General features: G+C 41.2%; 5 protein-coding genes across 10 annotated transcripts; 3 read left to right on the top strand and 2 right to left on the bottom strand.

Annotated features, from left to right (window-relative positions):
* Positions 1 to 255: 255 nt before the first annotated feature.
* LOC120727872 (amyloid beta A4 precursor protein-binding family B member 1-interacting protein-like) lies at positions 256 to 16,577 on the top strand. Its single transcript, XM_040022454.1, has 13 exons — positions 256 to 391; positions 4,108 to 4,167; positions 5,591 to 5,678; positions 6,182 to 6,393; positions 6,484 to 6,555; positions 6,665 to 6,824; positions 7,170 to 7,291; positions 7,389 to 7,463; positions 7,549 to 7,692; positions 11,410 to 11,520; positions 12,857 to 12,955; positions 13,223 to 13,307; positions 14,955 to 16,577. Exons 1-13 carry the CDS (start codon positions 362 to 364, stop codon positions 15,083 to 15,085), a joined length of 1,389 nt encoding a protein of 462 aa, XP_039878388.1. The 5' UTR covers positions 256 to 361; the 3' UTR covers positions 15,086 to 16,577.
* LOC120727871 (abl interactor 1-like) lies at positions 15,348 to 36,244 on the bottom strand. Of its 4 annotated transcripts, XM_040022449.1 has the most exons (11): positions 35,993 to 36,244; positions 31,357 to 31,524; positions 27,214 to 27,390; positions 24,312 to 24,326; positions 23,730 to 23,833; positions 23,353 to 23,493; positions 22,531 to 22,631; positions 21,911 to 22,126; positions 20,270 to 20,359; positions 17,970 to 18,155; positions 15,348 to 17,888 (listed from the first exon to the last, which is right to left on the bottom strand). In XM_040022449.1, the coding sequence occupies exons 1-11, from the start codon at positions 36,107 to 36,109 to the stop codon at positions 17,713 to 17,715; spliced, it is 1,491 nt and encodes a 496-aa protein (XP_039878383.1). In that variant the 5' UTR covers positions 36,110 to 36,244; the 3' UTR covers positions 15,348 to 17,712. The 4 variants fall into 4 exon arrangements, with proteins under 4 accessions (XP_039878383.1, XP_039878385.1, XP_039878384.1 ...); XM_040022451.1 differs by lacking the exon at positions 20,270 to 20,359; XM_040022450.1 differs by lacking the exon at positions 24,312 to 24,326 and having other exon boundaries at positions 35,993 to 36,243.
* Positions 36,245 to 36,946: 702 nt separating this feature from the next.
* Positions 36,947 to 44,546, top strand: LOC120727869 (acyl-CoA-binding domain-containing protein 5-B-like). Of its 3 annotated transcripts, XM_040022446.1 has the most exons (14): positions 36,947 to 37,187; positions 37,452 to 37,573; positions 37,889 to 38,012; positions 38,247 to 38,319; positions 38,591 to 38,735; positions 39,483 to 39,521; positions 39,871 to 40,071; positions 40,993 to 41,211; positions 41,414 to 41,508; positions 41,612 to 41,792; positions 41,939 to 42,150; positions 42,357 to 42,407; positions 43,230 to 43,345; positions 43,459 to 44,545. In XM_040022446.1, the coding sequence occupies exons 2-14, from the start codon at positions 37,468 to 37,470 to the stop codon at positions 43,469 to 43,471; spliced, it is 1,575 nt and encodes a 524-aa protein (XP_039878380.1). In that variant the 5' UTR covers positions 36,947 to 37,187; positions 37,452 to 37,467; the 3' UTR covers positions 43,472 to 44,545. The 3 variants fall into 3 exon arrangements, with proteins under 3 accessions (XP_039878380.1, XP_039878381.1, XP_039878382.1); XM_040022447.1 differs by lacking the exon at positions 39,483 to 39,521 and having other exon boundaries at positions 36,947 to 37,573; positions 43,459 to 44,546; XM_040022448.1 differs by lacking the exons at positions 39,483 to 39,521; positions 39,871 to 40,071 and having other exon boundaries at positions 36,951 to 37,573; positions 43,459 to 44,544.
* Positions 44,547 to 44,785: 239 nt separating this feature from the next.
* yme1l1b (YME1-like 1b) lies at positions 44,786 to 52,750 on the top strand. The gene is made up of 18 exons (XM_040022445.1): positions 44,786 to 44,952; positions 45,470 to 45,604; positions 45,740 to 45,917; positions 46,554 to 46,646; positions 47,100 to 47,209; positions 47,939 to 48,089; positions 48,170 to 48,253; positions 48,512 to 48,685; positions 48,781 to 48,933; positions 49,081 to 49,213; positions 49,405 to 49,467; positions 49,659 to 49,771; positions 49,858 to 50,013; positions 50,125 to 50,276; positions 50,393 to 50,519; positions 50,672 to 50,745; positions 50,839 to 50,925; positions 51,035 to 52,750. The coding sequence occupies exons 1-18, from the start codon at positions 44,920 to 44,922 to the stop codon at positions 51,176 to 51,178; spliced, it is 2,160 nt and encodes a 719-aa protein (XP_039878379.1). The 5' UTR covers positions 44,786 to 44,919; the 3' UTR covers positions 51,179 to 52,750.
* A 486-nt stretch (positions 52,751 to 53,236) lies between these two features.
* Positions 53,237 to 54,952, bottom strand: LOC120722890 (patched domain-containing protein 3-like). Its single transcript, XM_040014067.1, is given in 2 exon segments — positions 53,237 to 53,486; positions 53,489 to 54,952. Coding segments are annotated over 2 exon segments (1,653 nt in total). The 5' UTR covers positions 54,948 to 54,952; the 3' UTR covers positions 53,237 to 53,292.
* Between the last annotated feature and the right edge of the window lie 1,039 nt (positions 54,953 to 55,991).

Here is a 55,991-nt window from a genome sequence, read left to right as displayed (position 1 = left end):
TCGCCAGCCCCCATTCAAATAATAAATATTGTAAATACAAATTTGTATTGACTAAGTACTACAATAAAAGGGTATATATCAGTTGCACATTCCCACATTAAGGAACTACTGATAGCTCTTACCAGAATAAAGTAGTGAAAACAACTGTGTGTAAAAACAACTTCTGCCAGGCCAGAAGTAGAGCTCAGAGCACTACTTAAGCCCTATCTGCTTTACCAGAAAAACTTAGATCTACTTCCTGATTTCAGAGGAAGCTGAGCGAATATCTGTAGCATATCAGGCAGTGCAGACAAAGTCACATGTGCAAGCGCTCACATATAGACTGACCTGTCAGGGTTGCAGCAATGACACTCACTCTGTGATGCTTCCATGTGTCAAAGACAGAGAAAAGGTAAGAATGCTAAAAATGTGTTAATGAAAGATAGAGTTTGTATTTAAGTTGGTTGGAACTTCATAGTAAATCAATACAATAAAAAATATGCTACTACTAAATTCAGAACTACTGTGTTAACAGTTCAGTGCTGTGCTGCAGGATAGCCTTAAATAAAATGAGCACGATTAAATCAGCATTTAAGAGCTGCAGTCTTGCTTTTGCGAGTTTTGGTTGTTTCATGTAGCTGTAAGTCCAGATCAGCTCAGTGATGCTCTTGTTGCTCTGGCTCTCGCTGTATTTTGGGGCTGGTTGTCACACTGCAGCCTGACGTTAAGAGTGATCACACTTTCATGGTGAGCGATGGATAAGAATCGAATCATTTGAAGTATGTAAAGCTTTTGGCTTACTGTGCATACACACATTTCTGCCTTCTGTTGGTTCTTTTAAGAGTTAAATACTTGAATGGCCACATCAGCTTTGCTTAAGACAAACACATGCCCTCTCACAGCAGCCAGTGGACGGTTGTGCAACTAATTAGAAAACAGCAAGAAGCTCTCGACCGCAAGAAGAGAGAAAACATGTTGGTTTACTGTTAGCAGGCAATGCACTGTGATTCCTTTCATGCACGTACATCTCAATAAATCGCCTTTTGTGCTCAGGCTTTGGCACGGCCGCCTGCGTGTCTCTTGGCGTTGCCTCGTTTTTGTTGATGTGTGAGACCACATCGGGAGGCAGAGGCAACACTCTGACATGCCTGATGAGAGCATGGAATTCATAAACAAATGTGGTGTTTGCGATGCTTGCTTTCATGAGCGCAGTCTGCAAATGCACATTTGTTGAAATTAATCGGGAAAAATCAAACGAAAAGGTTACACGAGACAAAGGAGACGGAGGATTGGAATGAGTTTCACATGTGTGACGCAGAAGTCCAGAGGTAAAGTTCTGTAGCGATCCAAAATTTTCACTTTCATGTGGAAGCAATACCTAGTGAGCTACATCTCGCTCCACTCTTCCCCTTTTACCCCGTTTCACTTTAATGGTCTGTTTACTGCTCGGCGTAAACACAGAATGAGACTGAGCAACAGAGATGGCACAGTGGACGCACATCTGTCGCATGAGAATGCGCAAGTTATGCAGAGACTAATAAATACAGGAAGACAGTTTATACATGTTTCAAACAACATGTATGACTCAGTGCACACAGGACAGAATCTGCATGTTCTATACTTTAAGCTGCAGCTTTAATGTTTGCAATATATTAGGGCCAAGCTAAACAGCCCAACCATGTCTGCTGTGGTCATCGTTTATTTATAGTACTGACCTCGACTTTATTATTCAATGTCCATAATCGCAATTAGGCTTAAAACGTCCTCCCTTAGTTACCCTGCATCAGACCTACGCTGCTGGGGGCTTCCCATGATGCAATTCACTCACCTCTTTTAACTCTTTGTGTCTTTATATAACACTTTGCAGAAAATCATTACTTATTATTAATCTCTGGCAGTCTTCCACTGGTGTGTCTTTTGTCCTGTCTCCCTCCCCTCACCCCCAACCATTCGAGGCAGATGGCCCCGCCCCTCCCTGAGCCTGGTTCTGCTGGAGGTTTCTTCCTGTTAAAAGGGAGTTTTTCCTTCCCATTCTTGCCAAGCGCTTGCTCATAGGAGGTCTGATTGTTGCCGTTTTCTGTGTATTTTTGTAGCGTTTTTAACTTACAATATAAAATGCCTTAAGGCGACTCTTGTTGTAATCTGGTGCTATATATGGTAAAAAAAAAACTGAAGTGAACTGAATTGCGAATACAGGGAATACATTTGCATCTCATTGTTGAAATAGGTCTTTTAGGCTGGATGAAAGTGATTTAGATTTGAAATAGCCCTGAAGGTACTTCATTCTTCAAGCTTAATACTTCAAAGTATATATATACAAAACATAGAACCTAGAGCCAGCATTAGGAAAAGTGGGGACAAAGTCTTGCTTTTAATTACAAACGTGAAGAAATGTTTCACTTAAAATGACAGCACTCTTTAGATCTATGGGGCACTTTAGCGTCCTTTAGATAACAGTTTTCATTTTTACAGCTTGTAACAACACCTCTTTGGTCCATGCAAATATTTTCAGCCAGAGCAGGCAGATTACCTTTTTTTTTTTTTATGTAAACGTAAAAAACTTTACACAGCTAACAGGATTAATAGTGACTCATTGAGTCAAATCACAGCTAAAATGAGAAAAAATACAGAACTTGAAATCCTCAAATTACTAGAAATGACAAATTAATACTAATAATCTAAATAGTAAAGTTTGCCCATGAGCCCTTAACTTAAAGATGCTGTTTCTGAATAGCCCAGGTGTTCATCTTTTATAACCAGTGTAGGGTTCTTAGATGAAAGAGAAAAAAACCCAAAAGATAAAATCCACAGAACAGGACAGGGTGCAAAACTATACGTTAGCATGTTAAGATGGGTAGATCAGATTGCATTTCTAATGTTAAAGACAGTCAGTTGCAGAAACAAGAGCAAAATCTAACGACGTACAAAAAAGAATGGAAACAGTTTCCACCTCACACATTTTGAAATTAGAGCAGAAAAGAAAAGAAAAGCTAATAATAGATGCAAACTTGCAGAGCCATTGTATGACTGCAGTGTTACGTGCTTATGTGTCATAGTAAAAGTGCAGAAAAACATGATGTGTGTGAGGATCAGGAAATGGTATCATGCTTATGACCTGCTGAGCTCATAAATTAGCACATACAAAAGAGGCAAGTCGCTTCAAATAAAACGACTATATTAAATACCCCACCTCTATATTTGCTGTACGTGCAGCTTTCAGAGTCAGGGTAAGCTGCTGAGACCTTTCAAAATAAGTGCATCTACTGGTATTGATAACCACATATTGCAACAGTCTTGCAGAGTTGGCAAGAAGCAGAGGGCTCATTCTTCAGTTCGCTTTTCAAGCCGATCCACATACAAGACCTAAAGCTGGCAAGATGCCGCCCCCATATGGAAAAACCCAGACACTGAATTCCACAGAAAATTTGGTCTGGTGAAAACCTTTGATCTCAATGAAGCCTTTTTGCAGGGCTGATCAATTTAGTGCGAAGAAAACAAAGCATTTGAGTTTTAGCTATCGCTCTTCCATCACAGACTGTACAAGGAGTTACACAGATGGCATCTACAGGAGGTGAAAACTATTTAGCTTATTTAAGAAATGTATCTATGCTGTGCACTCATACTAAAGAGAACACTTAGAAAATGGAAGGTCACATGCTCCATGTTTGATGTCCAAGGAATTGAAGCACTTTGCAGCCAGAGCAGCACAGAAACAGCTGCTTCGGCTCTTTGTAAAGTCACCGAGATGACACAGCGGATCATTGCTCTTGATTGCTCTGTCTAAATAGATGCTGCACTTTGCATTTTGTTTATCCCCTGTTGCCATGGGGATTGTCACATCCAGAACTGTGCATGTGTGTGCATACACTTACTGGTTGTGTGGGCCCTGCCACAAAAATGTCAGCTGTTATGCCGGACAGCACCCCCCCAGGTTTTCCACAAACAGAACTGACACAAAACAAACACGAAACTGATCGCAAAACGAACTGAAATCGCCCAAAGTTTTCACTTCCTAGTGCCTCCTACAGGGCGGTTCACCATTATCTACTTTATTTTCTGCATCTTGCATTACTCTATCCCCCTAAACTGCTCCTAAAAAATCTGAATTCCTCGTTCTACCGTTTGCAGATGGACGACATAGACGCCATGTTCACTCACCTGCTCGGAGAGATGGATCATCTCTCTCAGGTGAGTTTTCTTTTCTTTTTTTTTGTTTTCGATTTGATTTGATTGTGATGCTGTAACTGATGAACATTTAAGGTACATGGTAATCCCTGTAAAAGATTGGAAAATGTGTGAATAGTGCTTCATGTTGACACTGTGCAAGATGCCATTCTTTTGAGGAAGGAACAGGTTAATGAAAGTGAATAATCCACTCAGTGTTTTAGTCATAATCTGGGCATTGTCTGATTACAGCCTTTTTGTTTTTGCAACGACGACCGTAATGCCGACGACCGTAACGTCTTTTGCAAGACGACCGTAATGCTGACATGTGAAGTCATCATCTGTGGATTGGACTGTGGGCAATGGCTGCAGATTTCCTTAAGCACACATAAGCTGCTCATCATAAAACTGCAACTCGCCAAGAAACACATTATACACTCATAACTGATTGAAGCCTGGGTCTGAGACTTGGCGTTAGTGTCAATTTCCAACCCCTGCATGTAAGCTGCAAACGAGCACGGCCCTGAGAATGGAATCAATCTATGTTCAGTATTACATCATGCTTACCAGAAAGGCTCCATTTGTCACTCTGACTTGCATCCTCTTTGGAAAGCCATCACAGTGATAAACACCATTTCAAAGACTATTAGGAGAATTCGCGAGAGAAGCATTTAGAGTTAAGCGTCGACCCCCAGAGACTCTTAGAAACAAAAGGATTTAAATGATTCCACTTATTGCCTTGATTGGGTTGGTTCTCTATGCTTTACTGCCTCGGAGGTAGAAAATCTTTTTTAAAGGAAAGTATAAAAAGGTCTGGTCTAAAGAGGCTTGGAGGTGTCATTTACGGAGCAGCTCCAGTATGACCAAATGTGTTATTAGGCACAGTCAGCAGGGTGGAACAGCCCGCTCGGAGGCATCATTTTGTTTCCAGGTTTTCTGCCCAGGTTGTTTATGAGTGAGCCTGCAGAGACAGAGCATGTTAACAATTAAAATCATACAGTTTGAGTCTGTTTCTTGATAGCAAGTTTTTTAATGGTGGGGACACTGAAATATCAGAGCCATTTCCTTAGTTCGGAAGGCCCAATTATAAATCACTGATTATATGTAATGTTGTGATGAATCGTTCTTTCTTAACAAACACACTTGTGATTTATTGTCCCCTGCAAACACTGCAGGGGACAATGTGTTTTCTGTTACCGATTTAGCTCGGAGACAGAGCGTGATGAAGTACAGGGAAACAAGTTACCAAGAGACAGCAGTTCAGAGTATTTTGAGGACACAGGGTTTCGATTTAAAGCGCCACCTCAAACTATGAACTGTTGCTTCCCTCCAAGAACACGACCTCTGTGATCATACATGTGTTTTTCACGACATGCAACTGTAATTCATGGCTGTGGGGATGGCGGGGGGGCTCTGATGATGCTGATTTGCTGTTATGTCCCTGCAGAGTCTGAAGACTGAAGGTGACTCACCAGAAGCAGATTCTGCCGCCCAGACAGAAAAAACCTTTTCCATTGGCTTCAACGACCTGAATGGTGAGTAGCAGATAAAACTCTGTTTCACAGAAGAAAAGCGCTCTCCCTCAGCCTCCGAGTAGATGCTATGGCATTAATTTGAAAATCCAAGGTGACTTCCTTCTTGAGTTATCACATTAACCAAGATATTCGGAAAACTTGACCTATGGGGGGGTCCCATTTTGACCAAGGGGCAAGGTGACTGAGACTTGACGTTGTGGAGAATTTTAACAGATTCATCTGTCGTACCTGATGAGCTTTTTATGGCCAAGGTGCAAAAAAGCCATATCAGCAATTTGAAACAATCAAAAGCAAACTGTGTTTTAGTGGGAGGGGGATACAGGACACTGTACGCTCCTAGTTTCCCAGGATTCCCTGGTATTCCCACTGGAATATGCTGCTCGTTAATTTTTTCTCAATAGATGTATCTTGCCAGTTCAAGTTTTGAACTAATCAGCTTTACGTCCATGATTCTCCAACTCACCCTCTTGAGGTCATAGTTAAACCCACACATCTCCTTACAGAGTCTCTTAATGAACTGGAAGACAATGATCTGGATGCTCTAATGGCTGACCTGGAATCAAAGTCAGCTGCGCAGGAACCCCTTACTTCTGAACCAAACATCGGCGGTACAAACGATCAAACTGCACCACCCGCAACGACTCAGAAACATGAGCCAGCCACTGCCCTTCCTCCCCCGCCAGGCACAGATGTATCCTGCAGGAACATGCAAATGGTAAACCAAAGTTTTGCACTGAGAAAATATAAAGTCAGAATTTCCTGGACATGGGGCGGCAAAAGAGATAACGTTCTTCTATGTTTCCAGAGAGAACCCCAAACAAAAGCAGAGAAAATAAAACTAGCTCTAGAGAAGCTGAAAGAAGCCAAAATGAGGAAGGTAAGATCAGCAGATTTTCTTTTGTGTGTGTGCGTGTGTGTGCGTGTGTGTGTGTGTCTCATTGAAGCTTGCATTTAATCTTAAGTTAAAGTAACTGTGCCTCTCTCAGTTGATTGTGAAGGTGCTCATGAGTGACGGCAGCTCCAAGACGCTGATGGTGGACGAGAGGCAATCGGTGCGAGAGGTCTTGGACAAACTGTTTGAGAAGACGCACTGTGACTGCAGCACTGCCTGGAGTCTGTGTGAGACCAACCCCGAATTGTTGATTGGTGAGATAAAGACACACACACATAAACATGATAACAGGTAGTCAAAATAACAGAGGAGTCTTCCCCCCCTCACTCCCAACTGGTTGCAGCAGGTGGCTGCTAAGCCTGGTTCTGCTGGAGGTTCGTTCCTGTTAAAAGGGAGTTTTTCCTTCCCACTGTCGCCAAGTGCTTACTCACAGGGGTATTGTGTAATTGTTGAGGTTTAGTCTGTATTATTCTAGAGTCTCTAATTTGGTGCTATAGAAATAAGACTGAATTCACTTGAATTGAGCACACATTTCCCACTTTCCAAAGGTTTTTTGTGGAGTGTCCTCCCTTAATTTGCTTTTTTGTCCATTATTTCAGAAAGAACCTTTGAGGATCATGAACATTTGGTGGAACCACTGTCTGCTTGGACTCGGTACAGTGAAAACAAAATCTACTTTTTGCCAAGACCACAAAAGTATGTGATGTTCACAGACCCTCAGGTGAGCAATATGGTAACAGAGCACCTGCTTCTTGGTGAAGTGTGATTATATGTTATAATGCTCAGTCAGTAAACTGTGCTTTTCTCATCTCGTGAAGATATTTTACATGTGGAAAAAGGATAAGGCAGCATTGAGTGCGATTAACCAGCAGGCTAAAGATCTCCTTGTCAAGGTCAGTCGCAGTGCCACATTTTTGCATCTCATTGATGGCGCCACGTTTCAGTTTTGCATTTCATGCCATTCCTCTGACGCTGCAGGAGAATTTCGGGGGTTCGACTTTGATCGTTCCCGACCTAGAGGGCACACTTTACCTCAAAGAAGATGGGAAGAAGGTTTGGAAACCGCGCTACTTTGTGCTCAGGGCTTCGGGCATCTACTTTGTGCCCAAAGGAAAAACAAAGGTATAGCAAATCAAAGTTTCTATTTGTATTGCTGCTTAAAAGAAAACAACTTTAGCAACCTGAGTGAGCAAAATCATTTCTACAGCTTACACCAGGCTAGCTGTTTTCTGCTGCTCGGCTTTAGATGAAGCTGATCTCAATGAGGCCTGTCTCAAACCTAAACTGCTGTAAATATTTAAGCTACATGTAGATACTGTGATAGCTGCACTGAATTCCAGCACATATAACTTTTTGTTGTATGTATGTTGTGTATATATCTTCCAATTCACTGTCACCAGAGCTGTAGCCTATCCCCAGCTACCATCGGTGTCCTGCGACAGGATAGGCCAGTCTGTGACAGGGGGGCCAGCACAGAGAGACAGGCACCAGTTAACCTAACCCCACAGCTCAAAGACACACATCCACACAGATGCTGGATTTGAACCCAGCACTGCAATGTGAAAAAAAAATCCATGAATTCACATGGTAGGATTTGTAAAGAATTTATTCGTAAATTAGGGTGGAAAATAAGTATTTGGTCACCTCAAACAAGGAAAATCTCTGGCTCTCACAGACCTGTAACGTCTTCTGTAAGAAGCTTTTCTGTCCCCCACTCGTTACCTGTATGAATGGCACCTGTTTGAACTCATCATCTGTATAAAAGACACCTGTCCACAGCCTCAAACAGTCAGACTCCAAACTCCGCCATGGCCAAGACCAAAGAGCTTTCGAAGGACACCAGGAAAAGTATTGTAGACCTGCACCAGACTGGGAAGAGTGAATCTACAATAGGCAAGCAGCTTGGTGTGAAAAAATCAACTGTGGGAGCAATCATCAGAAAATGGAAGACATACAAGACCACTGATAATCTCCCTCGATCTGGGGCTCCACGCAAGATCTCATCCCGTGGGGTCAAAATGATCATGAGAACGGTGAGCAAAGATCCCAGAACCACACGGGGGGACCTGGTGAATGACCTGCAGAGAGCTGGGACCAAAGTAACAAAGGTCACCATCAGTAACACACTACAACGGCAGGGAATCAAATCCCGCAGTGCCAGACGTGTTCCGCTGCTGAAGCCAGTGCATGTCCAGGCCCGTCTGAAGTTTGCCAGAGAGCACATGGATGATACAGCAGAGGATTGGGAGAATGTCATGTGGTCAGATGAAACCAAAGTAGAACTTTTTGGTATAAACTCAACTTGTCGTGTTTGAAGGAAGAAGAATACTGAGTTGCATCCCAAGAACACCATACCTACTGTGAAGCATGGGGGTGGAAACATCATGCTATGGGGCTGTTTTTCTGCCAAGGGGACAGGACGACTGATCCGTGTTAAGGACAGAATGAATGGGGCCATGTATCGTGAGATTTTGAGCCAAAACCTCCTTCCATCAGTGAGAACTTTGAAGATGAAACGAGGCTGGGTCTTCCAACATGACAATGATCCAAAACACACCGCCCGGGCAACAAAGGAGTGGCTCTGTAAGAAGCATTTGAAAGTCCTGGAGTGGCCTAGCCAGTCTCCAGACCTCAACCCCATAGAAAATCTGTGGCGGGAGTTGAAAGTCCGTGTTGCTCGGCGACAGCCCCAAAACATCACTGCTCTCGAGAAGATCTGCATGGAGGAATGGGCCAAAATACCAGCTACTGTGTGTGCAAACCTGGTAAAGACCTATAGTAAACGTTTGACCTCTGTTATTGCCAACAAAGGTTATGTTACAAAGTATTGAGTTGTATTTTTGTTATTGACCAAATACTTATTTTCCACCCTGATTTACGAATAAATTCTTTACAAATCCTACCATGTGGATTCATGGATTTTTTTTTCACATTCTGTCTCTCACAGTTGAAGTGTACCTCTGGTGCAAATTACTGACCTCTGTCATCATTTTAAGTGGGGGAACTTGCACAATCGGTGGCTGACTAAATACTTTTTTGCCCCACTGTATGAGGCAACCACCACGCCACCATTGCTTGCTAACAACAAGTCGTTAACCAGTTTGCAAGTGGTTTCATTCCAGTTAGTCCTTCATTATGAAATATAATATGATCAAGATTTACAAAATAGACTTAATTTTTTATTCAACATGACCCAAAATGATGAACCATGAACTCAGCAGGAGTGTTTACAGAGGTCAAGTCAGAAAGCTGTTTCCACAGACTTTTTGCAAACACGTCTGTCGCCATCTGGTGGCCTTCAGACAGAATGCAGCTTTTTAGGCACATCATGTTGTAAGCACAAGACCCTTAGTCATAGACGTTTTACTGTTTATTGCTAAAATGTAAAAGCCAGTTCAATGAGGAGAGATCCTTGGGGGCTTATTGGCTCAAAGAAGGCGGGCAAGAAGATGATTGGACTAGAGTAATGATGTCAGTATTGACATCGACAGCGTGGGAAAGTGGTCGTGAAGTAAAGAACAGAAAAGCAGCCAAACACCCGGTAAAGCAGGCAGATAAAGGAGTGTCTTTCTAACTGGAAATAAGAGTTGCTGTAGTGCACGCCTATCGTCTGATTTTGTCTCATGTGAATTTACTAAAAACAAAACCATCTTAGTGATGACGCAGCCCTGCTTTCTTTTCTTTTTTTTAGCAACAGTTCAGGTGCATATTTCAGTTCACTGCTACTGCATGTCATGTACAATGTAGCAAAGTCTTATTTAGATCACTTCTACACACATACAGCAATTGAGTTGACTAACAAACATCATCAGAATCTTGCTAATTTACAGCTTTAGTAAAATGTTTTTCACCTGATTTAGTGCCAGGCAGTTCACTTCCCATTTATTCAGCTTTACAGAAGGACTGCTGATCGTAAATGTGTAAAGCTGAACATGTTGGTCAAAGCTGAGTTTTTCCTTCCCACTGTCACCAAGTGCTTGCTCATTTTTCCCTGTATTACTGTGGGGTCTTTACCTTGCAATAGAAAGCACTGTGAGGCAACTGTAGTTGAGATTTTGTGCTATATAACTAAACTTGAACTAAATCGAATTGTTAAAGCATGAGAGCAGCCAATAAACAACAATCCAAGAATATTTCGCCTGCGTGTGAAGTGCATAATGGCATCCATCTGAGCGGTCAAGCATCACAGAGCTGGAAAGACACGAGGAAGAGCTGGAGAAATGAAGATGGACAATTTGAATTGCTGCCTCGCCGACGCTAAAGGGAAACATGTCGTCTTTGTCACTAAAACGGAGAAGACAAACACCGCCCGTCCAGGCTTGACACCAAAAATGATCCGAGTGAAAGAATTCGCAACACTGTGCGAGGCAGATGTGCAAATCACAGACATATAAGGAATCATTTAAGGAGACATGGATGGAGCAGACGTGTGTGTCTTATGTGTCTACATGAGAATAAGAGCAAAAAGAAGAAGTAAAGTATGGCACCGTCATCCGTTGGTCATCTACAGATAAAAAGAAGTGAGACTTTGAAGTTTCAGCTGAAGATCAACATCTTTTGACATGTGTGAACATGATGTGTTGAACATTGAAATTAAAAAAAAGGGAGATTAACAGAGATTAACAGTATAATTTCCATGGTACTGAGCGTGAGTGTGAACTCGTGGATTTGCATCAAAGGCCATCTGCCTTGATTTTAATACCTACCACAAGCGCTGCTAAACAATGAGACAAAATCACAAACATTTTGTTATTTTATAAGGAAGCCAATGTCTGAGCTTTTGTTCTATGTATCTGTCTGCCATAGAGTCATAATATCCTGTTGTTTTCTATATTCCAGTCGTCCACTGATCTCGCCTGCTTTGTCCATTTTGAAAAAATCAACATCTATATGACCAAGAACTACAAACAGAAGTACAGAGCTCCCACCAACTTCTGCTTCATGCTAAAGGTCAGCTCAGCAGCTTGAATCTTAAAGTGGCGATGGCATCAAGAAGCCCTTTATGCAACTTTCCTATTTCTTCACGCTTCTTTCTGATCATAGGCTGATGTTGCAATCACACAACAACAAAACCGCTGTAAACAAGATCAGCTGTTTACTCGGGACCCTTCTTTGTAAAGTCACAGTGTAAGGACACTTGCATACTTATAAGAAAAATTACCTGAGTTACCATTTTTAAGTCTGAGATGCATCCATTCTCATTAGTTCAAGTAGTCTGATCTGTTTTAAGCACTCTGAAGGCTTCCTGAACATGCAAGAATAAAACAGACCAGTGACCAGAAGTGCAGAGTGCAACAAGAAGATTGTGGTTTGGTTTTTATCACTTATTTTAATTCAGTTCGGGGGCAGGCCTAAACATGGAGTGGTGCAAAGTGCAGACCTGAGGTAGTACTATTTGAAGGCCATGTAAGTTTATATCTGAGAGCTACTCAGCTGTAGTTTAAGACTCATACTGACTCATATTGTTCTCCATTATCATGTGTTTCAAATATCACACCAACCAAAGTGACCGCAGTTAAATGATACCGGATGCACTCAGCATACAGCTGCACTCCAGCACAACAGATCAAGATGGCTTTTTTCAGATGATGCAGTTAAGTGAGGAAGTGGTACTAGAAAAACAAAACCTCAATTGGTTTTGCCCATACTGACCAGTGGGTGCAACCTAGTTTCCTGTTTTTGGGGTCGTTTCTCAGTATGTTAAACAGATTCTTCTCAGCTGTAAGAATTTGACCAGACAATCACGTGCACTCTGGAGATGTAGTGTTAGTCACGCGTAAGATTTCCACAATGACAGTGGCAGAGCAATGATTTAACCCTTCAGTGCTTATTCACGGCCCACTCTGTAGTTACAGTTTGGCATGGCCTGCCCTCTGCTGGATGCTTTTGTGGATTACAAATATATATTTTTACAGAAGCACCAAAATCTAGCATTTAATTTAATATAAATGAGACCCACTTCCCTACCCGTGGAAAACAGTGGGACATTTTCTGTGTGTCGCTGAAAGACATCTTGAGTAAATGATGTCAGCGTGATGTCACAGGATTTGTAACTGTGAGCTTAAATGTGCAGGTTTGGAAAGATGTTGGCTTTTCCCAGGTTGCTAAAAGAATTAGACTTATGGGTAACGTAGGATGCAGCGTTTTAGAGGCTTCTGATACCAGAAAGCATACCTGTTGACCATTTCTTTCTCTTTTCTCCCCATCAATGAAGTGGACTGTGATACTAAATGACTGGCCGTCCTCTTTGGCATAAAAGCTTTCTTTGTTGTCACTCTTTTCCCAGCACCCATGCATCCAGAAAGACTCTCCCTACATCAAGTTACTTTGCTGTGATGATGAAAAAACACTGGTGCTTTGGGTCAACTCCATCAGAATAGCCAAGGTCAGATTCAGCCCAACTGTAGCACAGCTCGCTTTGCCATACACAGTGAAATTAAAAACCCGGCTCGTGTTCAAACGGTCCACTCGTTCAGGTTGATGGATGGAGTCTACACCTTTTAGAAACTACTTTTTGGTGTGTCATGTAATTATGTGACTCCAGAAATGTCTGCCACGGCGTGAATGAATGGACAGTGCAAACACAGCCCTCTTTTATACATATAGAAGATATATGTATATATATGTCACTGTGTCCTCTGTGTGTGTTCAGTATGGAACTGCCCTGTATAAAAACTACCAGGCAGCGATGAAGAGAGCTTCTCCTACGAAAACCCTTCAGTCTGCTGCATATAAAGGTAAGTTTCAGTGTCTGTACTAAGATATAACTATGTTAGAATAATGGACATGCTGATCCTCCTTAATGTTACTTGCCCTTAGAATTGCATGCAGATATATTGACATGCAAGTTTCCAGAAGTATTATAACAATCTGTGTACTATGAGTGAAAACGGTTCTTTGTGTGCTAAAATAAGGCAACTGGAAATCGTTAAGCTTGTGAAGACATTCATCCTCACATCCTTCTGCAATTTTAAAAACAAAACATGGATAGGTGTTTAAACCCTAGTGGGGGTCGTCCTCTTTGGTGGTGGTCGCTAACCTTCTAATAATCATGTACATCATCACATGAGCCATGGTGTGTAAAATGGCTTGGGTCATTACTATCACATCAGGTTAAGAATGAAACCACGGTGAGACTTTGCCCCACCCTATTGAACTCAGAACCTTCTTGCTGTGAGGCAACAGTGCTAACCACAGTGCCACCGTGCTGCCCAAAGCCCCAAATATTTGCTTATTTTACGTTGAGTGATGAAATTTTAAATTAAAATTGTTTAGCTTAAACTATTTCTCCATGTACAGTTATGAACCCATTCCCATAGTTACTTTTGCTTTACTTTACTCTTGTGTGGCCACAGATCATTAATCTCTTCGTATCCCTCCCGACTGATTTATCTCTAAGTTTCCTTTTTTGGAAATATTCTTGTCACTACTGATGCAGCGAGTTGGTGTTTGCAGCCCATTCATGTTGCACTGGTGGAACAGCTCCTCCAGGATGGCACATCCATGTTTGGCATCACTAGAAGGTTTGTTATGTCTGTCAGTACGGTCTCAAGAGTGGTGGCGAGATACTAGGAGACAGCCTATTACATAAAAAGAGTTGGACAGGGCCATAGAAGGCCAGCACGACCAGTATCTGCTCCTCTGTGGATAGAGGAACATAAAATGACGTCCAACAGCCTACCGTTTGTGTTTCTGACCAAATTGTTAGAATCCCACTTTGTGATGGTGTCATGAGGACCCCACATCATTTAGTAGGACCTGTACTCACAGCCCAGGACTGTGCAGCTTGACTGCCAGAAAACACCAGAACTGGCAGGTCCACCACTGGCACTCTGTCGTCTTTACAAATGAAAGCAGGTTCATGTCACAGGCATCAAATAGTCAGATTTTATGCTGCCTTCAACATTATTCAGTGTGCCAGTTTGGCAGTGTCATGTTGAATGATGAATACCACCCTGACTGTTGTGAACTGGGATGAATTCGTCCAGCCTATCATTAGACATTATGTTCATGCTGTGAGGACTGGGTTTCTCCTGTTTCCGGGCAGTAGCCAGCCTCATGCAGCCCCAGTGTGTAAGCAGTGCCTGGATGTCGAAGGCGCTGATTGCCCATTGACTGGCCCTCACCTTCACCAGAGTTGAATCCAACTTTGGTGAATCCAACACTGCCAAACAGCGACTTGTCCAGGAGCTCAGTGATATCCTGATCCATGTCTGTGAAGAGATCCAGCAGGACACGATCCGATTTCTGACCAGAAGCCCAGAGGCTGTTGGGACTGGATGCAGCTACACAGGGGCACCAGTTGGATCAGACTGTGATAAAGTCCTGAATATTTGAATCTGAAACTTAAGACTTCTTAATTTCATTCTTATGTGTCTTTACAGAAAAATCCAGTGGTCACACCCCTGAGGCGGGTCTATCAGCACCCAAAACCGCAAACCATACTGAAGACTACGAATATGAGCCACCACCCGACTTCATCCCTCCTCCCCCTCCAGAACGTACATCCTTTTGAGACTTTGTGTACATCGCGAATTAATCTCAGATAGCCTTGATTTAGCCAGTTTCTCCTAAAATAAGGCTGCAGTTACACATAAACACATAGCAGTGGTAAGATATAAGCGCATGTTTTGAAAGTTATTTATTCACAAATCTATATTTATTTGTGGTTTTTATTTGGGGGCACAAACATACAGTAGACAGCATGTTTACAGTATGCTGCAGATTGTTTCCATCTTTTGAGACAGCTCATTGGCACAAAACTCACAGTGCTGTCATTTGTTTCATCGAGCTGTTTATTACAAAAAAGGCTGTACATAAATTTCAATGAACACATCCTATGTACAAACTGAGAGGAGAAGACAAATATCGCATTCTGCTCCAATGAACATTAAAGTTTCGGATGTTTTTTTGTTTTTCTTTTCATTTCCACAAATGATCATAAGAAAACGCACATCAAAGAAAGGCGCCTTGACCTGTGATGCCCTGAAATGCTAGAGACGTTAAGTGGTAAACATTACAAAGTTTTGCACATCGGTGGTTGTCTCATGATTACTCTATGAAAAAAGTAAGTATAAATAAATCATTTACATAAAACTGCTATCGAATCCTTCCTCAGCAGTCTCACACATAAAAAGAAGCTGAATGCAGAGCTAGAAATACATCAGGTAGAAAACGTCCTCACAAAACAAAATGACCTCATGATGGAATAAATACAATCAAGAAAGGGATGTAGTGGCGAATCATTCACTGTAATGACGTTTAGATACTTCCATGCTTTATGAATACTGTCGATATGAATGAGTCATATTCTGCCTAAAAACCTTGAAAATGTTCCCTTTCAAAATAAAAGTTGAATGCCCCTATTATTCTAAAGTACACGTGATTATGTTCATATGACTTGTTACAAACATATATTCTGAGACAGGCATTATATTGAATGATATTTGAGAGCGAGTTTGCACCAACAATCACTCCGCCAGAACAGGCATCTTATTTCGTAGGACAAATCGGAACTTTTAAGACCTAAAGATTGAGATTCCTTCCTTCACTGCAGGTAGCGGGTGTCATTCGTGTGTAGCACAGAACGGACAAAAAGACATAAAGCGACTCCAGCTGAAGCACATCACCATCGCCGAGTCACCTACATTCACTACAAACACAAAAGTGGCCGAGGATTACAATCAAAACGATCGAAAACGACACTAAAAGTCCTTTGTTACATTTCTGTGTGGGAGGAGTCTTGGACTTGAGGTTGTTTGGGTTGGTGATTATGGTTATTAAGCACCAATGTAAAGCACCGCACCAGCAACCACTGAAAGAACAAACAAAGCCTAAAGGTTAGTTGATACTTTGGAGATGGCAACGCTTGTGTTTGTGATAAAAGCCATGATGGAAATAAAAGTCATCACAGTTACCGCTAACTAATCAGTGCACAATGGAAACAACATGAAAAAAAAAACAAGAAAGCCACACGACTTAGTCCTTCCTCTGCTTCGCGTCACGAAGCAGCAAGCACGTGAGCGCTCTGCTACAGTAGCTGGACAGCATCGACAAATACAGTGATGGCGATCAAGACGATATAGTTGTGACCTAACGTAGAAAAATAAATGCCTGTACACAACCACTTTGCCTGAATCACGTTAAAATGGCACTGTGGGTGATGAATAAAATTAATTTTCAAGTAAAAATAAAGTAAAAAGTAAAGTAAAAAATTCTCAAAACATCCACTCTTGGCACCACGCCCTTCCCCCCACCCACTGACGCTGATGGAAACACTGGTGAAACACACTGACAAATGTACTGTACTGGCAGCTTCTCACATTACAGTTTATATACAAGTTAGAGAACAGAAAGAGACTCCATCAGAAAGAAGAAACTCTTTTCTTTTTTTTTGCGATCAGTCTATACACTCACTTCAACCCCCGCCCCTTTTTTAACAGCAGAGAGCATACTGAATACACAGCTCCATCTGGCCATTATCCTCCTTAATATATTTTTTAAACACCTTGTGTGATTTGGACGTCAACGGCACATTCAGCTGTGTCCTAATGCACTTGATGACGTTCGTTTGTCCTTTTCAGGTCTCTGATAATGTAAGATCGTTGTTTTTCAAAAGGAAGGAAAGAGCTGGTCTGATGGTCTACAGTACAAATAAACGAGAAGGAAAAAGTGTGCAGCACTTTACCGTAAAGCGGTTACACTGTCTCGGTAAAACTGTAGCAGTGCGTCCCTTTCTGGATCTACTGCATACTCGGAAAAAGCAACACTACATCTAGATTTACTCTGTATCCACTGAAGTTGTTATTGATGTACGTCATTTTGTCGTGAGGCAAAATGTTGCTGTTTGATGAGCCCTACCATGTGACAGTGGTGGAAAAAAAAGGCCTTTACTTCCAGACACAGGCCTTGCAAAGCTTCAACACCCTCCTACTTTGTGCGGCATCTTATTTATGTATTTATTTTTTTAATAGGGCAGATCAAACCCTTTCCTCTCCCCACAAAAGAAGAAAACTACTTATTAATTCACCATGGCACTTCATTCCAAACTGTATGAACTGCTATCGCTGCGCCGCATACGTCTGTACATCTTCACGGATTACCTCTGCAGCGCCATCACGAGTGGGTTTTTGTTTGTTTTCTTTAGTCAGCATAGTGCATGATCGACTCAACATAGTTTCCAGGGAAGAGTCCAGTGACGCCGTTGCAGACGCCTTCGAACCAGCCATCGTCGTTCTTCTTGATTATGTAGATGATGGCCCCTTCCATGAAGGACAGCTCGTCCTCCTTGTCCTTGGAGTAGTCGTAAATGGCCACAACTGTGGAAAATGAAAAAAACAGTAAAATGGCTCATTGCACTGGTGAAAGTCTAAATACAATGACTAACTCGGGGTACTAACCTTTCTCTAAGTAATTCTTGGGAGCCCACTGGGGGTCTCCATCAGCATAGGGATCGTTGTAGTGAACCACTGCGGCCTCCTCTTCCTCGTAGTCTACAGGTGGAGGCGGAGGAGGGGGAGCTGGCTCTTCAAAGACACCAATGTCCTCTGGGGGAGGTGGAGGAGGTGGGGCTGGGCTGTCTGTTACTAAAGCACGGCAGGAAGCAGAGGTGATAAGGCATTAAAGAAATAATGAGGAAGGAGTGTGTTCAGATCTCTCAGTCTGGGGATATTTCAAAATGTTCTCTTGCACTGTGATAGTGTTCACCTTTCAAAATCCTATATCTTTTTTCAACATGTTACTGTTATGGCCTGGTCAGGTCAGAGAGACTAGTGTGCACCATGCACCGTTTCTTATATTTATTTTAACATATATAATTATCAAGCAACTATGATCTAAATCATTCCAAGTCTTCTAACTGTGTACACACATTAAATGTTCAGTGATTTAACTGCTCACTAGAGGGCAGCTGTGGGTCCCTTTAGTTTTTAATTGGACACTGATCCTGCAGCATCAGTTAATACTAGCACTGATCCAAGTCCCCGTGGCACTCATTTACTTACTAATCATTTATTATTATTATAAACTTCCTATCAATGAAACATCAATACATCTTCTGCACTACAAGTGGCTGTTTACAGTTCCCGAAATATTCAGTTAACATTATAAAACAGTCACTCTGTATCACTTCTGTAAACGTGAAATCTCTCAGAGGATGCTAAACTTTCCTGGACACAGTTGTCCTCAGTAGCCGTTGCAGTCTTTCTATTTATTACTTCTAGTACTACAACTACCAGCCATGTTCTTCAGTTTATCCTGTAGTTGTTTAAGTAACGGTGGCGCTTAATCACACCTGAATGTGTTTTCTTCTTTCTTTAAATGACAGGATTCATTTAGTAGCTGTGTTATGCAACACGTACTGTAACACTGTATGATTTGCATTTTTAAATTCGTCCAGTGAGAAGTGAAAAGCGGCACTTCTCAAGCGCATACTTCACAAGAATACGACGTGATAAAATGGGTGGATTGGTGTGATTTTGAAAGCCCCGACTTTTTTCAGTCTTTTAACCAAATAAGTTCTCGTGCTACGAGAGTCCTCTTGGAGCAGGTCTCCCTGCAGCTTTGTAGTCTCGAGCCCAGTGATTAAAGAGAAACTGCACATCTGATCTAATTCATAAGCTTGCTCTTGAATTAAAGAACTGGCACAGGGGACTGAAATTAATGCAACTCTCCAATCTGCCTGCATAACCTTTTTTACAACAGGTCCAACAGCTCACTTTGGAGCTGTTAACAGCTGAAAACGCTTCGCTATAAAACAACAGCTGACTTTGGTTTTATTTCCCCTTGTATAAACACCACATACATTAGGCTTTTAGTAACGCAATATACTTCAGGCAAAGACAGAGCAAGACCATTCCCATTAAAAAAACATTAAAAGGCACTTGTACTGGTCCCCGTTTCTTTGTTTTTTTCCTAGTATTAAAGTGCTTCTCTTTGTGGCATTTTCTCACGAGAACTCACTCGTTAAACATCAGTATTTTCTGTGAGGTGACCTCTTTTTAGCAGCAGACCTTTTCTTTGTTTAGTCAAAGTGATTAGTGTTCAGACTAACCAATCAGCTCTTCTTCCACATGCACATTAATCCCTGTTGCTGGTGGTGGAAATATAAAACGTGCCGCTTCCTGTGCACCAGAAAAACAAGAGAAAAGCCACCAGCTGATTTAGCAATAATTATTAGTTTAAGGCCAGTTTAAAAAGTGCAAACTACACACACTAACTCCATTGTTCATGTCGTTCCATGACTCATGCAGAATTGTTCTTCGGTTCATTGAACTAGGGAGACACAGATAGTTTGATCTCTGCGTCTTTGCAGACAAGCGGCTGGTGAATCAGGACGCAGCAGCGGGTCACATTTTCTCTCCTCAGTGGACTGAGAGCTTTCAGTGATCTATCACCATGGCAACAGACAGACATCTGAGGGTGCTCCACCCTCAGCCGTGCATCCAGCGCGATAAGGTAGTGTGAGTGTAGCAGTGTGTGGGTCCTGAAATGTGCTCAGAGCCCTGTGTAGTGCACTGGTGACGTTGCGTAAATTTTGTGCATGCTGTTTTGTTCATGCCAGGTTTTTGGAAAAGGACATGAGGTTCATACCTGTGACTTTTGCACATGGCTGTGTTTGTACAGTCTACATTTCTAACTTTAACGGTACATGCAGGTATACCACAAAAGTGTATGTTTCTGTCTGCTTTCTACTACTTACTGCTCTCCTGCATTCTGGCCACGAAGCCGGTCAGGGGGATCTGTGGGGTCAGCTGGACCACAGGAGGAGGAGGCGGAGGAGCCACAGACACTGGAGCCACAACAATCAGGCAGAAGGAGCAGCCGAGAGACAGAGAGCAACGGAGGTGTTTGGACAGGAAGAAAGACAGAAGACACAGAAAAAAGAGCAAAAGGGCATCACAGAGAAGAGAAAATCCAAATTGAGCATGTAAAAGAGGGGAGGGGAGACGACAAAAAGCTTGTGAGCAAGCAAAAATAGCACACAAAGCATTGCTGAGCAACTCGTTTGAAAACTTCCAATCAGTGTTCTTTTGTGCTGCGTTTTTCAAGCTGGGCCGAACAGGCCTTCATCTAATCTCAGCCTGAGAATCTACCTCATCAGCATCTGTTTTAAAAATCAAACGCAAAAGCTGCAGCGTTTTCAACGCGGTGAAAGAACTGCAAAGCACGACGCAGACCCAGAAACATGACAGCTACAGCTGCAAGATAACGCTTCAGGAAGACAGATACGGCTTCTCAAAGAATTTGCAGGAATCTCACTAGAGCAGTATTTTTGGATGCAGTTCAGCATTTTGGCTCACCTACACCCTTCACTTAAAAAACCTGTACCAACATAACCTGCATACATTCCCCTTAAAAATCCATCTTTTTGCTGCACTGTCTCATCGTAAGATTAACCCTACAGACAAACAGAAAAACACAGCTGTCCTCACTCAAAGACATGATGTCACACACAGGCATGCCAGGTCTGACTCATAAATCACATGTATCGGGAGGGCGTCTGTAACCTTGCTGAAGTAATGTCCTAATATTCCATCGTGCTTTCACATCTATCCACAGCTACACCCTGTGAGATCAATGAGCTCCATCGTGTAATGAAACAGCTTTTTGTGCTGTTAAACCTCTGTAACATCCACCACGTGTCCAAACGTACCTTTTAGCTTCATAAAATTATAACAACTACACAGCAGACATCATCAAGATTATGCAATGTCTCAGTTAAAGCCTGTGGCTAACCAGGCTCAGTGTCATTGTCTCTCTCTCGCTTCTCGACAAGACAGACAGCCTCCTCCTTCTGTATTCTGTGCCAAGAAAGACAGTTTGTCCTTTGAGAGGAGCCATTAGAGGAGAATGGCTCAGAGAGAAGCCTGCCAAAATAAATTCTCCTCATTTGACAGAAAATATGCATTATGTCCTGGGTTTTCCCTCGTCTTGCAGCTGCGAGCATTTTCTACCCTGAAATGCCTTCTGCCTGCTCACCGGTCTCCCTGAACAAGAACCTTCCTCCAGCTGACTAAAATAATAATGTCATAACTCAATTAGAAAAGCTAATGTAACACTCCGCGTAGCAGGGCAGAGGTGGGGAGGATTCAACAACCCCGACTTCTGTTATTACACTTCATCATTCATTTTCATTAGCCCCTGAAAAGGCTAGCCCGCATAGCTGTTAGACGAAGAGGACCAAACGCAGAAGTATGAGTGGCCAAATTCTAAATGCGTATTTCATTATATTAGGACAGGATGTGAACTTCTTGCTCCCAAACCTATTTGTGCAGATTATCTCTAAACACCAAGTGCTTCAGGAGTCCTTTGACAAATACCTGGGTTAAAACTACATTACCTGGGTTCTGAGGGTATGTTGGGCCTCCGTTAAGATGGGGCTGCTGGGAGGAGACGGAGGGTGCGCGGCGATACGTGCCAGTGGCCGACACCATGGAGGCTGAGGAGGTGGTGGAAGAGTTGTGACGGGAGATCTGGCGGGAGATGGTGCCAAACTGGGACATGGGGATGGGACCCAAGCCGGGGCCCTGGGGCACAGAGGCCGACGATGGGGCCACTACAAGAGAGGAGAGCTGGTGTGAGCAGCATTTATATTCAATTTACTTTATTGAACACACCACTACACTTGCTCTCTCTGTGCCCAGTGTCCCAGATTTCCTTCTTGCCTTGGTCAAAATTTCCTGCATAGCAGTTTCTTTACTATATATTTAATACTGGTTTGAGCAAAAGGTCAAAAACATGGTTATGAAATATACATTTTCAGTAAGGCTATATGCCTGCGGCACTTTTTCCATTATTATAATGTGACAGAATACACAAGAGTAAATCTACATCCTGTCAGTTTTCTAAAAAAACAAAAAAAAATCTATCCCAACTTCTATTCCAGATTTAAAGCAAAACTTTGCTCAGTTTAGAGTCACATGCAGGAGACGAGGAGACACAGCAGCGCTGGGAACTCACCTTGCCCCATACTGGGAGGAGAGGGTGTGGGAACTGCTAGAGGGACACCGACTCCACTGCCTCCACTGTTCTCCCTCCCACCACTGCCACCACTGCTGCCACTGCACGGAGAGCAAGGGGAGAGTTCGTGGCAATCAGTAGAAATGTGTGAGACAAACTTAATTACATAACAAAGTTTGACATCCTATCATTAGTCTCTCATATGTCACTCTGTCTGCAACAATGTGCCCATCACTATGGCAACCAATATCGATTTCTGCGAAGAAGTTGCGGCGCACGTAGAAGAGAAGTTTATGTAGAAAAAAAGGAAGAGATCCAAAGGTCAAAAACACAGACTGAAGGAATTAATAAAGAAATGTAAATATCTCATTTTTTAAAAGTCTTATCTGCTGATTCCTATTTTACTAATAATTTTTTACATTTTTTTGTAACCAGACATTTCAATTTGAAAAAACACTGGTGTTTCCCTAGTGTCAGGAAGGTTATCTGATGTAAAAAGCAGCATTTTTAAATAAGAAAACACTAATCAGCCCTTTCACATTGTCTTCATATCTGCACCAGGTTAGAGGGCCTCGTCAGTCTCACTCAAAAAAGTTACAAGCTCCCCATTCCTACAGAAAACAAACTGCAGCATGTCCCACTTTATCTAACACATTTTAAATGCTCTGGTCATTTCTTTACATTATTGTTTACATCGGCTTATTTCACTCCTCTCAAGTGGTTTAAATGCATATACTTAACATTTGTGCCCCATTTACCTGTAGTTCAGCTGTAACGTGGTAAACAGCAATCGAAAACAAAGTTTAAATGGATCTGTGCTACCTGTGTGTCCTGGGTCTCTGATTGAGAGACGCTGTGCGCGCGGGGCTGTGCTGGCTCCCGAGTCGGGCCGGGCTCGTCATGTAGTCATTTGGCACCACTGGGGGCTTCACAGGCTCCAGTGTTTTGTAGGGAGTGTTACGTCTGGAGTCAGGTGAACACAGGAAAGAGGAAAGTAGAGTTTGTTTTCAGTTTCATGAAAGTAATAGAATCAAATAAAGAATAGGGAAACTTTAAACATTTGAACTGTTTGCTAAAATATATCTCTGCATTCATAACCTACTGTGTGTTTCACTGGTTTGGCAGGAAGCCCCAGTTTAACAGAGACCAGATGGGACCACAACCTCTTACACCACGCAAGTTAAACTGTAGGTTCTTACCCAAGGGTACCACGACCAGCCATGGGAGGGCTTGGAGGCTTCTGTGAAGGTGGGTTGGTCCTTGAAAGGGTCCCCCCTCGTCCCGCCGCATTGTTCCCATGTTGCTAGACAAAAAAGAGCAAGTTAAAAGCCTGTTTTTCTGTAACGTAGCGATTTTCCTACCAATGAACCTGACTCTCAGGAGTCATTTCAACGATGATGAACAAGCAAACTCGGATGAGGTTCACCTGTACTGTATGAATGGAGAAAACACAAAGCACCAGTATGAAGGTGTCTATTGTCTTACATAAAGAGTGTATGATTAATAGTAATAGATGGATGAAGAGATTGTAAATCTAATTATACAACATACACATGAAATATCTTATTATATATACACTGATCCTGCTTTATTGGACTGCCTTTGCACCAAATCCGATTAGTTTCTTACTGTAAAAAAAGGTGTAACTGATTAAAGGTGCACATCCTTCTATGCGTCTCAAAGGTAGAAAGACATGTTTCATGGCTTCATGTGCACCTTGATAATGTGGCTCTGAACATCAATTTATGGACAATAAGAGGAGAAACACAAGCATCTCTTACCTTGGCCTTAAGCCACTGAGTGCAAGCAGGCAGAAAGAGAAGACAAAAAACAAGCTCATTGGTTAAAGACTGGTAACAGTAACTTTGTACCCACACTACATGATGCTGACAGAGAATCAAGAAGAAAAAAGGAAGGCAGTGTATTGGTATATTTATAATTTATTGGTGTATTTATAATAATATAAAACTGAGGAAAAAGGCAACTTTAAACATTAATACATTTAATGTTTATCTGATTATTATATATTATTATTGCTAGCCTTTAATGTCAGTTACTCCTATGTTCACTTGAACACCTGCCTGCAGTAGAAGTCACACCAAATAACCCAATTTAGGTTTTAACCAACACAGAGGAAGAGCTCGCTTCCTTTTGGTCCACTTTGTACACAAACATTTGAAAAAAAAAAGGACATGGAAACACTGTTTATGTTTTGTTTTGTTCCCTCTATGTCTGTATCTGGATCTGTGTTACAGACTGTAATCAGGATAAGAGTCACTTTAGTGTCTAGTCACTACGAATAACGAGGAGCGGCTGAGCTACATGCTTTAAGTGTCGTACCAGGAAAATAAAAAATTGGGTAGTAAAGTGGTGTGAGGTCATAAATAACAACAGAGTCTCTGAGTGGCTGTAATGTGGCTAAAACTATCACCATGGTAACTGCCAGAAAATGCCAAAAAAAAAGCCATTACGGTGAGGGGTTGAACACAGTCGTCCACACATGCATGAATGGGTCTTTCCAAGTTCGAGACTGATTTCCCATCTATCCGTGGATAAATTCCCCTGGACGTGGGGGAGAAAAGGGATGGGGGTGGATGAGTGCTCCTCAAAAGCTTGAGGGAATCCACCTCAGCCAAGAGGAAATGGGCTGTGAGGATAGAGCGCTAATAAGCTGCTAATATTTCCCAGCACGGCAGGAACACAGCCCAGACTCATAAATGCAGGAAAGCAAAATTACAAACATACCCACACACCTGCATTAATATACCTCTGAATATAGTGTATTTCTATGTGGCGGCTGTAACAGTAGTGAATAGGGGTCGAAACTATATCACAATATCTCAAAGAAATCTGCAATAATGAGTTTTCTGACTTCATAGAAAAAAAATTAGTGAGCAGTGTCTTTTATCAGTGATTGGAGTTGGAGATACAAACAAAATCAAGTCCATTTTCCTTCTTTTCTAATGAGCTACTGTCACTGAATAACTACTTTAATTTGAAGTCTAAATCTAAATATAGCGACAAGGTGCCATGAGCAACAGCATACTGCTAGGAGCAGTGGTACCATTAAAATCTTGATATCCTTTCTTGATATCCAATGACATTCATCCTTATAGTACAATAATAGTGACACAGTGACTAAGCATAAGTCAAATATAAGAAGAAAACTAACCTGGATAATGTTTCCCTGCTTAACACGTTAAGAAAAAGTCAATTAACTTTGAAACTTCAGCAGTCACCAAATAAAATCCCACCAAAAAATTTAATCTAACTCTCGCACACTGACTTGCTTGCTGTTATATTTCACAAACACCTGATTGTAGTTTAATACATGTACAGCAAAATGATGTGCAGGGGATACTGTGCAAGTCTTTCTCTGACACACCTATGGCACATTCAGGTGTGCAGATATTTAGTCGGGCCACACATATTGAAAAATGTCTGGGATGCTGTCTCTTGGGTCGAGCTTTTTGAGCAGTTCACAGATTTATATATGTGTGCATGAGAAACAAACTGTATACATTCTCGTTTGCACAAATGCACATTCATAAGCGCCTTTACATACATACACAAGTAGCCAGGAAGAGAATTAAAAAGGAGCCAGCAGCCAGAGAGCTTTGAATCCAAAAATGCATTTCACAAGCCCAAACTGATTATCTAAACCTATTTAAAATAAGTCAACTTCATTACATTCATAATGCTCATCCAAATGTAGACTCGCGTCTTAGAAGCACGAACTGCTGTTTCCTTTTGCAGATTTCCAGATGGACAAAAAAAGAAAAGATTGCAGATTTTCTTGCATCTACAATGTGCTGATTTCTGCAGAGATCTGTCATTTCTATCATTCCTGAATGATGCTCAATTTGCATAGTGGGCCATGCCAAATCCGTCTCAGTGTGAGCCAGCTCTCAAAGGAGGAAACACTAGCTTTTGAATTTGAATCAGCGGATGTTTGAAAATCAGCGGACAGCCACTATCTCAACAGAGACAGACCAGGGGAAAGGGATACAGAGGCCAACTGACACACACGCACTATGGAAATTTATGACACAAGCAATCAGTGCGTATAACTGTGTGTGCACGCTGACACAAGCACAGACACACAGTCTTGTGAAATAGAGGAAAAGAGGGGCGAGGAGAGGATGGATCATGGGGAGAGAGAATAAAAAAACTGAAGAATGAGGCGGAAGAAAGACTGAAAGATTTTTACTTTTTTTTTACAATTTGAAGAGAGTGTGATGGTGTGAGTAACACTTGGCTATGATAGTTCCCTCAAAAACACACACACAGTCGATTAATAACTAGCAGCTTGGGTAATTGTTACCGGGCATGAAAAACTCTTGCCTGTGCAGCTATTCTTGGATGGGCTGAAGTGTTTCCGTGCTTAATCAACTAAAAGGCCAGCGTATTGATCAGCTCGCAGCCTGGGTGGGAGTGTGTGAATGAATTATGAATGCAGACAGTGAGGATGCTCACATGCAAGTACCAGGTGTAAACTTGACTAAGTATGTGTATTCCTCTCTGGCAAAATTGATTACTGGGAGAAAACACGGCAATTTATCAAAGTAATGGACAGATGCAACAGTTTGGTAGTAATTATGGTGGAATAGTGCAGAGACGACTTTACTCTTACTCCTTGTTAGAAGGCTTTTATTTTAACACAATGAAGAATATTTTCCTTACCTTGACGCCGTGTCCTACATCATCCAGCAGCGTGTAGTCGATAGGCTTTCGAATGTAGCGCACCGGCCGCTCCATGTTGCCCGGAGCGATGATCTTGTGGGTACGAGAGGTGTTTTTGTTTGTGGTCAGGATGCCGATTTCTCGGCGGGCCACCTTCTCCTTATGGATGTCCACGGTCTGTTTGAGGAAAATATAATATAATATGGTCACTTCCTGTTTTCTAAGGTGGGCCTGTAAATTTGCTTTTAATGTAGGGAGGTGATACGGCACGTAACTGAACGCTAAAACCATGTGCTTTTATTCTTTCATATTTATTTATACTATGATGAAATTATGTTGATGTGCCCAAGTACACATCAACAAGTGGATGAGCTGGCGATCAAACCACCAACCTTCGCCCAAAGCGAAGGCTCGTTTTAACTTCTGAGCCATCATACTGCACTGCAGTGAAAACTGTTGTTGACAACAATTTAATTGAATACAATTACACTTAATTTGAAGCTGATTTTCAAAGAGAATATGTGTAAATGAAATACGTGAGAACTACTGTTATTTGACAGCTTCTAGCTCTGTTGTGTGAGCTGTTCACAACCAATTTTTTGGCTACTGTGCACAGAGTAATCTATATTTAAAACTGTTACACCATCACCAGCTTCTATTGCTTAATACAGTTTCAACCAGCATTCAAAAGCTGCAAAGTGTAGTTGTACAAAAAAAAAGTCAGCATCTGTTTACAGCAATTCAGTAACAACAATGTTACAACAATTGTTATTTATATATATAAATATATATATATATAGAGAGAGAGAGAGAGAGAGAGAGAGAGCACTAGGGGCGGTGGCTCCCAAGCTAGGCAAGAAGCTCCAGCAGATCCCGGGAACAACAACAGATCTCTGTCCAAAAGAGCGCAGCCCTAGGAACAGCTAAGATACTGCGCAGGACCCTCAAGCTCCCAGGCCTCTGGTAGAGGACCCGAGCTTGAAGGATAGACCGGGGTGAGAGGGGAATTTATATATTATATATACATATACATATATATATATATATATATATATGTATTTATGTATACATTGCAAATGGACACAAAGAAATATACTATAAGAATAACATGTGTTTTAGAGCTTCGTTTAATTATCTTTAAACATTTTTCCAACCAAGAGACTCAAAATCTGAGAAGAACTGTCAAGTTGTGCTACCCTCTCACTGTGTCTCAGATGAAGTCTCTGAGCTCTATCATCTATTTATCTGAATGTGTGTGTGTGTGTGTGTGTGTGTGTGTGTGTGTGTGTGTGTGTGTGTGTGTGTGTGTGTGTGTGTGTGTGTGTGTGTGTGTGTGTGTGTGTGTGTGATATTGTAGGCTCTTTCTTTAGGAGAGGAAACTGAAGTGACACGCCCAGCTTCAGCTGGGAAGTTACAAAAAAGACCTGCCCATTTCCTGCCAGTAACAGGCGAGCTGAGGTGCAGTGTAGATTAGAGAGAGTGAAAAAAACAGAAGGACAGAGAGGCACAGAAATGAGAGAGAGGCACACAAGACAGAGGCACTAGACACTAGAAGCTGATTCTGGGGCGTTTACAGTAATTAAAAAGACATTGAGAAGAGAAGAAAATGGTGAAATAGAAAAGGAAACTTCACTTTAGAGCTACTTTCCTCTGTATGCATTTCCTCTGTGTGTACATTGCTAAATGCGTCGAGACATAACTGTTATCTAATGAGTGACGACAGCAATGTCTGCCCTTCATGATCTTTTGCGATCTCATTTTCTTTTGTAATCTCTTTAATAAACATCTGCCTGTCTGCTCAACCCTGTGGAGTGTGTTTTTGACAACAGATGGTACAGATGGTAACTCTCACTGCCAGAGCTATACAGTGGTGTCATTCTATTAAATCTGTTCTTAAGCAGATGATCATTCTCTGCAGAGCAACTGAGCGAGCTGAAATGTCTGCACCAAGTATGGTTTTAAGACATGTAAACGATGAATTTATATGTCAATGATTTCATGTATAGTTTGATATTAACTAAATCCAAACAACTAATACTGTTGATGCTATATTTTACGGTAAAGAGGCGTCCATAAACGTGTCGCCACAATCTTTTGAATTTACACTGCAATATAGAGTAATGCGAAGTTGATCCTGCGCTTAAGAGGATTGGACCAACTGAAATGGAGCTGAAAAAGGCACAAGTGGGTCATTGAGCTGATGGATGACAATTTCGGGGAATGAACTGAGAGATAAATCAGAAAGAAAAGACAGAGTGAAAATGGAAAAGAAACCAAAGTGTAGAGTTTCAGATCTCCAACAAAATCAAAAGGAAGCATGTCCATTTTTAGCCATAACCATTTAATTTAGGTTCTAATTCAGATTTCTCCTTTGATTAGACATGCTGCTGCTTTGCATTTTAGGGATTAGCCTGTACTGTATATTTCTGCCAAAGACTTTTCTGCTGAGGCCTTTTAAATCAGACATGGGTTTGGCAGCAGCGTTTGCCTACCTTTCTTTCTAGAATGATAAATTGATAAACTGCCACAGCAAAGCAAAGTTAAATATTCATTTTGTGTAGAGAGAAAAGCCATTATGGGGTATATGTAAAGTTAATGATCTTTTCCTGAACTTTTAAACGATTCAAGCAGATTTAAAGCCATCTGTGTTTTCAGGGGCATGCATTTTTTTTTTCACCCCATCACTGAGTTTATGAGACTGGTTTTGTTTGCTTCTTTACTTGTGGTTAAATTTTGCATTTCCATTTTGCATGAAAAAATTATCAGAGGTGTGGCGTGCCCCACCCTGGAGGAAATTAACCTTTGGAGCCGATTCATACACTGATCTGAATCAAGACATTTTTGGAAGGATTCTTTATCGTTGCAAAAAAACATTGTGCCATATCTTCATGAATATATATCAAACCGAAAGAATAAAAATTGGGAAACACTGTTTTGGTGAAAGTATTCCAAACTGACCTAGATCCAGATGTTCTTCTGGAGCCACGGACTCAATTCATGCATGGTGTCGAATAAATGCAGCCATGGAGAAGGCATGCAGTATTATGGACTGCTATTAGATTTTCACGCACGCGAGGCAGCTTGCATGAACTAAAAAAGACATAACCGGTTAGCTTGTTCATAAGATGCTGTTGTGGTTTCCTGTCTAAGAATCTTTTTGAAGCTGTCTTGATTGCCTGTAAATCAAATTACAGAATTTAAATTAAAAACCTAATTCTCTGAAATGTATAGCACAAGCTTGCTTTGATGGTGTTGTGAAAAAGGGCAGATATGTTCGCAGAATGCCATGTAACAGAATAAAAAGCATGGCCTCACTTTGCTTTTACAGCTTCAGCAGTACAGAAAGAAAAATATGTGACTACTAGAATCAATCTAGTGGTGAAACGAGTGTTTTTCTAGCTATGAAACGACAAAAAAGGCTGCAGTGAAACATTGTGGCCAGACTAAAGCTGATAGAAGTCGCTTCTCAGTTACGATCAGGTGAACGTACTGACTCAACAGTTTCTCTTCTGTGCTGCTGCACGTCAAGGGTGCCATTGGGTGTGAAGCAGAAACATCAAGTAGGGGAAGTAAAGCTCTACTGAGCACCTTTAAAGGATTGAGAATAGTGTTTAGTTGTCCGCTGTGAGATTGCACCTGACTGCTACCGCTCCGCAGTTTGCAGAGTAAAGTGGGAGCTGAAAATGCAAGCTAGAGTGCTGGCGTCAGGGTTTCACTTCATTCTGACAGGCTTAATGAAGCGCACAGGGAGGGGACGGGACATTCAATGGCTGACAGGCAGGGTGGCCGCATGAAGCGCACACAGAGGAACAGAGACGGAGAGAGAGAGGACTGCTGATGAAGCAAGCGGGACTGATGAGGGACTGTGGAGGATTGGCAGCTCCAGCATGATCCATGCCCCCGCCATATCTGTCAGTCTTTATAATACATGAATGTGCCATTGTGCAGTTTGGTATTATGACACTGAATAATAGCAGACTGTGGCATTTTACTGTACTTGAATAACTTTTATCTAGAGAGGAAAAACCTATCTTTGTTCATTTGATGGATAAAGCAGCGATTAGACTGCTAAAATCAGAGTTGACCTTCTTGGCTGAGGATTCAAATCCCATGCACAAATACCGAATCTGTTGCGGTGCGTACCTGGGAGATGTGGTTGATGGACGATTCCATGCGTCGTAGTTGCGAGGCTTGAATATCCAGCAGCTGCAGCACATTGTTTGCTAAGGCATTGATCTGGTAGGCCACGCTGGCCAGAGACTGAGTGGTGTAGGCTTTGGTCTCCTCCAGGGCCTTCTTCTTGTCTTGAGCCTGGCAGGGAGAGGGAGAAGAACAAACTGATGTGAAAAACAAGTCAGTGGAAATGTGTGTGGGTGGAAGAAATGGAGAATTTGGCAGAAGAAAGTAAGGTGTAAGGTCCATAAAAGCAAGACAAAATGCTGTACTGTAATTGTTCCTCTCCTATCAGTTGTGTGAGCTGCAGAGTGAGAGGGCAGTTTTCTACAGGGAATAGTATTTGACATCCTCTCTTTGCTGTTTTTAAACTGCAAAGCCATGTTACGATCTGAAGGGAAGTGAAGGAGAAAAGTTTGTGATTCTGTGAAGCAAAGGCTTTGTGGACTACTACACAGCCTGAAATTGGGACAATGTCCGAACAACTCCGACGGGCAACATGGGACAGGTGCACAGTGGGATTCGAGCCCAGAAAACAGGAATGCCAGGACATTTCCCAAATCTCCACCCGGCTGTGCAAACCATCTGCTTCTGGATGCCTTTAAATAGCAATGTGACTGAACGGACATATTTATAGTTTGGAAACAAAACGGGAGAATGCAGCCACACATTGAAGCACTCCAACAGCGAACTACCACAGAAAGACTACAACTTACAACTACTACACAATCTACACCTGACTTATAAACAATATATCGTTCTGCTTCTGTAATGTGTACGAAAACAGAAATGTGACACTTAAGATTGCCTCAGGTCATGATCTTCATGATTAAGCTCCACCTGTCCTAGCAGACTACAAGAATGCCAACGAATGTTTTAATCAATTATCATTAATTATTAGATCATGATAATCAATCTTTTGATTTGCTGACATTGATATTCTGTCCAACCCCTATTTACAAACTGTGCCTACAGGGTCACACATTCACTGATGCCACTGTGATGACCTAATGTCCTGCCACCATGCAACAGTTTCACCAAAAGCTGTGTTTTAGATCAGGGTGCCTGCACCTGTTTCCGGACTGCTGATTGGCTAAACTTATCATGATAAGCAAATGTTTTTCAAATGTTGAAGTCTCACCTTATAGTTTTTTAAATGAAGAGTTCATAAGCATTCAGGCCAATTCACTGCTGTGTTGTATGCTGTACAGCTACTATATACATCAGTTATCACATGCAAGCTGTTTCCACACCACCACGTGTTGACGTGTGTTTGGTAGCAAGAGGTTAAACACCTACACCATGACAGCACTTTTGAACATGACCACCAAACCACCTGCTCTGTGACCCACTGCGAGTTTAGCACAGAAACTGGTTTTCATACCTTAGGTTGGGAAAGGCTGACTTACATAACTCACTGGATGACTACTGAAAGACCTCACAGAGCTATTAACACACAACATGTGAAGCAATGCTAGGACAGTGCTTGGATACGTAGTGATTCTTGCATGAGCTTAACACGAGCACAAAGAGGTTTAAAACTAGTACTGCACGGAAACACACACATCTCCCTTATACACATTGTCCACTCTCTTTGGGATTTCGTATTAAGTTTACAAAAGGCTTTTTGTAGAGGCTCTAATTGGAATTCCTTTTTTGGTATGTAGAAGACTCCTATCTAAACAATGCGGTAAAATAAAGCAAATTCAGTGAAATACAATACCGAGACAAGAATATCCTCAGGAGTTATGAACAAAAAACACTATGAGTCAGAGGGGTATCGAGTGAGTTGTAGTTTGGGGGGGTTGGCAGGCCTAACATTCTTATATTACAGAAGGGTGAAATGAGTAATATGTGTGGTTACGCATACACAAACGATACACTGAAGCAAAACTAAGAACATAAATGTTCAGAACAACTTACACACCAGTGGGTTTGTAAAAAGCAGAACAATTTCACTGCGAGAGATGCTATTTTAATACACAAAGACCTTAGAAAGTTACTAAAAAAAAACTGAGTCCTGCTTTCTTGTCTTCAGTTTGGTGTGTGACACTTTTTCAAACAGCTTCTGATCTAAGAATAAAACTTGTGTCTTTTTCCTGCAGCCTGCCTGGGTAGATTTACATATCATGGCATGCAGTTTGTTTTTTTACACAGCGTCATCATTTCAGGTGACTGTGTGAGTTTATGAACGCAGTTTTAAAAACTGTCCACATGGGATTATGCAGAGCTACTGTATCCAAGCTGATAACGTGGTTTGACAACTTGGGAGCAAAAGGCAGAAGACATTAGCATTTTCCGTATTTGATTTTTACCCAGCACAATATAAGGATAAGCTACGTTGGCCTACATAATACTCTCAATCCCCTTCATTCCCTGTTGTGTTTGTCAAGTGTGTTTACATGCACGCAGGATCTGAGCTAATGTTTTTAACGTCCCTAAAGAAATCATTATTCGGGAAAAGCCACACACATGCGAGCATTTTCATATTCCAGCCATGATGTAGGAAATAAACCAAGCAGCAGCCCTGGGCTTTCAAACTCAGCAGTGAAAGGGAATCAAACTAGCACACAATCATTTTCAAACATTTTCAAATACATATAGATATATGCTTAAGATATTTTTCTGCAATTAAGGCCTGATAAAAATGTGGAACTTATATGACACTTCAAATCTCTTGATGCACAGAGTTATTCTTTAGTGCCTTTGTCTCATTCACCTACACATAAATGATTCATGGAGATAGTAAATCTTATCTGGGTGACACCAGCTGGCTCCAAAAAAACATCCCTGTGTTTTCTGCAGATGACTCACAAAATATGATTACATGGTTTATTATTGGCTTCATGTGGTGCTGGGATTTTGACAGGAGCAACATTCAGTAGTGCTAAGAACAGACACTGCATTAAAAACAGGTGTGCCACAAAACACTTTGTTCCTCACTGTCCACTACAAATACATATGTTTCATTAATCAAAAATAAATAAAAAGGGATTCCTTTTTTGTTTTGTTTTTAGATGGATGGATGAACAGGGATTTGCATTTTTGATGAGCTCATATGTGAAGTACCTTTATATTCCACAACCTAAATAAATTTGAAACGACACCATGACAATTGGTTTTTCATTTCCTTTAGTTTATCAGTATCAAAAGAATCAATCTGATGTGACAGTCTTTTTGCTATTATTATTTATTGAGTGCTCCAAATTCCTGTTTCACAACATATGACACCTGGTCTGTAAACTAAAGCCTCTAAGCTCCTGCTTCTTAAAGCAGCTAAGTTTGCCACCAGGTGCATGCCATTTCCTCTCAAACCGTCCAACTGATCTGCAGAATAATAGCTTCCTGCATGATCTAGCTCTGAAAGTGTTGCCTCACAACACCGTGTAAGCCCATCAGTAGGAAACGTGCATTCAAGCAGTCTAACCTACATTGCATTTTTGATGACAACCGGGGTAAAGTGATCTGATGTGCTTTTACTGTGGGCTTTCTCGGCAGCACGGTGACGAAGAAATTGCCAAGCTGGAGCGCAGTTTCTGATTCAAAGTGGTCTTCTGTTCACACCAGACCATTGAAGCCACTGATGGGCTTTGATGTCAGCTCCCAGTATTCCTCACATTTACTCAATGCACTCTGTGGGAGACTAACAACTGAGGTTTATTGTTAATACCTCATTTAGCCAGGTGCCCCAATGCTTTACTGATTTTTTGACTTAATATTTAGTGAATATAAGCACAAAAAACCAAGCTGGCACACCTTTCATTAACCTGCACCATGCATGCAGTCACAGGCATTATAAGATCCACACACACATTCTCTGGGGCCACGTTTTGCAGTAGACCGTTATATCAGGATCGTTACACATTTATAGACTTGGACGAATTGCATGTAAAGTCTTTAGCACTTGGTTTACTTTGTGATGTATGAACTGGCAACAAAGCTCACAGATGAGAAATGCCTTTAAATCCAGTGCTTAATGGCTAAAGGGAAGGGCTAAATCGTGAATATGCCACAGTTTTAGTGAGTTTCTAGTGAATAAATGTGTTATAATAATCGCTCTGTGACCGTATTACATTTTCAAAAATATACATACAATTGTTAGCTTTTGTATTTTAAACGACTAAAGGGAAGGCTCGAGCCTTTTTTTCGTTTTATAATACTGTTATGCCGTTTTCACGTGCGGTGAGCGTGCGGTTTTAGTCACGTAGGGAGGAAAAAAGAAGGAAAAAAATCGGTTTTGAGATTAGCCTCCTTCACAGGTACCTACCACAGAATGCAGTCAGTGACAACCTACTTAGTCATAACAACGACACACCCTCTAAAAGCCCCCAGCAGCTCTCAGCTCACCGAGGAAACCCTTTAAAAAACAGAAACCAGAGGGATAACGAAACACAGCCATGCCCGACATGGCACCGAGCGGCCGCTTAAACCAGCGTACCGGGAGAAAAGAGCACTCGGTGTAGCTAGCGATTTGATAGTCGCTTTCGTTCCGACCAGCATTTCCTGCCCCTGTGGTTTCACTCACTCCCACTACAACACCGCAGACACGACGGTGATAAACCAGTAAATTCACCATATGCAAAGGCGGTTTTTAGGCGTTTCTTACCTGAACATAATTGTTTTCACAGTATTCCGCTACCCGGGACAGGTTCTGGTAGCTTTCCACAAGCGCTCTTTTACCGGCAGGGATTTCCTCCTCTAATAGCATTTGTAGCTCTGCCATCTTACATCCCTTTGCATTTCTCTCCTGCCTGTCCTTTTTCTCAGCGAGGCGAGGCGGTGATGCTGTGCTGTGTTGCTGAGAAAGGGGCTCCCCCGCCTGGCATTGTGGGGCCGCTGGCCTGCGATTCACAACAGCCCGTGACTAATCAGAGTTACGTTATAAGCGGTGAGAGCTGATTGGCTGAGAGGCCGAGGGAGCGGAGCCGTTGCCCAATGGCATTTTACTGCGATGGCATTAGTAATGTCGCTTATAAACGCTGATAAAATAATACATAATTTTATTTAGCGGTATTTTACATGGTATAGCTAATAACACAATGATTGCGAATAGTTGATTTTAGCTTGTATTTAACTACAATATATTAACATATTATTATATATTATTAATAAGGTTATAAGGTCTCATGTAGACACGTGTCACATCTTTAAATTCTTCTTTCCTCACACACACAAACAGTCAAAGAGAAACAGCGTTAGCTTGAAATTAATATATTTTGTTTTTACATCACCATTATCAACCCATTTTGCAATATTAACATCCATCAAACACTAATTTAAAAACAGGCCTATGAAAAATATAGAAATATTTTTATCTGGAGCACATAAAAATAAAAATATATAGCTTAAATTCTACAAGACAGTCTGGGAATAGGCACTATAAAACTCTAATCTGATGTGTTTACAAAATAACAGAACGTGTCTTATTGAATCATCAGCATTGACAATATCCTTTATAGGTTTAGTTTAATTTTAAGAAAAGAGAAAGAGAACTATTTTCTTTTGCTGCCTGGACAAAAAAAAGAGACCTTGACGCAGATTCCTACATTTCCCACTCACCACTTCGGTTTAAAGCTCCGCTCAGAGAGGTTTGTGGGATTTGAATGCTTAAGCGTTGAGATGTGCACTACTATCTGCAGTTTTTTTACTGAATAAAACTACATCACCCAGACGTGTTTAAGGCTCAAACGTTCCGTGTTTGGCTCATCCTTGACCGGAGCAGATTGGCTTTTTTGCTGCATATTGCAGACAGACACCGGGCTAATGAAATAATTATCTTACCGGCCAATGTGAACTTGATGGTGAGTGAGCAAATGAACCACAGAAAAATGCATTTCACTCGGAGAATATAGTCTGTTATCGCTGAACGAAAAAAAACGACGAGGGTAATTTTATAGAACAATTTCATCTCAAAATCCCAGATTAGAGAGAAAGCAGCTGGCCTTTTACAAATACAGGACAGGTGCCAGCAAGGTGCAGTGGTGAACAAACTGTGTCACCCCCTCCCTTCAGCTCTTTCTGATTTTTTTTTTTTTTTCATTAATTGCTTCAATTTCTTGCTCAAGATGTGAGGACTCCTTCATGTCATCCTTCAGTGGACTCGGCATGGCGCAGGAGGAGGACAAGCACAGCCTGGAGGCGAAATTTGCTGCGGCAGTTAAAGTGGTCCGGAGTTTGCCCGAAGAAGGTGATGACTTATTAAAATCTGCTATAGAGCCCGTGTGGGAAAATAAGTAGAAAATGGTTGAACTCGAGTGCTCAATGATCAGCTGTGGAGTGTAAAATCTGTCCTCACTGGGCTTGTTTGTTCACTCTGTGTGATTGACCTACATGTGTTGCACTTAAGAGCTGTCACTCACACTTGGCTGACCCCAAAGCTGCTACAGGGATGAGAGCTGATTAACCGAATCAGACACTTCATGCATCTTTGCCACATTGTGTGTTACTGGTTTACTGCACACAAAGCCTGAGCTTGCCTTTCTGTTGTTTCCTTATTTTTTAGGTACTTTTCAGCCATCTGATGACATGATGCTGATGTTCTACAGTTACCATAAGCAGGCCACTATGGGGCCGTGCAACATTTCCAGACCAACCGGCTTCTGGGACACTCATGGAAAAGCTAAATGGTATATGCATTTCTAATATGGACCCATAATACCCCAACTAGTTTTTAAAAAATGCACAAGAGCCATGAAATTTTACTGTCGGGGTCCCTCCCTTGTGGCACGTATGACCACTGCATGGCTATTTTATTATGGAGCCAAATGCACTTAGTTCTCCCCCATATACTGTTGCACAAATACAGAAAATACTTCAACTTCACAGCCAGTTGATTTTGAACTATGACTTTGTGTTCTCAGGGATGCATGGAGCTCTTTAGGAAATATGACAAAGGAGGAAGCCATGAAGAGTTATATTGAGAACATCCAGCTGGTAAGTCCTTTCAGGCAAAACTGGGGCTGAATAGAAGCAGCACGCAGAATAATAAACACTCGTGGCATCATGCTTTGAATAAATGACTTGGCGTGCTCAGAAAAGCGCGGGCATTTAGTCGAGGGATATGTTAAACAACTCTCCTCTTGCAAAATGTAAAGTATCTTATTGGCACTGTTGTTTGCCTCAACTTGCATGCATTTGTACCATAATGCTCCCGAATCAAAAGAGCCTTTCTGTTGATTTATCAAATTTGTATGTGTGTTTTCAGATTCTGGAGACTGTGCCAATTTCAGAAGATGTGTCTGACCTGGTACAGATGCTGGGAAATTTCTACACAGAGGTAGAGGGAGAGGAGGCTGAAGAAAATGAGGTGGACAGGAGACCCTTCACCAGGCCCTTTGCACAACATGCGGGTAAAGCAAGCCTGGAAACATGCCTATGGAGTATTCTCAAGTTGTCGTGTTTCTGATCAGTATAGTGTCATGACATGACGGCATTCTATCTCAATTCATCAAATTTTGCAAAATAAATAAATTCAGTCAAGTTCCATTATCTAGAAAACTAGTTGAGCTGGATCCTTCACATCTTTAAGGTAAATCTCTGGTTTGGCGGCTCTGTGACTGTGGACTATCAATTAAAGTTCATATAAAGTGATGGATGCTTGCAGTCCCTAAAATGTTTGACTGTCGGCATCTGACAGCAGATTTGGAGGCCTGTAGAAACCACCGTTTTGCATATATTAGGCATATATTTCGTTTACAGCTTCTCATGCACACACTTGATTTTCTTTAAAACAAGAGGTTTCACAGAGATTAAATCTAAATACATTTTCATCCAACTTCAATGTGATATGTACTGAAAGCCAAATAACGAACAAGTTTCTGTTAATGTCATATCGAAAATTTGTGATGGTGCTCTCTCTCATTTTCCCAGTATCGATTTTGAAACACTCATCTATCTGCTAAACATTGTAATGACCCTGTTGCTATGTGACTGTAAATGTTTTGAGGGGTTTCGTGTGGCTTTTGGTCCACATGTGAAGGCACGTCAAAAGAAATGAAAACACAGTAGCCTGCAGGTGATAGCAGCGCTGCTCAGATGGGGTGATATGGTGATCTGTTTTTTTCTTAATGCATGTCTTACATGTTTTTTATCCCTAGATGAGCTGGTTAAACCTTTTAAGAAGCCAACAATGGAAGGCAAGTCCTTGGTGTTTGCGATGGCTGTAGACTTGATAGAGTTTTTTAGTTTAGTTACGTTGCTTTCATTGCTGTTGCAGCTGAGTGAAAATCGTCTCTGCATTAAGCTGTATGAGCTGTAAAAAAAAAAAAAAAATTAGAGCAGATTTTCTTGTGCTTTTTTGTCATGTCTAGTATGTGCTGTGGTAAGGCGTGTTGGTCTGTTGGCTCGCATTGTGGCGTTGTTACAGTGTGCAGACCCCGTGAAGTGATGTCAAGTCTCCCGTGTGGCTTTTCTGTTGTGCAGATTTTTGCTGTGCATCTATATGCAATTTTTGAATTAATCAAGAGCATTTCCCTCACTGTTCAGGGTATGGGGATCTGTGGGATGATATTCAGAACCTCCACGAAAACGAAAACGACAACAGTGCTCGAGGCTTGAGTGTCAGTAGCGAGGAGAATAGTGGCGTGGAGAGAAATGAGGGAAGTAGTGAATGGAGGAGAAGTGAGGAAGAGGAAAATGGGGATGAAGGACACAATGCGGACCATGAAGACAAGGAGGAGGAAAGAGGTACAGTGTAGTTTGGGTCATGGGCTGACAGAGGTGCTGGTTTGTGTTGTTGTAGAGGCAACATACAGCCAAATAATTGCTTCTCTCCTAACTTTCCTTATGTGTTTGCCTGTTTTAATGAGTTTAGCAGGAAATCAGTGCAGCTTCTCTTTGGGATCCCATAAACCCTTATTGCCAAGTATTAGATAAGACCATTAGCTGAGATTTTTTTGGAATTTTTTCCCCCTTTTCTTTCCAGGAAAAATACAAAAAAATCATGAAATGTTGAATATTTAAAGGATGCAAGACACACGTGGATGGGATTTTTCCAGTTCCATATTTTTATTTTTAAACTCAAGACGACTAGGTTATAATAGCTTTGCACGATTCACAGATCTACATAATATTTATTGTGTGCCTCGGTGTAACCCTCAGTCTGAAACCATTATATCTCCCATCCCCTTCACTGTAAGTCAACGTTTTCTGATTGGCTGCCCCTCATAAACACCATGAAGTGAGTGGAGGTTTGTACTGATCATATTAAGACATTTTTGGTGTTAATATGATTACCCACCATTGTCACAGTAGGTATATATGTGGGCCGATGGCGTGATATGGCAGCCTCGCTTCTGTCAGTCTGCCCCAGGGCAGCTGTGGCTACAACTGTAGCTTGCCTTCACACTTTGGGGTCCTTGGGGACTAGTAAAGCGCTGTACAAATACAGGCCACCGGCCAGGCCATTCACCAGTGGAATTGTAAAGTGCTTTGAGGGTCCCAAAAAGCGCTATATAAATGCAATCCATTATTATTATTATTATTATTATTATTACATATCACAGAAAATAAGGAAAAACATATAAATAATACACAGCATTTCTATCAGATAAAGAAAAAGTATTTTCATAATTCTTTCCCATAGTCCATGTCTTTGTATTATGTCAGACTGGAGTCCTGACCCACGGCTGTTAATGGTGGAGGCCAAGAGGTGGAGGTGGTCTGACACTAAAGGCTCCTGCAGCAGTGTGGAGCCCAGTGTGTCCTCCTTCACCAACGGGACTCACAGCTCCCTCAACAGCGATGTGGAGGAGGAAGAGTTGGCATGTACCTTAGAGCCCAGTGTACAGTATAACCCATACATGCATGCTAATGGACATCTGACTGGTAAGATTACATAGAAATGCTAACATTCTGTATTGGATTGCATGCTGGGTATGGAAAACCAAAATATCTGATAAGACATCATCTGTAAATTGCTGTCAAATTGTACAGTATAGTTCTCTTTAGCCTGTAATTTAAAAATGTAGGCTTTAGGCACAATTTACAATGCTGGACATGCTCTTCTCTTTCTTTTTTTGTGCCTTAGATCATAACGATGCTATTCTTGAGAAGAACCACCGATCCACTGACTCAGATAATGAAGAGTTCTGTGACTCCATGGAGCACCTAGCCACGGATGAGGTGTGGTGCGAAACATGCTTTCCAAATAAAAATAGGCCATTGCATGAGCTATTCATATTTCGTCCATACAAAGTGTGATGATGCTCTTCATTTTCCTGCTAAGCGGCTGTCCACGTCCAAAGGCCTCTCACAGGGATCAGGAGCTGGCTCGATGAAGCAAAGGGATGTCTGGTTTGAGAGCAACACCACCCTGATAGATGGAGAAGATCATGTCCTCACAGGAGATGTTAAAGAAGGGATTAGTCCAAGAAAACACAACAGCTCCTTGTCAAGAACAAGGAGAGGTGAGATTACTGCAGATGATGCTGAATCCCCGATTTAGCAGTCTCTCACAATGTATTCCCCCGTTTATTCTCCTGAGCATTTAATTAAATGAGATACCCTTCCTACCATTCCATAAAGTCTGCATGTAGTCTGGATCTCCTTCCAGGTTCTCAGACACCGAGGGCTACCTGCAGCGCTGAGCCATGTGTGAGCGTAAATGCCACCTGCTGCTGTGTGTCATCGAGCAGACTGCATCCTGGCAGTGTTACCAGGGGAAGCATCAATGAGCAAATAGCCACTGCTCTGCTGAGACTGCAGTGCGACATGGCCAATGTGCTGTACAGGCTGCATGCTCTGGAGGAGCTGACCAAGTCACAGGTGAACAACCAGACATGTGGCCACTTGTTTAGGTGCAATTAAGGAACTTTTTGTCACAGTTTTTCTCTTTTTTAAGTCATAAAAAATTAAATTAAAATCGACAAATTCTAAATTGATTTTATTTTCATTCCCTTCAAGACAATCACTGATTCTAAGGATGTTTTCTTTAACATTTTTTTTAATTTTCATGTTTTCTTTTCTTTCAGTCAAGATCATCTTTGCCAAGGCGGGGGGACTCTGTAACTGTACCAAGACAGGTGCTCATTAAAAAGCTTTTTTGCTCTCAGCTATGAAGCATGACCTGTTATTATACTCTCCCCGAAGAGTGGTTTGTTTGCCTGTCTGTTTGTTTGTTAGCACTCTAGCATCCACAGTTTTCAGCATATCATGTTCAAATTTTGTGTGACAGTCGATAGCAGTAACAGCTCGAGCTGATTTAATTTTGGTGAAAATCAGGTCAAGCTCAAAGTCACGCAAAATGTGAAAATCAGTAAAAACTTTATATTACCTGCATTGTTTTAATAAATCATCTTCAAACTTCACAACAATATACGAGGCCTTGAGGACATGAGTACCTCGGTTTGCTAAACATTTGACCTTAGCCTTCGTTGTTAGTGCCCGAGGTTAAAGTTAACGTTGAATAAAAAAATTCAGTAAACCATAGTGAGTAATATATGATATGAAGGTGAATGGACAGAACTGTACAGCACTTTTTGTTTTTTTCAATACAGTGCCCTACGACCTCACAATGATGCCAGAAAGTTTCCCACATGTGAATATATCATAATATCTCAAGTTTTCACAGTCCACAGAAATCAAAGATTTCAGCCAATTCTGTGCAAAGATAATAAAATACACCATTTCAAGGTCATAGGTCAAAGGTCAGAGATCAGTGTGTTGTCATAAAAACCTGCTGATGTTACTATGTTACAAAGTCCTTGTGCTCTCTGAGTGCTCTTGTTATTATTATGATATCTAGAACTGTTTCAAAGTGGAAGTTAGAGGCTTTTTTCAGTTCCACTGGGAAATCAGAGTGCCTTTATCCCTCTTGTTTTTTTATTTCTGATTTTTCTTTTAAGTTCCTGAGACCATCGTGGTGGCCTTGTGACTTCTCCCCACTCACAGTCGTGTTCACCGCACTCTGGCCTCTTATCACCCACTGGCTTGTCCACCTTTACTTACAACGAAAGAGAAGGTGAGAAAAACTCTCTTGGAGATAATTTGGGTTTGTTGTGAGGGATGACTCTTCTTGTTTTATGACCACAATGAAACACAACTAAAATTCAGTTTCTGCTTTTCTCCTCACAGCAAAATACCGTGAATTGTCTATTACTACTACTGGCAACTATCAACATCGATCAAAGAAGATGAACTGTGGATGAAAACGATGCACTTTTTGGGGGTTTTGTGGCTTTCTTGAGCTAAAATCAGATGCAGAGTGCAATGAGGCATCGGTTGAAATTTAAAAGGCTGTTTTAGATGAACGGATGGTTGGAAACTTGGCGATGTAGTGTAGCGTTTTAACTTGAAGCAGACTTTTGAGGTATTTAAGAAAAGGGTTTGATTTATGCATCACCAGTGCTGGCCCAGTTTCTTTGCTCCAGTTAGTCTGTCATGAGGTGGTGATCTTATATATGACGAGGAGATTTCCAGAACCTTTGCATAACTTGTGAAGTTAATTCACGGTTCATTGTCATGCAATAGCTGTAGACTTCAAGTGATAAAGAGTTTTAGAGATTCTCATTCCCAGTTATTTATTGTACATTTTATATTTTAATTAGTTTTCCCCCTCAAACTAGAGTGTTCCATTACATGTACTGTAATGTAATTACAAGGACATTGGTCTTTTATATGTGTTGTCTTGAATAGATACATATTTTAGGAGAGTTTCTTTTAAAGTCAAAAACACACTTGATGTGAGAAACATTATTATTTTTGTGTCAGACTATTTATTTTATAGCTTTACTGCTATAGTAACCAAAAAACAAAAAAAAAACAACTGAGAAGAGTGCAGACAGTCCACATATCTATATAAACATTCTTATTTCTTGCCAGTTTTAAGTAGACAATGAAGAATACTGTTTGGTTTACGTAAGGATAATGCTTACAGTTGTAAAATATGAGCATATGAAGCACATTGCAAATGTAATAAAAACATTCTTAGAACAATCAAATTTTTAATGATGTTGATGCTTATTTGAGAGGCTGTGAGTTTTTTCCAAGAGTGTTTTCTTATTTCTATTTATCAGGGTGAGTAGTTACTAAAATATTTTTGTATTTTTCTGTAGCGGTTAATCCACCAGAATGTGCAAGCTATTTAAAAAAAATGCTAAAATATATTATTGTTATTATCCACGAATTTTCAAAATTACTTTTTTACAAAAGCTGAAAAAACCCCGTAAAGTGCGTTTACTTTTATGCGTATTACTATTATGTCTTTTGTTTTTTTTTTACAGTTATATGCTTTCATTCCGGAACAGATAAATCAGTTTTAGTGGTTGAAAGTTATGCTTGATTCATTTCCATCTCAAGATTGGGCAAAACAATGTGGACATTTCTTTAAAAATAAATAAATAGGTACTTTAGCGTGATCACAAAAGGGAGTCAAATTTCGACCGGGATACAAAATTTGTCACAACATGGTGGAGGTCATATCCGGGTTATTTTCCGCTGTCACTTCTTGCCGGAAACACGGACCTTTAACTCTCAGGGACAGTCATATAACTTGCATATAGCTTAACTGGGGTCTTGCACAGGTGACAATTAAATATGTTTTCCTTGTCAACGACGGTCCAGCCTCAGGTAAGAAAGCAGGATAAGTTAGCTCAAGCTAATAGTAGCGCTCTTGTTCTTTTGGTTCACTTGAACGTGCTAGTAAGCTAGCTTAACCTTAGCCTGTTTGTATGACTCCCCCTGCTGTCTTTCGTTGTAGTTTATTTTGAACTGTGCATTTACATCGGTGGACAAGCTGCCACACCAGTTATCTGCTGTTTTCCCGTAGTTAAAGTAAAATAAGCAACGTGGGTCGTTGAGAGAAGTTTTGGCTAGCGCGTTAATGATAGTTTCCCAGTCTCCGCTGTGTCCTTAGTTGTGTGTCAAATAGTAAACTGCGTCATTGAGCGATGTGTCATTAATTAATCTGTCAATCGCCTATATGTAGCTATGTTTATGTTTGTTTATGCCATCCAACTTTGCAACACCGGCTAGCTAACGTAATCTGTCTACATCGTCACCAGTCTCAATATGAGCAGCCTTCAGCTTGTAAGTGTATCTTTTGATATTCACAACGTCATTCACCAACTGATTGCAATGACCACAGGTGACTGTACCCCTGAGTCACCTCATCAACGTCCTCCACTCTCTGAAAAGCTCAGTGGGGAGCAGCAGCAGTGCCTCCTGCAAATCAAGAAAACATAAGGAGCGTGCTGCAGACCCAGAACTACACTGTGCCGAGGTACTCGCTGTACAAGTGCATGTCCTGACACTTGCTTGAATGTTCTGAGCAATAACGAAAACATTGCATGCTCAATGTTATTAAAAATATGAGGCACACCTCATAGGAAAAGCTATGTACTTTGTTTGTTTACAGTCTGTGTGGAATTTACGGGAGCTGGGTTTATCAGATCTGGGAACGCAGCAGCTGGATGAGCTGGTGACTCGTGTGTTGCCACACTTGAGCCCACAGGAAGCGCCACTTGCATTTGGTGGTCAGACGGCCTGGAGGACCTCGCATCTCTCCACACATTCCTTTTTCCACAATAAGCATGGTGAGGAAGATGTATCTCAATATATCTCTATCTCACATCAGATTGATTAGTGTAGCTACTAAATGATTGTCACACAGGCCGACAAACCAGTTAGCAACCCTATTGCAATTTCAGGTTGCGAGGGAAAAATGTACTTTCCCCTGGTGAAATCGGTTGCATCAGAAACCTTCATGCTTGGGTTTCTAGCAGATTGGTGCCATCACTTTTAGTTCATCTTCCAGGCAAACCTTGAGCAACTGTGCAACCTGTTAGTGACTGAAGCAATCAAAAGAACCTTTTTTGTGCAGCACCATATACGTCTTTGCAACCAATTTCCCGCCAATCAACCTCCAGCAACCACTTGCCAGCCAAACATGGAATGCACTTTTTTTCCCCCTTGCTTAAAGGAAGCGAGCCTCTGTGGTTACAGGTTTCTCACTGACTGGTCTCTAAGCCTGGTGACTGCCAGCAACCACTTGCAACATTTTGATGAATGCACACTTTTCTCTTATGACCAGTAGTTGCCAAATGACTGCCAGCTGGTCTCTAAGCTTGTGTGACTGAGGCCTTAATGAGACAGTAAGGCATCTGCTGCCAGTTTGCCCTGCAGTTACCTCATGATTTAAACGACACTTATACTTTGTTCTCTCTCCCCAGGCTTCTCATGGAGTCGCGTGCCGACACCAGTGTTTTCAAGGCTGCACCCTTCACCACTTCAGTCTGTCTGTACAGATCTCCAGTACCGGCCAGGTAACCATGGATTACAAAGTAGTTCAATAATTTTATGAAAGACTCCAACTTCATATTGAGTTACAACAAATAAATGATCTGAGTTGGTTTGTATGTTTATGTGAAAGCAAGACAGGCTGACATTACTGACAGGGTCATTGCAAGCATATCTTACATTTGCGTTGTACTTCTAGCTGTAACAACATATACATTTACACTCACTGACCAATTTATTAGCTACACTTGTGAAACGTCTATACAAGCTCTCCTGCTGGAACTTTTTAAACGTTTATTTGAAATTGTTATAAAGGCATTAATTCTAAGTGATGTTTATGGCTGAGCTCAGATCTATAAGTATTTCCTGTATTTTGTTCATCCCATTGACATAACTGATAAGAGCTATTTTACTGGACTCTGTTTTTGATAAAGTTGCTGATGACTTCACTATGTTTATGTCTGCGTGATTTATTTCAGCGTTGGTTCAGACCAGAGGTTTTAAAACTTTAAGGAGCAAAACAAGACGACTGCAGTCAGCTTTCGAACGGCCTGCCGACTCTGAAGGGTTCACGCCATCTTTTATGAAGGTACATGTTTATTCACAAGGTTGGCATGCATTGTCAAATCCTTGTGTTATGGACGTGTATAACATTTTTAATACTTTCTGTCATCAATGTGCATGATAAAATGCAGCAGCAAGTTACCAGTCACTTTGTGGAGCATTGGACTGCCATTACCTCATAAGACTTTGTTGTTACACTATCTCTTACCGCATACTACTAAATCTCCATTTGCACTATTTGCCTATTTGCACTACTATGCCTCCTTACTTGAATATTGTATATTGTATATTGCATAGCTTTTTTTTTTTGTTATACGTAAAATTGTATTGTATTTATTTAAATTTTTACTTTTTAATTATTTTATTTGCATTTTTTAATCACTAGGGTTTGAGAGTAACGAAATTTCTATTCTCTGTATGTCCTGTACATGTGGCAGAATTGACAAATAAAGTTGACTTGACTTGAAAAAAAAAAAAAAAAAAAGTATGAAAAACAGCCTGCCTTTTACAGTCACGAAACTTGAGGAATGTGTGACAGCTTATATCTGTTTAGTCTGTGACACCTGCAGACTTGTAATTTAACTTGATGACCAAAGAAATACTTTTTTTACATATATAAATATATATATTAGAAAGAGGTTTGCTGATCTTGTCCCTGTAGTTGTAAAACCTGTGGCTCTGGTGGTTCTTGCAAGAGTAACAGTGATGCAGGCTTTTAGATTGCAGTACTGACCAGACTTGCTTTGGACTGCAGGGGTTTCTCACACGTGACAAGGGGATAGAAGTTGAAAGTCTAGACAGCATGGTGAAGAACAAGAACATACCTGATGGACAGCAGGATGCGTTCAAGAGGGGCTTCGCTGAGGGTTTCCTGAAAGCTCAAGCCCTGACACAGCGAACTCAAGGCAAGTTTCAGTACAAACACACCTAGACTCAGTATCATTATACAGAATTAAACTGTGCTGATGTTCTTGTTTGACGTCAGACTCACTTAGGAGGACTCGTCTAATCCTGCTGGTGCTGCTTCTCGTTGGGCTGTATGGCATCTCGAAGACGCCCTTCATATCGGGTAAAGGCCCCCTTTCCCTCCAAACACTGGATCTTAGTTTCAAAATAATTTGCCTCCAAAGTACTAATATTTTAATAATCAGTTAAAATATTAACAGTAGAGCTAAACACTTGCAAGCTAAGCAAGCTTGTTCCAACTAAACCATTTGCAGTGGTGCTGCTGTGTGATGTGGCTAACATGTAATGTGTTTGTCTGTGTGAGTTGATTAACCATGACATGCCGCATGATTTCGAACTTTAATCTAATCATTTTGGACAGTGCGGTTCCGAACCACATCAGGCCTGGACTCAGCCGTGGACCCTGTGCAGATGAAAAATGTGACATTTGAGCATGTGAAAGGGGTCGAAGAAGCTAAGAATGAGCTGCAGGAAGTGGTGGAGTTCCTTAAAAACCCACAAAAGTTCACAGCTTTGGGAGGAAAGCTGCCTAAAGGTGGGTTATTTTTCACAGTGGCACATTCACAGTGACCTCTGGCATTACTCTTTCAAAACTCATTTTCTCCTCTGTTTTGTCTCTCTTTAATTTAGGAGTTTTACTTGTGGGCCCTCCAGGGACTGGAAAGACCCTGCTGGCCAGAGCAGTGGCAGGAGAGGCAGACGTACCGTTTTATTATGCCTCCGGCTCAGAGTTTGACGAAATGTTCGTTGGAGTGGGAGCGAGTCGCATCAGGAATCTCTTCAGTGCGTTTTTAAAAAAAAAAAAAAAAAAAAAAAAAAAAGTTATTAGCATCCTTTTTTTTTTTTTTTTTTTTTTTTTTTTATTAGTTAATTTAGAGTTTAAAGTTGATTGCTTGATATGTTTGTTTTTGGGTGACTGCTTTTCTTAAGGGGAGGCCAAAGCCAACGCTCCCTGTGTGATTTTCATCGATGAACTGGACAGCGTGGGTGGGAAAAGGATAGAATCTCCTATGCACCCTTACTCCAGACAGACGATCAACCAGCTTCTTGCTGAGATGGATGGGTAATCTGTAAAATCAAAACTCACATTTATGAATGTTCAGGAAGCAAGTCGGCTAAAATAATTTCTCAAAAAGCTAAATGTTGTGTGTTATTACAAACAGTATGATTGATTTGGGTGGCATAATGATGGTACTGTATATTTTTTGAGGTTTAAATGAGAGTCATTTAAATTTTTGAAATCTTAATTTGTAGGTTTAAACCAAATGAAGGGGTGATCATCATTGGGGCAACCAACTTCCCGGAGGCTTTAGATAAGTATGTTTTGCCTCTTATTCCCAGCGAAAATATCACTGCTCATATTTTAGAAATGTCAAAGTTTACAGTCTTCATTCTATCAGTTGTAATTGGCAGTGCAAACAAAAAAGAGCTAAACCCTCCGGGCTGTGTTTCAAGTTATATGCTTGCACTTTATCATCTCTTTTTAACCAACTGACGTACCCTTGCAGTGCCCTGATTCGCCCAGGGCGTTTTGACATGCAAGTGACTGTGCCCAAACCAGATGTGAAAGGACGCACAGAAATTCTCAACTGGTACCTAAAGAAGATCAAAGTGGATCCAAGTGAGAAATTAGAATCTGCTAATGAGGAATAGGTTCATTATAATGCCCTTTCATAACCACATGGATGTTGTTTGTTATTTCTGCAGCTATCGAGGCCAATATTATTGCCCGAGGCACCGTGGGCTTCTCTGGTGCTGACCTTGAAAATCTGGTGAACCAGGCAGCCCTGAAGGCAGCGGTTGATGGCAAAGACATGGTCACTATGAAGGAGCTGGAGTTTGCTAAAGACAAAATCCTCATGGGTGAGTGATAGTTTGGTGTAAGGCTACGATAACAGCGAACATCACGAAAGTCAGATGATCCCCTTTGAACAAGCACTGTGAACAGTGGTCTTTTCTTTGTTTTTCCTCAAGGCCCAGAGAGAAGGAGTGCAGAGATAGATGATAAGAACAAGCGCATCACGGCGTACCACGAATCAGGCCATGCAATTGTAGCTTTCTATACCAAAGATGCGATGCCAATCAACAAGGCTACCATCATGCCCAGAGGCCCCAGTCTGGGACATGTAAGGAAAGCTGGAGCTGGTTCATATTCTCACTACATAACTTTAAACTTGAATGCCTGGTTAAAACTTTCTTTATCTTCTACATCCTCAACTTCATCTTCAATGCTTCTTTGAAGGTGTCCATGCTTCCAGAGAATGACAGGTGGAGCGAGACTCGCTCTCAACTTCTGGCCCAGATGGATGTCAGCATGGGCGGCCGTGTAGCTGAGGAAATCATATTTGGCCATGATTACATCACAACTGGTAAGAAAATGTCCTTGAAGTGACCAGAGAGTGAGTGAACTGGGAGGGTAGATTGTACAAACACACTGATTCTTAGGTGAAGAAAGCTGCAGGATAAGGTGGAATTAATGATTTATGATGTAGGATTGAATGAGTCATTTCTTGTTCTTCAGGAGCATCAAGCGACTTTGATAGTGCCACCAGGATTGCTAAGATGATGGTAACCAGATATGGAATGTGTGAAAAGGTATATTTGCTTAAAAGCAGCACAAAGTGAAAGACTTTATATGTCCTTACATTCATTTTTTTCAAGCATCCCCTTTGCCTGTGTGTCTCTTAGCTGGGTATAATGACCTACACTGATCTGGCAGCACAAAGCCCAGAGACACAAGCAGCTGTGGAGCAAGAAATCAGAGTGTTACTCAAGGTCTGTGTGATCTGTTATATAATGTTAAAAACTAACTCAGCTCCTGTTCTTTAAAAGAAAATTACATTTTGTTTATGTTCTCTGACATCTTTTCTTTTGCTCTCTCCAGGAGTCATATGAGCGTGCCAAAGCCCTCCTGAAGTCTCATGCTAAAGAGCACAAGAACCTGGCAGATGCTCTGCTCATGTACGAGACACTAGATGCCAAAGAGATTCAGCTGGTCCTGGAGGGCAAAACCCTGGAGACCAGATGAACCCTGAGAGGACCCAAATATCTCTGGGCACAGGCGGAGGAGGAGGTAGATTTTAAGAGGTCAACTGATAGAGAAAGGAAGGATGAACTCAGAGGCCTGCATTTATAATGTCACTTTACAAGTGTTCCTGTGGGAAAATCCCATCCCTTCATGCTGTCTCACCTTCACAGACTCCCATCACTATCCCCAGATAAGTAGTGCTGTTATTTAAAGCATAAACATGAGTGCCCCGTGTTCACATGTAAGCAGCAGTACTGGCTCACTGTATGGGATTAAAGGTTGAATGACTAAATGTTTAATATTAAAGATTTTGCTCAGGTCATTTTATTGCTTGGTGGGAGGAAACAAAACATGAATGTAAATATATACTGCTAACATAACAGCATTCGAATTTCTTTTAGGGTTCCTCATAACTCAGCTGTATCACCATATTAATCTTTAGCCAGACAGACAGATTCACTTCTGGTCAATTGGAAACGCCACATATATTATCAACCCAAAGAGGTCATTGTTGATACAGCGTCCAGAATATATGTGAATCTCTACTCATGTTTCAGTTCTCTTCATGTGTTTGTGTTCATATCTGATATATGTGAGGTGTGTTTCCAGTGTATCTTACTCCCCTGCTGCTTTCTTTTGAAGGTTACTATATAATTTTTTTTTCTTCCGAAGTAGGATAAAGTTGAACTACAGTGGCTCAGCACCTTGGCTAAGCGTGGATATTTAAAATGTTCGTGTGCACTCTTTGTGCCCTTAATTTTCTTTCAAGCGTACAAATGGAAGAAAAACTGCCCCTCAGCTTCAGAAAAGCACGTGACGTAAAGTAGCTGTGTTTGGCGTAGCAATACAGCTTTGGGATCGGAAGGCTTTTAGTTCTGAAATAAAAATAATGCCATAATTTATTTAAAAAGTTTGAGATTGGCTTTTGGAAGCCTCATCAGTGACATAGTAGTTTTTCTTGTACATGCAAATTGTGAAATAAAGACTCTGCAGTTATTCTGAGAAGCTAAAAGGCCAGCTGTCAGTATTGTGCTTCAGTCCCCGTTCTCATCGCTTAACTGTCGAAAGGCTTCTAGCCCGTGTCTGGTCCTGCATACTGGACTGCTTAGTAAACAAATCTCCATAGCACAGTGGACAAACAATGCTAAATGTTTTGTGGTACTTTTCTCCAGGTGTGAAAGAAGATGTGAGGGAAAATGAATTTCATTTAATTGTAAGATGACTCCAAATCAAACACTTACCAGCACAGATTGTCTGTACAAATCTACGTCAAAGCAGTGAATGTCTTTCTCCAAATGTGTATGTAATCCATATTTGGAATGCTGATTTCAGCATGTTGTGCATCTTGATGTTTGATTTTTATTTTTTTTCCAGTTTGCCACAGTATATTCTGTTTTTTTCGCCTTTTAGTGAGTAACTTATCTGTGTGTGTATATATATAAGGGGTGTAAGGGGAACATTGTATATAGATGTATAGTGAAGCTTATATGCTGTGTACACTGAATGGCTCTCTGCTGTACATCTCTCCTCAGTGTAAAGGAAAAGGAACCCAAATAAAGACTTAAGTGTGTACAGGTGACTTTATTTATTTTAAAATGCACATAAAACAACACTGCATATACATCCTTGTAATAAGTGACACAACTAAACACCCCCCAAAATCTCAGCAATTATTAAATCTTTATTCAGTTCAATTCAAATCTGTTTATTATTTATGTAGCACCAGGTCATGACCTCAGTTGCCTCAAGGTGTTTTGTATTGTTAGATAAAGAGCCTACAATATTAGAGATGAACAATAAATATATAGAGAGATAGCTCGATATAGATACTTTCAGTGTGTTTTCACACACTGAAAGTATCTTAGCATGAGCGCACAGGTTTGCTATATTTTAAACAATAGTCCTTAGATAGATAGATAGATATAGATAGATAGATATAGATAGATATAGATATATAGATAGATAGATATATATATATATATATATATATATATATATATATATATATATATATATATATATATATCTCAAGTTAAAGGCATGGCATCCACAGTTTTAGCGTGAGTGTAATTGAAATGTTGTCAAATCTGCAGACGGACGTACTGGGCATCAGCTCAACGTGACTTGCTACAGGCCCCAAACAACGTGAGAAACACTGGAATAAACGTCAAGCCGTGGAACAGTCCAAACACAATGACAAGAAACACAATTTTGAAAAATGTCCGGAATATGTAACTCCCAGACACGCTCAACACCACCACACCTAAGATAGTGGACAGTGCTCCCTGCAGTACTGGGTAACCCAAATCGCCAAAGCCTCAATAGCTTTCTCATTGGCGTCACTTTTGGGACTCGAAACAAAAGAGTAGCAAATGTGCGCCGAGAAATCTACCGAGAAACCGATGCACATGACCAGATTGATCATGGAGATGGAATCCAGATTGACGCCCCAGAGGGACATGAATCCCGTCACGCCGGTGATGACTGAAACAATTGCAAACACTACACAAAATGAGCAGAGAGGATCGGGTATGAGTACGAGAGAGATTGCAAGCATTACGATCACAGCGGTGAGCATGGTTTGGATGGTGTTATTTAAAATGACAGTGTACTGGTCAAAGTAGATGAAAGAAGGGTGGTACACCAGGAGCTCCACTGAACATTCCTCTGCAGTTTTCCTGAGCTCCACCATCATATCTGCCATCGGTACGTTGTTTTTTGTCTGAAGGAAAAAGCGAGATGCCTGAATCTTACCGTCTGGAGTCCATTGGATGTCTTGTGCTAAGAATGGGTCAAAATTTAAGAAAGGTTTCAGGTTGTTTAGGAAATCCTCCTGGGAGCTTATGGGCTTATTATTGGCTTCTGCATAGTTTTCAAAGAAAATGAACCAAGCCATTGTGTTATTGACAAATTTCAGTGATTCAAAACTTGAAATGCAAGAATTTAATTGCTTCCGTTGGTCTTTGTTCCAGTAGGGGAATTGCTGCTCTATTGCCACCATTGCACTGAAGCTATATTCATTGAAGTGCTCCTCTTCATGGTTGTAGTAATTGATAATGTAAGAATCATCCAAAGCCAGGTTCTTAGTATCAAGTCCTTCTTTTAAGATTACACAGCCATAGATACTAGCAGCTAAATAACCTGCATAAAGGACAAACACAAAGACTTTTGTCACTTTGTGGGTCAGAAATGGACCGTAGAACCTCTCAAAAAAAGAACTTATGGGCTCTGTTTCCTCTTTTTCATGTTGGTTGTACCGACCCCCAGTACAGCACAACCAGAAGGCTTTTGATTTCCCTGATGCATCACTTGGGACTTTGATGCAGGTGATCCAGTGCTTGTTGTCTGCTTCCCTCTGCCCATTTAAAGCCATGCATGCACCCAGGAAGGTCAGGCTGTAGAAGTAACAGAAGCAAAGACAAATTCCAGCATAGAGGCAGAAGGACTGGACTGAGCCAAAGGGTGTGATGCAGCCCAGGAAGAGAGCCAGCACATCGGTGAGGGTGGTAATGGTAATGGAGATGGCAGCATCTTTGTAGGTCTCACCCAGCCGTTTTGGCACGCTGTCCAGAACACGAGTCTGTTGCCAGCAGGAGATCATGATGAACATATCATCGATCCCAATACCTTTAGTGATAAAAGTCAGAGTGGGGAATATTTTTAAAATGCAAAATAAGACTTCAGGCTTAGAGTATTGGTGTGTGTTTGTGTGAGTGTCTACAAGGCTAGGGTTAGGGGAGATAGAGACCACTAATGACAGGGTTACCATCAGCTGTAATGGTAGTTTCTTAGAAAACATTGCTGAAATCAATCAACTGTAAGTGTTATTTTAAGAATGCAGGTCTTGTTGACAATCGCTGCTGTGAAAATCTTGCTAAAGCTTTTTCTGGCATAACATTTTCTACAAACTGCTGCCTCAACTGAACAGTTTGACCTGAATGTTTAACAGAGCCTCACCTAGAATCATGAAGGGACAGGAGGCAGCTGTCATTACAAAAGGCTGGCCCACCAACAAGAGCAAACCAAAACCACTCACGACCGCTAGACTTGTAGAGAGAACGCCGCAGAACCCCACCCACACCTTCGTCCTCACATTATCCAACCTGAAAAAACAAACTCATATTTTATTTTATCTTTAAAGTAATTTGTCAAATATACATTCAATGACAGGCTTGGCTGTTATGTTTTTCTGACCTCCAGCAAGTTATGATGGAAAATGTGATGGCAATAGAGTAGGTGATGGAAAATAAAGAGATGACAGAATCTGGAGATTTCTCAAATTCCCACTGCATTGACATTGAGGTGGAGTATGATACCTAGAAGATTGGAAAAAGAATGAGCAGGAACAATCTCACCAAGTGGGAGGATAATAACTTAAACACAAAATGTGAGTTCTTACCTGGAGGGAAGGTGAGGAGCTATTCGAGACCAAACTAATGAAGCTTTCCAACCAAAGGTCATTTTTTGTTTTGTTGCCCTCTTTTAAATAGTAATAGAGTTGTATAGCTTTAGCGCTTTCAACAACTGAAGTGTCTCCTTGAGTCACACCCCCCAGACTTGTATACAACGGCAAATTTGTCTTACCATTGTGATACCACGGGAATGTCAGTGTCACAGCGTTTATATTTTCGGCATTGTATTGAATGATATCTAGAATGATGTTTGAAATGCAGTTTTTCATCACCTTAGCACAGATGCCCTCATATTTAAATGATTCCTTGTCAAATTCTACCAACATGTTCTTGATTTTAGAGTCCAACATGAGGATTTCTTCAAGCATTTTAACAGTCAGAATATTAGTCTCGCTTGTAGC

This window comes from Simochromis diagramma, unplaced genomic scaffold (assembly GCF_900408965.1).
Source record: "Simochromis diagramma unplaced genomic scaffold, fSimDia1.1 OVJJ01000205.1, whole genome shotgun sequence".
Classification (NCBI taxonomy): Eukaryota; Metazoa; Chordata; class Actinopteri; order Cichliformes; family Cichlidae; genus Simochromis; species Simochromis diagramma.
Note: the sequence above shows the minus strand (reverse complement) of the source record. Positions and strands in the feature narration are given on the sequence as shown.

What these genes read in the sequence shown, in the direction of transcription:
- LOC120727872 (XM_040022454.1), top strand. Translation starts at nt 362, where the DNA reads ATGCTTCCATGTGTCAAAGACAGAGAAAAG. An exon ending in CCTGCAGGAACATGCAAATG is followed by an intron (nt 6,394 to 6,483) that starts GTAAACCAAAGT and finishes CTATGTTTCCAG; the next exon opens with AGAGAACCCCAAACAAAAGC. An exon ending in CTAAAGATCTCCTTGTCAAG is followed by an intron (nt 7,464 to 7,548) that starts GTCAGTCGCAGT and finishes CTGACGCTGCAG; the next exon opens with GAGAATTTCGGGGGTTCGAC.
- LOC120727871 (XM_040022449.1), bottom strand. Translation starts at nt 36,109, where the DNA reads ATGGCAGAGCTACAAATGCTATTAGAGGAGGAAATCCCTGCCGGTAAA. An exon ending in GCTGGTCGTGGTACCCTTGG is followed by an intron (nt 23,494 to 23,729) that starts GTAAGAACCTAC and finishes ACCTGACTCCAG; the next exon opens with ACGTAACACTCCCTACAAAA. An exon ending in GGCCAGAATGCAGGAGAGCA is followed by an intron (nt 18,156 to 20,269) that starts GTAAGTAGTAGA and finishes GCCGTGCTTTAG; the next exon opens with TAACAGACAGCCCAGCCCCA.
- LOC120727869 (XM_040022446.1), top strand. Translation starts at nt 37,468, where the DNA reads ATGTCATCCTTCAGTGGACTCGGCATGGCGCAGGAGGAGGACAAGCAC. An exon ending in CCGGAGTTTGCCCGAAGAAG is followed by an intron (nt 37,574 to 37,888) that starts GTGATGACTTAT and finishes CTTATTTTTTAG; the next exon opens with GTACTTTTCAGCCATCTGAT. An exon ending in CTTGTCAAGAACAAGGAGAG is followed by an intron (nt 41,793 to 41,938) that starts GTGAGATTACTG and finishes ATCTCCTTCCAG; the next exon opens with GTTCTCAGACACCGAGGGCT.
- yme1l1b (XM_040022445.1), top strand. Translation starts at nt 44,920, where the DNA reads ATGTTTTCCTTGTCAACGACGGTCCAGCCTCAG. An exon ending in TTCCCGGAGGCTTTAGATAA is followed by an intron (nt 49,468 to 49,658) that starts GTATGTTTTGCC and finishes GTACCCTTGCAG; the next exon opens with TGCCCTGATTCGCCCAGGGC. An exon ending in AAATCAGAGTGTTACTCAAG is followed by an intron (nt 50,926 to 51,034) that starts GTCTGTGTGATC and finishes TGCTCTCTCCAG; the next exon opens with GAGTCATATGAGCGTGCCAA.